Here is a 72089-nt window from a genome sequence, read left to right as displayed (position 1 = left end):
TCAAATTCTACTGAAAAGCAGGTCCTTCTCCATGTTCTTCTTTGTAGCGCAGTCATTTGGGAAGACTGTGTTTTCAAATTACCCTCTTTGTGGGCTAATTTAATTGCACAGTCTTGTGGCTATCTCAAAATATCGTCCTACAACTTCCCATTTTCAGCTTGTGGAGTTTTTCTGTTTGCTTGTCCTCATATTCTTCTCTAGGATGCAATCCTATCTCCTTTGTTGTGTTTTCACAAGCCACTTCCTCATCTTAAGAAGGTCACTGAAATTTTCAAGTGTATTCTCCAAGGACAGTTACCCCTCCCAACCTGATGTTATCCATGAACTTAAGGAGTAAGAGCTCTACTTAATCATCCCAGTCATTGATAAAGATATAGTAATGGACCTAGGACAGATTCTGAAGCATCACTCAATAGCCACCCCCATCCCCAAGGGCAGTGTGGACCAATTAATAACTCCTCTTTGAGTGTGACCTTCCAAGCAGTGGCACAGCCATGCTTTAATAGCAGGATCTCCACTCTGCTTTGCTGTCCTCTAATTAATGTCATATGAGACTGAATTAAAAGCCTGACTGAAATAAAGATCTTATATCTATTGCTTTCCTCTTAACCACAGGATCTGTCACTCTGTCACAGAGGGAATTAGATTAGTCTGATCCGATTTGTTCTTTATAAAGACACATTTTTTTAAAATCCCCTCTGAGAGCTTCTGTATGTTTGCAAATTGAGAATTGGTCAATAGGAAGCACATAGCAGACTTTGTGCTTCAAAAATTTACACTCTGGATACAGAGGTCCCTTAGCAACTAGAAGAATTAAAGGCATTGTGACTTTCATTTGTAAGTACTAAGATCAATGTACAGCCATACATTTGCTCATCATTTTCCGTGACTTTCCACACAAAAGATATGAATAAGCTTCAGTGTTCATTTATTTACTATTTTACTCTCCCCACACAACTTACACATATCTGTGTAGAGGCTTAAAATCCATCCTTAGATCTGAAAACTGGTCAAAATCTCTGACACAGGCTTAAGAGAAGATCAAGGATATGATTTAAAAATAACTCAAAGGAATAAAAGTGCCACATGTATGACAAGTTCATGGGGGTAACTCTTCCTGATTAGACTTGAAAAAATGCTTCTCTGTATTTTATATTAATTTTAAGAAAATCCTGTCAAAAATGTAAAGCACTCCAAAGTGCACTGACTGCTAGAATCTCTACCACAAAGACTCTAGAAGACAAATACATTTTGTAGAGTTCTTAATCGTTTGGTATGTACAAACTTACATGTACATATACATAAGTTACACCAAATTATCAAAATAATATGTTTTCTTTTCCACATGTTCAAGTAAATAAAAAAAATTAATTGTGATATGTGATCAAGAAAAATAATCAACTAAGCAGTAAATACCAAGTTATTTATAAGAAACTAGATTAAGACAGTTATTTTCCCCATTCTTTCAGTAAATGTCTGTTGAGCATTTACTATGTGCCAAGGACTGATCCAGGCCCCAATGCAGGACTCGGACATACAGGGGGAAATGCATCAGACAAAATTTCCCAATTCCCTGAAGTCTACATTTTAAGGGAAAAGACAGACAACAAGCACATAAATAAGAAAATTAATATAGCATGTAGATTTCAGTAACTGATGTGGAGAAAAATGAACCAGAGAAGGGTTCAGGAGTGGAAGATGGTAATTAAAATAGGGACAATAGGAAATGCATCCCTGAGCAAAGACTAACGGAGGTGAGGGTGCAAACCATTTGGTTATCTGGGGAAGAATATTTTCAGGCAGAGGAATAATAGCAAGGACTAAATGAAGATTTTTTTTCCCTTAAAGTTAATTAAAGTGACTTGGCCACTGTGGCCTCAGATGTTGAGCTGATGAGGAGGAAAAGATAAAGCTGCTGTTCGTATACAGATACCAGTTAATTTAGAATGTAATATTGCTTTTGATTACTGAGCATAGATCACAAGAATTCACAGTAAAACTTGCCCTGTAATAAATTTATGTTAATAAAGATAATACTTTACAGGTGAAAACTGTTTTATTCAAGAAATAAACCTATTTTTCAAAGGTTTTTAATGGAATTTATATACTAGAAAACAATTCTTTGAACAGTATTTTTCTAATTTTAGTATTATATTTTGAGAGGTTATGAGCAGGAAAGATTTTCTCTGTAGTAGGCATGCATACACATGGATACCTTCATTCAACACACACACAAACATACTCCTGTACTGTAAAAGTGATGGAATATTAAAGTTAACAATTGAAATTGAAAAATATTAACTTGTTCACCTTTCATAATCTTAAAATATGTACGAAATAGCCAAGTAAGTAATTTGAAATAATTATGCTTTATATATTAGAAGAAAGGGAGCACATTTGTCTTATTTAGAACAGCTTAAATTCTGAGGCTTAATGAACTGAAAAATCACTCAACGCGATTGCCAAATATATGCTATCCTTTTTCACCTACTCTACTTTTTCCCTCAGAATTAAGCACACAAAGTTACCATTGGCACCTGTACAAAAGAAAATCTATAATGCAGGGCACTTTTCAAGGTGTGTCAATTTTAAAGGCTTAAAAACAGTGCAATTTTATGGAAAATGAATGGTCTTATCCTTTTTACAATTTCAACGTATGATTGAATCAACTCAAGCATTCCATCAATTGTATTACAGGTAAGGCCAGCTACAACATGACTAAATTGTCAGGTTAACCTTCTGTGGATATAATTGGCATAATGTATTGTCCAGATTGTATAAAAGGACATTGACATAAAGTATATAGTTTGGAATGCAGAAAAAGATGGCTAAGATGATGTCCTACTAGGTCATAGGGAGAATGGGATCAGAATATTGTACGATAAGTCAGTAATTGATAAAGGAGATAGAAATGTGACCTACAGTTAACATGAAAGACCAGGGCAAAGGAAACAATAATGTGTAGGGGCCATGCTGGCTGTGTTAGCCACAAAACGGCTTGTTCTCACTATAAATTACAAACGCGAGGGAAAGTGCTTAATACTAATGGAGTTCTGCTTGATTACTCAAGTGAGAGGAAAAGAAAATGTCACCACTCAGTTAACATCATTCTTTTTCCTGAGTAAGAAAAAAATACACAGATTGTAAGTTTACAGAACTTTAAGCACACTTGCAAAGGGAGAACTGTTAGAAAGGAAAGTTGTTTTATGGAAAACTTCAGACTTTTTGGGATTGACATATTCTGAGACAGCACTTTTTCCCCCAACAACTTATTCAGATGGACCTATTTACAGATAATTATCAATGTCATAGTTAGAAGTAATGTACATGTGAAGAAATTAATGACAAAAAATTAAAGGACTAAATTTTTAAGTTTCATAAGACTTAATTGTAAGACAAAACTACAATTAGCCAAATTAGTCAATATTTGTCATATTTTTCATGCCATACTTTATTATTTTTATACTAGGTCATTAAATATGAAATGTCCAACTTCGAATCAAAAGTGTGGTTTATTATATCTCAAACAAGAAGCAGTAAAATTAATCAAAGTTTATGCCTAAACTATTGACACAGTTTTGCCACCTTAACGGTAGCTTGTTTATGCCAGCAGTGAAGAAGCCTGGAGAGTGAGTGGAGATGAAATTGTGAAGGTGTTTTCCACAGCTTGTTGAGAATCGAATATTTTGCTTGCAAGGAGTGGTCGTCCAAAGGCTGGATGACGTAGTAGTCAGTTGGTGCAAGGCTTGGTGAGTACAGTGGGTGACAGTTTCCAAGTCCAGCTTCTGTAGTTTAAGCAGTGTTGTTTGAGCAACCTGTGATTGAGAGTTGTCTTGCAAGAGGATTGGCCTGTCTCTATTGACCAATCTCGGCTGCTTAATTGCAAGGATCCTCATCATTTCATCAAATTGGTTGTAGTAGACATCTATAATTGACGGGGTTTCAAGAAGCTATGGTGCAGCAGTCCCCAACCTTTTTGGCACCAGGGGCCAGTTTCATGGAAGACAATTTTTCCATGGATGGGGGGGTGGGATGGGGGATGGTTTCAGGCTGATTCAAGTACATCACATTTATTGTGAAGTCAGACCTCTCTGCTAATGATAATCTGTATTTGCAGTCACTCCCCAGCACTAGCATCACTACCTCAGCCCCACTTCCGATCATCAGGCATTAGATTCTCATAAGGAGTATGCAACCTAGACCCTTGCATGCAGTTTACAGTAGGGTTTGTGCTCCTGTGAGAATCTAATGCCACTACTGATCTGACAGGAGGTGGAATTTATATGGTAATGCAAGTGATGGGGAGTGGCTGTAAACACAGATGTGGCTTCACTCACTTGCCCATCTCTCACCTCCTGCTGTGTTGCTTGGTTCCTAACAGGCCACGAACAGGTAGCAGTCTGTGCCCCGGGGACTGGGGAACACAGCTGTAGTGGATAATATCAGCACAGGACCACAGACACCATTAGTTTTTTTTGATGAATATTTGGATTTGGACTGTGTTTTAGCACTTCATCTTTATCCAGCCATTGTGCCGAATGCTTGTGACTGTCAAAAAGAATCCATTTTTCATCACACGTAACAATACAGTGCAGAAACGGTTTGCCTTTATGTCATGACAGTAAAGAAAGGCAAGTTTCAAGACAATTTCTCTTATGACACTCATTTAATTCATGCGGTACCCATCTATCCAGCTTCTTTGCCTTGCCAATTTGTTTCAAATGGTCCAATATTGTTGGAATAGTAATGTCAAACCTTGCTACTAATTCATGTGTAGGTTGAGATGGATTCGCTTCTACTGCAGCTTTCAGCTCATCATTATTCACCTTGGTTTCAGGTCACCCACGTGGCTCATTTTCAAGATTAAAATTACCAGAATGGAACTTCTCAAACCATTGATATACGGTGTGTTGATTAGCCACATCCTTCCCAAACACGTCGTTGATATTTAGAGCTGTGTGTGCTGCATTGGTTACATGACAGAAATCATATTCCCAAATAACCCAAATTTTTGACCTATCCATGGTTTCACAAAAATTGCTCTAAAAAAGTTTTTGAAAGATAATCAGAAGCCAAAACATGCGTTTGAATGACTGAGGATGTACCTTCAGAATGAAAACAAAACAAGAAGTGTCAAAGTGAAATGTCAGAGATATCAGCTATCAAACTTAGTACTTAAGGAAATCGGACATTTCATCATTAATAACCTAATAATTATGATATCTAGTCCCCCAATTTTGAATTTTTAGACACAGAACAAATTTCAGCTGAGTCCACTTGTCAGTGACTGAATAGGCTGATGATAATTGCCTATAAAATTTTATTTCTGTAAGAGTTATCAGTGATTAGTGTCCATCTGACAGAAAAATTATGTGAATGACAACATGTCTCTTCCTATTCCAAAATCAAGCCACAGTAGCAGAAATATAAATGATGTTCCTGAGAAATGGAAACATTCTGCACTATCATATTAACCAGTTAGTACTGATAGGTTGGTCCTGCTTTCAAATAATGGACATATGATATGCTGAAGGCAGACAAAAAATACCTACTATGGACAGGTTTGGAGCCTTTCTACTTTACTGTTAGATCTATAGTATTTTTAGAGATCAAGGCGATGTTAAAATATTCTTTTTAGGATAATTAATCTAGGAGACATAAGATGCCGTATCTTTTTTATGGTTTATCACTTCTATTTTCTGAACATAAAATTTTTGTTAGTGTGAAACACATCATATTATCATCTACCTTCATTGCTCTAGACATTACATATGTTTCAGTTAAAATTAGTTTTCCTTTTGGGAGGTAGGTTATAAGGGGGGAGGGAAAGAAGGAGGCAAGTTGCATCATTACTCTTCATATATCAAGCTCTAAGGAATATCCACATTTTTATGCAATCAGCTTAAATAAATGTGAAAGCACATATAAAGTACAAAGCACTGTAATATTGAGTGTATTGTTTAAGACTCTGCTTGAAAATGTATAAAAATAGAGAAAAAGAACCGATTTGATTTCGTCAAATACTTTGCAATTCACAAGTACTGGTTGCCTAATCTGTATATTAATATTTGGTAATGCTAATATTTAACTTGAATATATCATGAATTTAGTTCACATGAAGTGATAATACATAAGATTTTTATGAAAATACCATAGCTACCTTCTCACACACTGATAATAATCCTGTTCAGCACAGAGATAATGGAAATTGATAAAAGAAATCAGTTATTTATTTTTCCCTCATTGTGAAAAATCTGTAATAGTGAATCTTGGTGATAACATCAAAAAAGTAATATCCTGGAGAGAAAGACTTCAAATGAAAAGTAAAAATATATAGCTATTTATATTGATAGAGTAATTCCATGCAATGGTATAACATTCCCAACCCTACAATTCATCTAATAGGCGATGAATAAGTGGGATACTAATGCCCTTCCCATGGGGGTTTCACCAGTTCACTCAGTTCTCCTTGATTTCTGCGAATGTCTGATGAAAAAAGTGTGGTCTGGAATGGACTTAATCTGGGTTGAGATTCTTAACTGCCTCTACCATATCTGTAAATGTAAAATTATTTACTTTTCAAACAACTTAAAATAATAGTCCAGGTTGCCTGGAACCACAGCACCATACTGGGGTATAGCAGATCTGACATACTTACTTTTTTGGAGATTTACAATTTTTCTTTTTCATAGAGTATTGCTTAAAATTGTCTCATGCAATTTTGCCCAAATCTTCAAATTTAGAAGAAAAATTAATATTTTTGGTGCTAAGTTTATTTTATTATCTGTGGAGAAACATGGTCAAACTAAAATTTCAAAGTTTTCATGAAATGAATGCAAATTGTACTTTATTCAAAACCTCAGGTATAAAATTTTGGCCTATGTCAACAAGTGATTGACTAGATTTTTCTCACCATCCGTCTGACCCAAGATTTCTTTCTTAAAACAAGTATTTTGCTACACCCTTTTTACTAGGCAGAAATTAAATTCCTGGATGGTATCATATGCCTAGCCTTGTAATTTTTAAAAATCAATATGATTCACTTATAATTTATTATAAAAACAAAAAGGACAATAATTTAGAATACAATAATATATATCTCAATATGTAAATCTTTAGGTGCATTTGTATAGGACTAGAAGTAGTTCTGTGATGGCCTAGCTACATAAAATTATTATGAATGCAACTAATGTGATCACGAGCTGATACGAGTGTGCTGTACTGGCCTCTCATACGATATAAACAACACCGCCATAAATAGCCAAGTTTTCTAAAATGATGATAAGCATTTCAACAACTTCTGAACAAAACAAGGTAGAATCTTCCCCTCTATTTGCATGGTAGTTTTATTAATATTTCTAAAAAAATTCAGTATATCTCAGTACTGTGGAAAAAATATACTCAGTGTCTGTGTATAAAATGGAGTTACGTTTTAGAGTGAAAGATTAGAAACAAATTTTTTACCCACTTGAGCTTCCAACTCCATAATGAAGAACTGTGTAAAACACCGATGGGTTTTCATAATGAGAAACCGTCTTCCACATGACAGATCTTAGAGCATCGCATGTCCCTTCTGACTGTTCTGACTGTTCCCTAATCATTGTATCAACAAAAAATTTCCTCTCAAATTTCTGAAATGCTTTCAAGATGAAAGTAATAAGCTGCCCCAAGCAATGGACTAGGTCCAGACCTCAGGTAAATACTTGAAGCGGGCTCTCCAGAATATATCTGTGCTATGAGACCACGGGTCATAATTCTCACAAACCACAAACTATATCATTTCCTCTTTAAAAAATATATAAATCCTCCATGTTGCAACTCAGCAAGTTGTTTCAGAAGTAATGTGTCCCAGGTGTTCGAAGGAGAAAGAAGAATTTCAGGCCTCTGGTTATCTTCTTTAATTACCTGAGTCTGTCTTTCCCTCAATTATTGCAAATCCTAACAACAAGAACTGGTTTGATCAGACTATGAGTTCTAGGCTAAGTAAGGGAGAAGGAATCGTTAACTTGAAATTGGTCTAGACAATCCGGACTGACCTGGAATGAACTGAAGAACAGTGTCATTAGACAGAGGTGTAGGCTAGGAGTCTAGGCACTTCAGTGTTGGTTCAGGTGTTGCAACTAACCCACCCTTGGAGTTGTTCAAGGTCACTGAGCCTTTAAACACCTCAGTTTTCTTATCTGTAATGAGGGGGGAGTGGTTGATGATCTTTAATGCCCTTTCTAGCTCCAAAATTATAGACTTTCAGGAATCTGTCAAGAGACTACCCTTGTATTATCACTTCAAAACTAGCAGGAATGCCAGAGACCAGCAGGGGCTGTCAGCAGTCAGAGGAAACAGTAAATGGTTAGTCATTTCCTCTGTTTATGATGCTGAGTCTACTTAGCCCAGTTCAATGGAAAACACCAGCTGCACCTAGGGTCTGAGGGTATGTAGGGGGTCAAAAGGGGAATTTTAGGCAACCACTCCACACTCCAGACCTGCAAGTGAGACATCCCAAGAGAGGGGGTGGAAAGATACATGGCTCCTCTACCCCTAAAATAAAATCAGGTTGATAATGCTTGAGGTCTCTGGATTTGTTCTTATGTTAAATATCTCTTCTATGTGTTTTAATAAAACATAATCTCCCTATATTGGCATTAATTAAGCCAGATTATAATTGCCTTTTTCCTCCAATAAGACTGTGAGCTATGCAGGATATGGTTTTGTTTTGCTCTATTCCAATACCTAGCACAATGCTTGATTTATAACAGAAATTATATATATCCTAATGTATGCATTCATATGTACATTGATATTATATATTTCCAACATTAACATAAACATTATATATCCTAAATTAATGTATGTTAATAATATATATTTCCTAAATCAGGGTTTTTGAATTTTCAGTCAACACATTGTAATTGTACATATTTGCAGGGTATAATTTAATTTTGATACATGTATATGTTGCATAATAATCAAATCAGGGTGTGTAGCAGGTTCATCTCCCCATGCATTTATCATTTCTTTGTGATAAGCACCACATGTACTCACCAGCAAATTGATTTCCCTGATCATCACCTAAGTGCACATTTGGGAATAACACCAACTGGGTCTCGGACAGAGGTGGGGGGTGGGGGGAGGGGATGGGTATATACCTACATGATGAGTGCGATGTGCACTGTCTGGGGAATGGACACGCTTGAAGCTCAGACTCCGGGGATGGGGTGGGGGGGCATGGGCAAAATATATAACCTGAACTTTTGTACCCCCATAATAAGCTGAAATGAAAAAAAAAATTGTAAAAAAAAAAAAGAAAGTAGATAGATCCCAAGCAGAGCAATTTTTCCTGAAAATAGAAGATTCTAGCCTACCTGAGTCAGCATAATAAGGAAGTCCCTCTGCTTTACCCCTTACAAAAAGTAACCTGAAATACCTTGATACTAGCCAATCTGCTTTTTTCCCATTGTCCTGTTTCTATCACCCCACCTTACAAACCACTGTTCTGCTATTACCCAGTGGGGGCTCTCATTCTATTTTCTAGAATGGAGGCTGTCCCAATTCATGAATTTCAAATAAAAGCCAATTAGATCTATAACTAAATTGGTTGTAATTTTGTCTTTTGACATGGGGTTAGCACACAGAATTAATTATAATTCCAAATTAAAACAAATAGAATTACTATTTTGGTAAATGTGTGCATCCTCATTTTTATACATACGTGGTTCCATTAGACTAATAGTCCTTAAATTATGTTGTGTATGAGTATCACCCATGGAGTTTAATAAAAATGCAAATTTCTAGTACCTGCTAACATTCTGACTTAGTAAGACTGGCATATGGCCAAAAATGCTGAATTTTTAACAAATCTTAGGTTATCAATCTATTAACCACTGCTTAGGAAATACTACACTACACTTTTATAATATGTTGAAGTAGTTCATGGACTCCAAGTGCTACTTGCATAGGTCCCAAGTACCCACGTTGGGAGCCAGTACCCTAGCCCAACCCACAAGTAGGGTGGACTGGATGCAGTGGCTCATGTCTGTAATCCTAGCACTCGGGGATGCCCAGGCAGGAGGATTGCTTGAGCTTAGGAGTTTAAGACCAGCTTTAGCAAGAGTGAGACCACAGTCTCTACAAAATACAGAAAAATTAGGCAGATGTGGTGGTGCACACCTGTGGCTTCAGCTACTCAGGAGGCTGAGGCAGAAGGATCCCTCAATTCCAGGAGTTTGAGGTTGCAGCGAGCTATGATGACACCACTGCACTCTATGTACTCTAGCTGAGGTGACAGAGCAAGACTCTGTCTCAAAAAAAAAAAAAAAAGAAAGAAAGAAAGAAAGAAAAGAAAAAAAGAAACGATGACAACAATGAGAGTATACAGAGTTTCTAATAAGTAAAAGGCAGAGCCCAAGTCTAAAATCTGGTGGGAACAATTGATTTCCTAGAAAATAGAAGCAGAGGTGCATACAATGAGTAATACAACTTTAAGCCTCCTCTTTGGAGATTACGAGCAGATCTTTGTTGATACAAAGGACAGTTGTCTTAGGTTAGATGGAAGAAAGCTGTTCCTATTTAGATGATGAAATGTGCGTAGAAGAAAGCATATGGTCATTGAAAAGTAAAGCAATGTACCATGGTAGAGGTAGGTCTAAAATTGCTTAACCTATACCCTTGGGGCCTGATTTCTTTCAAAATTCAGAATATTTCAGATTTTAAAAAGGTGCTATGATGCATATATCCTGGGAAGAAAATGAATATGCAACTGGTCTACAGTCTTTCTATTCATTAGGTGGTAGGGGTTTGGGAAAATCACTAGAACAGAAAATTGTCACATCTTCTTGTAAACATACTAATTATCAACCTCTCTGATAACAAACTAATGGCATTTGTTAATGTCAGAATCCTTATCTATGCTTTTAGCACAATGGACCTGGTTGCCTAGGATTGATTATGGTACATACAGCTGGCATATATGGATTTGTCAGGTGAGGCTTTCTAGAAAATACACATAAGTAATTTAACTTATTTTAAATTAGAGATGTTTTATAATTTAAATGTGTGACCATGCATGTGTTTATAGGATATGATAATCTATGGATAGGATTATAGGATAAGACAATTATAGGAGATGACAAAATATCCTAATGTGGCAAGAAAAGAAGTATATACCTGGGTTGTTGGTCCTGCGCCACGCTCTGATGCTCTCTTGCCTTGCATTATGTACATTCTTGAAGTTATTAGGATGTCAAGATTAATATCAGGTAAGATGATATTGGGTAAGATGTCTAGTTCATGTGAGTCTGACTTGACAATTTGATATTTGACATTCTGATACTTGGTGTAACTTCTACTGTACAGTTAATAACACTCTCAGAGAGTCAAGTCACCTTGTATTGAAATAAAATGATATTTATTCAGAGAATTATATAAATAGTCAAATTTAGTAGGATAAACAAAGATAAAAATATAGCCTTACGATCAGTTCAGGCCAGGTTTTGATGCCAAATTTGTTCATATCATGTCAGATTTACAAAGTGAGATACATATTTTTTTATCATTTATGTTCAGAATTTTTTGAATTTTGGAATAGTGGGTAAGAGTTTGAGGACCAGTACTTGGTCTACCTTTCTCAATCTCTATTCTACTGTGCTTTTACCTTGCTCGTATTCCCTTCTAGCTAGCAGCTCTGTGCAAGCTTTTGAGTCAGAAGCAAGGCAGTGGCCATCGTCCTGTTGGTGACTGCAGCTAAGCAATGTAGGCAGAAGAGAGAGTTGGCACGCCTGCACAGTGCATGCCAGTGCAAGACACCAGCCATGGGGGTGCCAGGGCCTGTGGCAGCAACAGAAAAGCCAGCAGCATTAGTAGCTTCCTGACCTATGCGTCACAGCTATCACAGTATGATCCTGATATTAGTAGTCCAGAAATAACTGCCGTCATTCCAACTGCTCTCCCACCCTTCTGATTTTGGAAGCCCTTAATCAGTAAGTCTCCTCTGCTTGAACTCCAATAGTGGTTTCTGTTTCCTAGTCTAAACCCTGACTCAGACAGAAATATGGAGCAATAATTTGAGAAATTTAGCTTTTCAAAACATTATTTCCTGAGCATATGTATGTTATGACAATTTATGTTGGAATTTGTTTGAATCTTAAGCATAAATACAAGTACCACTCTCCACTCCAAGGAAGGCTATCAGCAGCATAAATAGATACAAATTTCTTATTTTTTCTTACAATCCATTATCTTTTAAGTTACTTTTATATGTGGATCATGCTGTGGGAAACAAATATGATCATTATCAGTAACACATAAAACCTTCTTAATGAAAAGGATTTTTTTTGCTTATGCCTAGCAATTTTCTTTCCTGTTATTTGCCCTCCTGCTTATACACTTGTATTTCAATAGATAGCTTTAGGGTTACTGTAAACAGATATCTCACTGATAATGAAAATGGCAAGCTTGAAATTGGGGCATTTCTAGTAGTTCATCTTGAAGCAGCATCTTATTCCTCTCTTTTTTTTTTTTTGAATACCTTCATGTTATACTAATAGGTCCAGGGGCTTAGTCATTTTTTTATTGTTTTGATACTTAGATATTTGGAAAATGTCCTACATTGTTGAATCATGGTAAGTACACTATTCACCCAAGCAGTGCCAATTATACCAACCACAGGGATTGATTCTCATTTTTGCAACTTTATAGATCTGACTTTTTTTCACTTACTAATGAATGGTACCCTGAAGGGTCTGGAAACAGTTAACATCTTTTAAAAAGTTTTTAAATATACAACTCAGGAAATAATAAGCAAATGGTTGAGAGTTACATTCGTTAGTGTTGGAGAAAGTGTATACCCTAATACAGTGGCTGTTTTTAAACACCTCACCACCACCACCGCCCACCTCCAATAGAACCCTTCTTCTGACCACACCTTTGGAGAAAAAGACGTAGTTAAGAATATGAGAAACTTACAGTTATATTTTTAAAACTGAAATAACACCAAATATATTCATTTGTATTTTAATTAAAGTTTCATTTTCATTTTGGAACTCTTTTAGGTCAGGTCTTATTTATTGGTTGGGAGAACACGAGTTCAGAAAATGTTAGTGTTGTAAGGAATTTTAACAGTTGCCATTTAATTAATATCTTATAGGAGAGTAATTACTTTTCCTCCTTTGAAAGATTAATGCAAAAATGAAAAGGAAAAATATACATCTCAGAGAAATTAAAAACATAGGTTTTAAAAATATTTTTTCTTTGCATCCTAATATTTAACTCTAAAGCTGTCTTGAACATTTCAATAATAATTTCCTCTTAAAATAGAAGCATCAAGAAACTAATATCTATTTGAAGTAACACAACGGTTAATCAAAACCTGTAACAGGGTTGCTGTACTGACAAGCTACAGAGAGCTTGGAAAACTCAAGGTGTCCCCATAAAAACCACTATTCCCATTTGATTTTTATATTATTGATTTGGCACACATAAAGGGAGATTAAGTCAGTTGTACATGATCTATGTAGTTCATTCAAAAAAGTTGTAGCAAAAAATATAAATTACTATTTGCTTTATCAATGTAATAAAAATAAAATAAAATTGTTATTGGATTACACTTATTTATAGCTGGCTTTTCATATTGTTTATATTTCATGGGCTAACAATGATTAAGTTAAGACTACATTCCATATATTTTGGGGAAAAGATTTGCACTATTAGAGTTTTTTTTTCCCCCTTACCTTCTAAATGTGTTGAAATACTATTGAGCTATTATTATTCGCTATACTGGCATAGACACTTTTATACTAACTTTACCTAACTGTACAGAATTATAGGGACCAACTTAATGTAATGGACTTTCTTGTGGGGACTGACCTTGCATGATATGGTTCTTTTTTGGTTTTGCTCCATTTAGTGAATTGTGGGCTTAGAAACATTTACAATTGAAAGTGAAGACTAGTGGGGTATTTTAATGAGTGTCTGGACTGAATGCCACAAATTTTGTATACAAGCATTTGAGTTAGGGAATGGTTCTTGTTTTACTGGATCTCCTGGCTGAAAATGTCATTTCATTAAAGGGCAAGCTTAGGACTCATAAATGATATATTATAAATGTATGCTTCTTAATCCCTCCAATTCTTGATACTTCTTATTCCCTTTCCCTCTTTGTTTTATCCATAGTACATCTGATCATCTGGCACATGATTTTTTTTTATGTGTTTTCTCATTTATTTTGTTGATTTGTTGATTGTTGACTCTGTAGTTGGTTACAATTAGAATGAAAGCACATATTTTAAATCTATTTTAGAGATTAGGACCAATTTTTACTATAGATATATAAAGCTGTAATTCAGGGGTTGGCAAAGTTTTTCTACCAAGGGTAATAAATGTTGTAGGTTTTGTGAGCTACCTGATCTCTGTCACAATTATTCAATGGTTCAGTTGTGTGTATGTGAAAGTTTCTGTAGATGATAATATAAATGAATTGGTATGGCTGTGTCCTAATAAAACTTTATTTACAAAAAGAGGTGGCAGACCCAATTGGCCTACATGTCACAGTTTGTTGGCCCCTGCTATAATCAATCAAGTGAAAAGCCAGTCAACAATTTATTTCTCTTTTGGACACAAAAAAGGGAAATTTGTGTGATATTATTACAATTTTCTGTTGATAGTTTTGAGCATGTGTTTGAAACTTTTGATTTCTTTCCAGTGACATTAAAGCAACATATTAATATATACAAGAGACAAAATCAGTATAACACAATCAAGGTATTGCCATAATATGACAAAACTTTTCCTAAACAAAGTTCGAAGTCACCAAAAAATTGCAGGTATTGATAAACAAGTTGTAAAATCTTAAAAAACAAAAATGACAGTGTAAACTCCCTTTATTCCTTGGGTATGGCATGAACAAAAAATTGCACATGATAAGCATTACATAGCAAAATCATACCTGTGCTGTTTTAAAATATAGGACAAACAAAATAAAGGATGACAGTATGGCTCTTCAAAATATTTCAGTTCTTTGCAAGATTATATTATCTGCCCCAGAAACAAAACAAAACAAAAACTGAAAAACAATAAAACAAAGTAAAAAATTTTTACATGCCTTCAGACCTTCACTTTGAGGCTAAGTATCCTTTTCTGTCTTCATAGCACAAGTATGCCTTCAGATAAGATTTTACGCAGGACAGTAGCTTTTCAATGATAGTTCTGAGGCTCACATCTAAAGCTTCTAACTCTTGACTTCAGCCTTCCATTATGTAAAGCTTCCTCTACACAGACACATTTATCCCTCCCCCACTCAACTGCTTACTGATCCAGCAAGCATTTTGAATATTTCATATGTATTCTATACTAATGAATAACAAACCCAATGCAACATTTTCCTTCTTTGTGGTAATTTCTTATAAAGAGGAAAGTGATCGTAAACAGGTCACAGCAATGTAATATGAAATCTACACCTAAATATTGAGGGAATATTGATGGAAGAAGAATATACATATAGCGCACATAATTAGGGAAGAGTTCTTGGAGATGATAAATTGAAAGCGAATCTTCAAGGAAATAACGAAAAAGATAGAAGGAGAAGAAAAAAATGCTTCATAAGTTGGGAAAGAGTATACTGGATGGTTGGAGTGCATAAGGCACCCAAAGAGGAGATGGATCTAGTTTGATAATAATGACAAATATGTTTGAAAGTATTGTGATATTAGGGTAGGGGAGGGGTAGTAGCAGTGGAAATTCTAAAATTCTTTTTGCATGGTTATTTGCATCTCTTGTCTTCCCTGCTAGAATGAATCATTGAGGCAATAATCCTCATTCCTTTTATTTCCCTTAGAGAAATATATAGCACAGTCTCTCAGGGGCTCTACAAATGTTTCCTGAATGAAGAAATCTCCCATTCAACTCCACCAATAAAAACACCTTCACCTCTTGCCCCCAACTTATGTATAATTCACTAATGACTAACAAATTCATTTTACTTCTATCTTTTTGAACGTTCCCAATCTTGAAGTAGATGCAATGGAAAATCTGTCATTTACTATTAAGAATTTCAGGAGCTGCATCCTTTCTGTACAAAGCACCACCAATGAGTGTGCTCCGTGAGGATGTACGACTACATCACACAGTACACATAAAGACTTTGTTTTCTGGCTTTAAAAGGTCTGGAAAATATGACAAGCTACACTAGAATGAAGTGAACGGCTTTGTTATTTTGCACCACTCATAGAAAGCCATTATTCATCCATTTTGTTCAATCTGCCAAAGTTCTGTGAAGCCCTAAAACAGAAGCATCACTGTTATGTGAGAAGAAGAGTACAGCTATTATTTTAAGAAAGCTTTTGTAGTTGCCATCAATGTATAAACCTTGAATTTTTATCTTCGTTAACTTAGTGACATGAAATGTAGGCTTTCTTTGCCTTCAAAGACTCTGACTTTATTTGAGATTTAGTATACACCCTATAATAATTAGAGCTTGATCATGACTCTTGAGTAATGCTTTTGAAGGGTTGCCATTAAAGGAGTCTTTATTTCTGGTCCACACAGCACAACACAAAATGAGCTGATGCTAGTGGTAATTATCTAGTGAACTTAGTCATTGTAGAAAGCCAGACTGGAAAATTTACATTGAAATAACCTCTCTTATCTTTGCGACTGGTTATCTAAGACTAAAAATACTTGTTTTTTTTTAAGTTAATTATAAAGAAACTGTTTTCTATCAAAGTGAAGTTTAAAGGCATTATGATCAAGATCAAAATAGTGCTTACTCCTAGGAGAAACACTGAGAAAGTGAATGAGGGAACCTCCTGGAGTATGATTCAATATTCAGATTTGGGTTGTGGTTATACAACTCATGAAGCATCCAGTTGGGCACTTAAAATTAGAGCTCTTTGTAGATGCGTATGTATTTTCTACTAAAATTTTTAAAAACTAAACATCAGAATAGAAAAAAAATCAAGAAATCAACTATCATTTTTGAAATTCTGTTATGTAAGGTAATACATGGAATTATAAATATGTAAAAGATAGAGTCATTGTTATCCAAGAGGGTACAATCTTGAACATAAACATTAAAATATTCGAGGAAGGGTGCAGTGGCTCATGCTTGCAACTCCAGCAATTTGGGAGGCCAAGGTGGGAATATCACTTGAGGCCAGGAGTTTGAGACTGGTCTGGGCAACATAGAAAGACCCCAGCTGTACAAAAAATAAAATAAAAAAATTAGCTGGGTGTCATGGCATACACCTGTAGTCCTAGGTACTGAGGAGGCTGAGGCAGGAGAATCACTTGAGCTCAGGAGTTCAAAGTTACAGTGAGCTATAATCACTGCACTCCAGCCTAGTTGACAGAGTCTCTGTCTAAATATAAATAAATAAATAAAAATAAAATAAAAATATTTGAATGTCAACTAAGATTTTAAGTATATCAGAAATATATGGAGACAGACTTATATCGAATTGTCAGAGACAATATTTGGAAGGTTAAAATTTTATGCAAAAGTTTCATGAGATTAGATATGAACTTTCAGTTTATCATCAAATCCTTGATTAAATTCATGTTTGAGATAGTAACTTCTTGTACATATGGAAAACAGGGTCATCTGTGAAGTATAGGTAAATGTTTTTACCCATATACTTTTTATGTTTTTAGTCATATTCCTGTTAGAATCATTGCCAAAAAGTTTTTATTTAGACGTATATAAGGAATGATAATTAAACATGGTTCCTATTTTCCCGTCTTTAATTATAACAGAATCATATATCTTCCACCCCTGATTGTTTTCCTTTGGGTGCAACATGTTTAATAAAAACAAATAATCATTTATCTAAAAATCATAGCATAGTTACTTCACATTATTCAGGTACTAATATTTCTTTTTCCTTGATTGGCACTTACCTCCACCTCTGTGAGGAATTATGCATTTCTTCTGTTTTTTCTTTAAAATGTTGCTTACCCTTGATGGCATGACAGTTCTCAGGCCCTTCTGCTCTTTCTTAATCATATATATATTTCTCTCACCTACTAATTGTGACCGTAGTGAAAGCCACAACCACATCTTTATAAACTCAAACGAAGGTAGTATAATACAATACCCCAAATTCAAAAACCCTTGAAATCTACTTCTATCAAAGTCAGTGTCTTGGAATTAATACTCATTTTAGCACTTTTAAAAGGGGATTTTCTCACAATTATACCCCTAGGTATGTGGAAAGAGAAGTAACTGCTGCCATAGAAATGAGCTGGTAAGTGCTACTACTAACTTGTGATTTCTATGCTCTTCTGGCCCCAGGGACAGTCGAGGAATTACGCTGGGATACTTCCTGGCCCTTCCCTTCCTGCTAGTCCCTCAAAATGGCTTTTTTTAAGACCTCAACTTTCTCTGCAAGCTCCTTCTTAGCACTCTTTCTCTCAGCAAATGACTTTGCTTCCTACTTCAGAGAATAAAAAGAAGTCACTAAGCATGAGTTGTTTGAACTTCCCTCTTCTCCTATGACGAGCGTATTTCCATCCAAATCCAACCTTAATATTTCTCACCCCTATGTGTGGGAAAAAGTCCCTTCTTCTACCAGAGTTAATCCTTCCACATTCTGTTTTCTGTGAGACTTTCCTCCCATAGTTTTCCATCTTTCCAGTATCTTCAATGTCACCTCTTTGATTTGTAAACAAAGTCATTTTCCATCTGAAACATAAAATTGCGCTTAGGTTCTGCTCCTCTCTATAACTACCTGCTTCTAAAAAAAGTAGTCTAAACCAGGGCCCAACGATCTCCTAAAGTGCAGATAGTAAATATTTTCCCCTTTGCAGACCATAAAGTTGCACCTATTCAACTCAGCAGTTGCAGCATGATTGTTTTTGGACGTCTCCTCTTGTTCCCCACGGCTACCCAAGCCCAGCTATTTATTTTCTCTTTCTGATGATTACAATAGTCTCCCTAACTCTCATCTCTCTGTGGAAGTTTCCCAGTGTCCAACATCTCCCTCTTCAGTTTTTACGTTTTAACATTGCCAGTGGTATGTTCATAAATTGTAAACATTATATATATCCATGCTTAGGATTAGTTAAAGGATTATTCTTGGGAATAAATATTAACCCAACTCTGGGAGAGAACAAATGATACTTCCGAATCTCACCCATGCTTGTTTGTTCTTCCTCCTCTGCAGACATCCTGGACTTCCCACTTTCAAAAAAGTCTTACTAAATTACATTTGTATGCTGTCTTATATGTCTTTAACCATGCTGCTTTTTTTTTCTACAATACCCTTTTCTACCTGTCTGTTTATCTTTTAATTCTATTCAGAGATGTGAAAACACTTAGTTCTTTGTAAGCTTTCTATGTTAGGATGCTCCCTTAGGGTCTGGGCATCACCTATCATCTTATACTATATCCAAATATGGTTCCAGTACAGTGTGTTGCATATATGAACTTATACATATAGCAACACTGATGTAAATGATGCCTTGTTGGATCATGGGTAACAACCCATGGACCCAATCCTCTTGCAATGTTGTGTCACTTTGATTTGTGAGCAGCTATCTACATAGTTCCACAGCTTCTGCCACTAGATCCATCCAGTTTCTCAGGTCATAAATCTAAGGATCAACTTCAAGTTCTATCTCTTTTCATCCATCACTGTTTTTCTCCCCAATCAATCACTAAGTCCTGTTATCCAGCACTTAAACATCTCTCCACTCCAACCACTTCAGTTCATTCGAGTTGCCAAACCCCTAATTCAGACAACAATGATTTCTGACCTGGATTATTGTAATTGCCCACTAATTGGTCTCTCTGATGACAATTTTGTACCTCTTTAATCTACTCTCTGAAATACAGACAGAATAATCTTTCTGAAATGCACATGGGTCTCTGTCATCCTCCTCCAACATCTCCATGTGTCTTTGTTTGTTTCTTTGTTTCTTTGTTTTTCAAGACAGGGTCTCACTCTGTCACCCAGGCAAGAGTGCAGTGGTGTCATCATTCCTCACAGCAACCTCAAACTCCCAGGCTCAGGTGATCCTCCTGCCTCAGCCTCCCTAGTAGCTGAGACTACAGATGTCACCACACCCAGCTAATTTTTTTAATTTTGTAGAGATGGGGGTCACACTTTTGCTCAGGCTGGTCTCCAACTCCTGACCTCAAGCAATCCTCACACCTCAGCCACCCAGAATGCTAGGATTACAGGCATGAACCACTGCACCTCTGTGTATCTTACTGGGACCATCCTTATTTGCCCCTGCTTTATCTCTCAACCTCACTTTTTATCTTGATTTCACTTTCTGCCCCTCTACTACCTGAGAATCAAGGTTTTACCACCAGCCTCAGACTTCTGGGTCCTACTTCCCTGGCTTCCTCATGTCAGGATTTTGTAGAAACCATATATTCTGTTGGAAATATTCCTTCTTCCTTTTCTCTAATCACCCCTCCCAAATGACCAGATTTACTCTTTCTTTTAGCCTAAATTATACAAACATATACTTTACTGAGCTGCACAGATAATGTGTTGTTTTTTTGTTTTTGTTTTTGTTTTTTAGAATTGGAGGTTTCTAGCAACCCTGCATCAAGCAAGTCTTTTGGTGCCATTTTTCCAACAGCATGTGCTGACTTCATGTCTCTGTGCCACATGCTGGTAATTCTCATAATATGCCAAACTTTCCCAGTATTATTATGTCTATTATGATTATCTTTGAAGTTACCCATATAATTGTTTTGGGGCACCATGAACGGTGCCCATGTAAGATGCCAAACTTAATTTGTAAATGTGTATGCTCTGACTGCTCCACAGAGCAGCCAGTCCCCACCTCTCTCCCTCTCTTTGGGCCTCCCTATTCCCTGAGACACAAAAATTGAAATTGGGCCAATTAGTGACTCTACAATGGCTTTTAAGAGTTCAAATAAAAGGAAGAGTCACATGTCTCTCACTTAAATCAAAAGCTAGAAACTTAGTGAAGAAAGCATGTTGAAAGTCAAGATGGGGCAAAAGTTGGGTCTCCTGCATGTTAGCCAAGTTGTGAATGGAAAAAAAATAAAAAGTTCTTGAAGAAAATTAAAGGTGCTACTGCAGTGAATACATGAATAATTAAAAAGCAAAACAGCTGGGCGCGGTGGCTCACGCCTGTAATCCTAGCACTCTGGGAGGCTGAGGCAGGAGGATCACTCGAGGTCAGGAGTTCGAAACCAGCGTGAGCAAGAGCGAGACCCCGTCTCTACTAAAAATAGAGAGAAATGATTTGGACAGCTAAAAGTATACATATATATAGAAAAAATTAGCCGGGCATGGTGGCACATACCTGTAGTCCCAGCTACTTGGGAGGCTGAGGCAGTAGGATCGCTTGAGCTCAGGACTTTGAGGTTGCTGTGAGCTAGGCTGATGCCACGGCACTCCCTCTAGCCCGGGCAACAGAGCAAGACTCTGTCTCAAAAAAAAAAAAAAAAGAAAAAAAAGAAAAACAGCAGTATTGCTAATATGGAGAAAGTTTTAGTGGTCTGAAGGGAAGATCAAAATAGCCACAACACACCCTTAAGCCAAAGGTAGTCCAGAACAAGGCCGTAACACTCTTCAATTATATGAAAGTTGAGAGAGGTGAGGAAGATGCAGAAGAAAAGTTTGAAGCTAGATTGGTTCATGAGGTTTTAGGAAGGAAGTTGTTGTCATAACATAAAAGTGCAAGGTGAAGCAGCAAGGGCTGATGTTGAAGCTGCATCAATTTATCCAAAGGATCTAGCTAAGGTTATAGAAGGTGTTACTCTAAACAACAGATTTTCAACATAGACAAAACAGCCTTCTATTGAAAGAAGATGTGGTCTAGCACTTTCATAGCTAGAAAGAAGTAGTCAGTACCTGGCTTCAAAGCTTGAAAGGACAAGCTGACTCTCTTGTTAGGGACTAATGCAGCTGGTGGTGACTTCAGATTGAAGCCAATGTTCACTTACCATTCCAAAAACCTTAGGACTCTTAAGAATTCTGATATATCTAATCTGCCTGTACTCTATAAATGGAGAAACAATGCCTCAATGAAAGCATATCTATTTACAATATGGCTTGCTGAATATTTTAAATCCACTGTTAAAACCTAATCCTCAGTAAACAAGATTCCTTTCAAAATATTACTGCTTATTGATAATACACCTACTCACCGAAGAGCTCTGACAGAAACATACAAGGAGACGAATGCTATTTTTACACCTGCTAACACAACATCCCTTCTGCATCCCATGAATTATGGAATAATTTTGAGTTTCATGTCTTATTATTAAAGAAACACATTTCCTAAAGCTATAGCTGCCTGAGGTAGTGAGTTCTCTGTTGTATCTGAGCAAAGTAAATTGAAAACCATCTGGAAAGGATTCGTCATTCTAGATACCATTAAGAACATTGGTGAATCATGGGAGTAGGTCAAAATATCAATGTGAGCAGGAGTTTGGAAGAAGTTGATTCTAACCCTCATGAATGACTTTGAGGAATTAAAGACTTCAGTGGAGGAAGTAACTGCAGATGTGGTGAAAATAGCAATAGAACTAGAATTAGAAGTGGAGCCTGAAGGTAGGACTGAATTGCTGCCATCTCATGGTAAAATTAGAATGGATGAGGAGTTGCTCCTTATGGGTGAACAAAGAAGGTATATTCTTGAGATGGAATCTACTCCTGATGAAGATGTTGTGACCATAGTTGAAATGACAGGAAAGAATTTAGAATATCCCATAAACTTAGCTAGTAAAGAAGTACAGGGTTTGAGAGGATTGACTCTAATTTTGAAAGAAGTCATACTGTGGGCAAAATGCTACCAAACAGCATTGCATGCTACAGAGAAATGTTTCATGAAAGAGTCAATTGAAGTGACAAACTTCATTGCTGTCTTCTTTTAAGAAATTGCCACAACCTTCAGCAACCACCACCCTGACCAGCAGCAGCCATCAACATCAAAGTAAGACCCTTCACCAGCAAAAAGATTACCACTCTCTAAAAGCTCAGAGGATCATTAGCATTTTTAGCAATAAAGTGTCTTTAATTAAGATGTAATTATGTACATTTTTAAAGGTAATATTATTGCATAATTAATATTCTACAGTATAGTATAAATATAATTTTTATGAAATGGGAAACCAAAAAATTCCTATGACTCATTTTATTGTGATATTCACTTTATTGTGGTGGTCTAGAACCAAATCCCTAATATCTCCAAAGTATGTTTGTATATGTTTCTTCTCATAAGCTTTCTGACCTGCCAAGACATAGGTATACCTCTTACATATTCTTATATCACCCTTATTTCCTGTTCTCACTTATATTGTAAACATGTGCTTATTTGTCTACATACCTCTCTGGACAATAAGTTTCATGAGGACAAGAGCTACATCTTGTTCTTAATTATATCCAAGGTTTAATACATAGTAACTGATTAATATCTGTATAAGATAAATGAATGCATAAATGAATAATCCAGAGTTGATGCTGAGACATGAAAAAGGGGTAGGAGCGACAATAGAACATCATAAATATTTTGGGAAGAAGCTATCTCAAATTGTTTCTTCTTCAATATGGCATAATAAAAGATCATATAGGTTGAGTTAGAAAAAATATCAATTATTTATTAACTATTGAACTCTCTATAGAATTAATATTTTTCATGCCTTTTATATATCAAAATATATTGTTTAACAATATAGCTCTTTTTAGTAAAAATAAGTACATTGTTTTGAGAATAATCTTCATTATCTTTTTAATTGTTCTTATTGATTTCTTAAAATAGTTGTTTGAATTTTTCTATGAACAATTAAATGGAGGTATATGGACAGTTTAAAATACAGAAGAATTTCTTAGAATGGAAAGATATGAAAAGGAAATGGAAAAGATTTACAAAGACGTGAAGAATTCAGAATCTGTGTTGTGCTAAGACTTAGTTGAAAGGTTCAATGTCAAAACCAAAAAACTGGGGTTGATATAGTTTTCTATTTTTCAGTACTATTATCTGAATGAGCATAATCAGACTACATAAATCTAGAAAATACAGCAATGATTATTCTTCATATGTTGAGGAATTTTACGATGAAATCAACAAAGTAGACATGTTTATTGATATAAATTTATTGCTTGAACACCAGGGAAGTCAATCAAGTGCTGTTAATAAAGTTAGTTAATCCTGGAAACCACCACATTGATGTCTCTAAAATTTCTTTCTCCCAACAAACTTACAAAGATGAAAAGAAATGTATAGATTCCCTTTGTTTCCTACACATGGATATATATACACACACATATATACATATATATGTATATATAGATACACACACACATAAAAAGCTTTTACTGTTTGGTTTCAAGGTATCTGCTGTCCACTTTTCTCCTACTTGGAAAATATTTACAATAAATTTTCCTTGAAATATTTGAAGACAAGAATTCTACATTGCTTTTTGCTACCCAGGTCTTCCTGTGTGTTTTCAACTCATTTTCTCCTCCTTTCTGAGAGCAACAGAGCTAAAAGAGAGTGGATTATAAGTAAATCAATAAAACACACATACACAGAATAGAAAAGTGCTGGCTGCCCTCTCTATGCATGTTATTAGCTGGCTAGAAATGTTAATGGTCACTGGTTAAGACTAAAGTAGAAGAAAAAAATCATAGATATAGAAAGACATTCAGAAGATCTATATTTTTTCACCATCTCATTTAACGTTTTAGCATGAAATGGCAATGAGAATAGTAGAAGGAAAAAATGTAGTCTGGGGTGACAGGATAATCAGTATGCAGTATATCAGGAAGTCTGCCTCAGAGACTGGCTTTCATAATATTGAGGAAGGAGTATATAATTATAGTTACCTGCGCATCCAAAAATACCAAACCTACAACAAACGGCACTTATTACATCTAACCAGGTACCCAAGTTAGTAGAAATGAGAAAATAGTACTGATTTACCAAGTTTAATACTTTACTGACTTTCTGCTATAGAATATTTCATGTATTAGAATGGATTCATGCAGATTTAGAGAATTCCTTTCTAGAGTCATAAATTCTCATGTTTCACATACCTATAATATAGGAATGTACTATACCATGACAAACTGGGAGGAATGACTGCTTAGGGAGTCTTCAGAGAAGCCAAAAATGGCACTCTGGACAGCAAAGAAAGATATGAAATAGACAGTGAAGATAAAAATAGGAAAATACACAAACAAACATGAACGAACATCACCGAAGATGTCATATGAATGTTCTATGCACATACCTGGAAAGGTAAACCAGATGGCTAAATCCTTCATCACTGTCCCCCCCCATTAGGATAGTAGAACACTATGTATGTGGATGCAAGTGTCAATTTAAGCACAAACTTCTTGTCAATTACATTTATATTCAAACATTGTTTTGGTCAAAAGGGGCTTTGTCCCATATTTTAGAAATTATCAAGTGTACTGGAAGAACATGACAGAAAACTTCTTACCTGGAGAATATCTATAGGATAAACACCTATAACACTGCCATTAATAAGATTTTTTCATTTCTCCAGATATAATAAAATGGTCTGTAAAAAAAACTTGTCAGAAGATTCCAAGAATTTCTAGTTTTCTGTAGAAAATCTGTCATGCTTTGGCTGAACCTTCAGATAAATTCTCTGCCTATATTCTACCTTCTAGGTGGGAGACAGATTCCATGCTACTATGCCCTCCTACTACACAGGGCATATATTTATCTCTGCAATGGTTAAGCTGAATCCTTCAGTTGCTAGTGTTGAGTTAGAGAAGGTATCTCTTTCCCTGGACAGAAGAGTTATGAGAATAACAATAGAGCTTTCTCCAAAGATAACCTCCTGACAGCATTTCTTCTTTCACTTTATACTTGAAGTGACTGAGCATTATTACAATTCCCGTTTCCTTGGTAAATTCTGCAGTTTGGTCTAACATCACACTTTGATAAGCATCATCTTTTTCATGTTGGATGACATCCCAATAATGAGTCATTATAACACACTTTAGCTGGGTATAGCATTACTAGATTTAAAATAATAATCCTTGAGGATTATTAATATGCTTGAATATATACCTGAGAATTAAATCCTTGAGAAATTAAAGGAATTGTTTCCTTTCCTTCCAATCTTGCCACTAGGCCTTTGCCATACTCCACGATCAGGTGTGATTGCTATGTTTTATTTATTTTTCCTTATATTTGTCACTCTGAAAGTTTGTAAACTCATATCTTGTGTAGTGATTAAAGCTGAATATTATATTCCTTGGTATGGATTATGCTTTCATCTATTCCTTTAGATTCTGAAAAATTTTAAATATGAAATTTTATTTATCATTTTCTTCCTTACATTTGTTTCACTTTGTGGAAAATATGAAATGTTAAGACTTAAATATCTGTGTTATAATTTTATTTTCTTTTTTTTTCTATCTTCCATCTCTTTGATTTTTTGTTCCAATTTCTAAAATATATTTTTTTCAAATTTATCTTCTCATATCTAAGCTTTACAATCCTGCTCTTATTTTTTATTTTCTTTTTTGTTTTTTTTCTTTTTTAATAAAGAGTTTATAGCAAATTATGCTGAAATAATACAAGCATATAAACCTACAAAAATTAGAGAGATGAGAAACCATAAACGCTGATCGAGTATGCCAATCCAAATCCACAGTTATGTCATCCTTTTCCCCCCAAGGAAGTAAGATATACAGTTAGGTGTGGGGGTTTTGCTGTTGTTCCTGTTGCTGTTTTCTTTTTTCTTTTTTTAAAAGAAGCACTAAGAACAAAGCTGCAGCTGGTATTCCAAGTATTCTAAAAGTTTAACCCCCGTTTTTGTTTTTTCTTTATTTATTTCAATAGATTTAGGGGACATAAATTTTTTTGTTACATGGAAGGATTGTATAGTGGAGAAGTCAGGACTTTTAGTGTACCGATCATCCCAAATAGTGTACATTGTACCCAATAGGTAATTTTTCATCACAAAACCCCTCTCATCCTCCCCCTTCTGAGTTTCCAATATACGTTACACAAATCTGTATGACCAAGCATAGCCACTGCTTAGCTCCCACTTATAAGTGAGAATATGCAATATTTGTTTATCCATTCCTGAGATACTTAAGATAATGGCCTCTGGTTTCATCCAAGTTGCTGCAAAATTCATTATTTCATTCTTTTTTATGACTGAATAGTACTCTATGATATATATACATCACATTTTTTTTTATCCAGTCATCAGTTGATGGGCACTTAAGTTGATTCCATATCTTTGTAATTGTGCTGCAATAAACATTTGAGTGATTTTTTTTTTGATAAAAATGATCCAAAAACTGAAGCCAAGCTGAATCTTACCAGGATATGTAAGACTTTTGTCAGCAGCTACCAATAGCACTAAAAGGGAATAGGAAAGTCTAGACAGCCAGGAAGGGCAGAGCCCCAAAAGAGTGTGGCCCATGGGGACAGACTGCACATGATTAATTTCACGTGTATATAAAGCACAGCACTCCAAATCCTCAAAAACCAAAAGTTGGAGCAAGAGAAATGAGTACAAATAGCCATGGATCAATTTCATAAAAAAAAATTACAGCAGTAATACAGATGAACATGAAATACCCAAAAGAGTCATTTACCAGTTCATAAAGGAAGGATCACTAATAGAACTGAAGAGTGAGGTTACAGCAGGGGAAGACTGACTTGATTTTGTCACAGATGATTCGCTGTATAGCTGCCTACATTTCCAGCAATTGGTAATACTGAGTCTATAAGAAGGATTTTTGGTGACCACAGAGTTTAGAAGGGCATAAAGGAATGTTATGTCAGTTATCTTAAGTAGCTAAGGTTATAAAACACTCTATAATTATATTAAGCTTGCAATAGTGACTCTCAAAATAGATGTAGGTTAAGGGGTAACATATTGAATCTTCTTAAGTATGCCATGCCGCCATTATCTAACTTTTGTTAGAATATTTTTTCTCTCTTGTCTTGTCTCTAACTGATGAATCATCATTGTTTATCTCAGGAAAATAAATGTTCCATATCTATGGCAAGTTATAATCTATTTCTATAGCAATATCAACTGCATATGCCTTCAAGTCATTAAAATAATGCTTAGCCAATGCAATCTAAACTGTAATTCTGTTATTCTATTTTTCTAAAATGAGGAATAACAACCCAGAATACATAGCTTTCTCTTGCTGCCATTGACAATATTTTACCTCATGTTAGAAAAAAAAATAAGAAAGGATCATTAAAATGGATTAAAGTTCCTAATGGCAGTGAGGCACTTTTGTGAGTATCAGAGTTGACAAGTAAATGTAGTGAAAGCTGCCAAAATCAGAGTTACAATTGCTTATGAAGATTTCAAATGTCTGGCTGTGAATAAACCTGTGAAATTGCACAAGGTGCCTTAGGAGACCATGTCCTGGCCCTTCCATTAATCAGAAGAATGCCCAAGTCTAAATATTAACCCGTGATTTGCTTTCCTCTCTTAGAGGATCTCAGGAGACTGCCACTATAAAAAAGAAAGCCAAATACACAAAATCTGTGGCTTGGAGTAAACATGAAATGAGAATGAAATCCTTTCTGAGCATTAAAAATCAATCCTTGGGCCGGGCGCGGTGGCTCACGCCTGTAATCCTAGCACTCTGGGAGGCCGAGGTGGGTGGATCATTTGAGCTCAGGAGTTTGAGACCAGCCTGAGCAAGAGCAAGACCCTGTCTCTACCAAAAAAAAAAAAAAAAAAAAAAAAACAGAAAGAAAGAAATTATCTGGACAACTAAAAATATCTAGAAAAAATTAGCCGGGCATGGTGGCACATGCCTGTAGTCCCAGCTACTCAGGAGGCTGAGGCAGTAGAATTGCTTAAGCCCAGGAGTTTGAGGTTGCTGTGAGCTACGCTGATGCCACGGCACTCTAGCCCAGGCAACAGAATGAGACTCTGTCTCAAAAAAAAAAAAAAAAAAAAAAAAATCAATCCTTGTGCTAAAAACGAAATATCTGTCTCCTATGTAAGTAAAATGTCAAGACATATGTTTAACTTTTTCACATATTTGCCATTAATTACACTTTTATGTGATATATGTATACTCTGAATTCCTAGTCAAAAATTCTAATCTAGAAATTAATATTTATAAAGATAAATTCAATTCTGCTTATATATTTTTATGCATCTATGATACATGTTGCATAACTTAAAGTATGCAAATATTTCTATTATGCATCTGCTCTTCAAATAACATTCCACAGGAATATATATTTCAAGTGTTTAAGCTCTTTGCCTACACGAAAATATATGTAAAATTTCTATAAATTGAAATTTATATTGATTAGAAAGTCGTGATGAATTAAACAGCACATTTCAGTAGTTGACTATACCTTTCATTCAAAACTTAAAGTGATATTGAGAGATTTTTTTCTTACTTTTTTATATATGTTTTTCCTCAAGAAAATTTTTTTTTCCCTTGCTTATTGAATATTTATTGACATTTGTGGAACAGAAAATGTAATTTGCCATGCACTGTCAATCAAAATCTGTTAATTATACATCATTGCTTTAAAGCTCCTATTGATATTGAACAAATTACTATATGTAGATAAATACTCTTTTATCAAAAAGTGAATGAATGCAAGACATTTAAAATGAACCTGTGATTCAAAATTCCTTCAGGCTACTAGAACAGCCTGAGAAAATCCACCTGGATAGGACTCTTAAACTAAAAGCAAAGATTCCATAGCTCAAAGAATATTGAGGAACATCTCATCCATTCTCAAACACAAAATAAAACTGTAAAATCTGTCTTCTGTGGTCTTTATAGTATGACTCTTCTTTCATGACAATATTTTGACAGTCACAACATAATGATTCTAGAGAACAGTTAGTAATTAAAAATCTTGAAGTCTGGGCTCTATCCCAAACATATAGAAGCTGACATGGGCAGTGTGTTGGGAAGGAAGAGAGGGAGGGACAGCAAGTTCAATGTACTTATCTAGGTACCTGTGACATATGCCAAGACTTGAGAACCATTGTGTGAGACATCCTGGTCTTTTCTCTCCTTTTCTGTGCCTTAAATCTAGAAATTACTCTAAGATCTAGGTATGCATTGCCTAATGAAAATCCCCGATGCTAATTTGAATTATTTTGCTCTGATCCACATTTAGCAGTAATCTGATGGCTGCCCATTGACTATATCTGGGATGCTATATGCTATATGGTACATATTGGTTCAGTTTATCAAATTTCTGATCCTTTTTTCCAGGCCACTGCGTAGCATACATTTTCCAGTCTTCTTGAAGTTAGGCATGGTCATGTGACTTGTCTTGGCAAATGATACGTGAACAGATGGTGTGTGTCACTTCTGGACAGGGATTTCAACAATGATGCGTAGGTTGCTGTGTCTCCTTCTTCTTGCCATAGAGTAGTAACTTTCCAGGTAGTGTAGGCTCTGCATGTCTGTTTTCCTGTACAAGGAGATTTTCAACTAGGTTTTTTCTAAAGGTTTTATAATTTTATGTTTCACATTTAAATCCATAATCCATTTGAGTTATGTTTGGTATAGAGGTAAGATTTATTTTGATGTTAACATTCTTAATCTATGTATTTCTAATTGTTCCAGTACCATTTGTTGGAATGGCTATCTTCCTCCATTGAATTGCTTGTGCAACTTTGTCAAAAATCAGTTGGACTTTTGTATGGGTCCCTCTCTGTGCCCCATTCTTTTCCATTAATTTTTGTCTACCCCTCCACCAATACTACACAGTCTTATCTCCTTCACCAATATCTTTCATTTATTATTTTTCATATTTGTTTTAGCCATTCTAGTTCCTATTAATTTCCATATATATTTTCACATAATCTTATCTATACATATAAAAAATATACTGGTATTTTGATAAAAATTGTGTTAAACCCATATGCCATTTTTGGTAGAATAAACATATTGACTATATCAAGTCTTCAAGTCCATGAACATATATTAAATATTTAAATGTTCTCTCTCCACTTATTTAAATCTTCCATGATTTCTATCCTCAGTATTTTACAGTTCTCAGCAAACAAGTCCTATACCTGTTTTGTCAGACTTATACCTAAGTATTTCTGTTTCCTGAGTAATTGCAATTGATCTTATACCTTTAAAATATTTTGGTATTCATGTGTTTGTCATTAAAATATAGAAATACAACTGATTTTTGTATATTTACCTTATATTCTATGATCTTGCTGAACTGATTAATTCTTAGAGGTTTTTTTGTAGATTCCTTGGGATTTTCTATACCAATAAATATGTCATATGGATAATTTTATTTCTTCTTTTTTGACCTATATACATTTTAGTTTCCTTTCTTGCCTTATTGCACTAGCTCAAACTTCTAACACTATGTTGAATAAAAGTGGTGACAGTACACATTCCTGCCTTGCTCCTGATTATAGGATGAAAATATCCAGTTTTCCACCATTAAATATAATGCCAGCTATAGATTTTATTTATTCATTTGGAAATGCTCTTTTTCATTCATCATGCTCTATTCCTAGGTTTCTAAGAGTTTTTATTATGAATAGCTGATGAATTTTATCAAATGAGTTTTCTGTATCAATTGATATAACATGATATTGATGTGATCTTTTTTCTTTATGGTACAAATCAATATTGTGAATCATATTGATTGATTTTCTAACAATGAATAATCATTGTATTCTTGGAATAAACTCCTCTTGGTAATGGTGTATAATTTCACATATTGCTGAATTATATTTGCTGATATTTTGTTAAGGGTTTTTGTGACTATATCCATAAGTGATACTGGTCAATAGTTTTCTTCTTCTTTTTTTGGTACTATATTTGTCTGGTTTGGTATTAGAATAATAGTAATTTTATAAAATAAATTTGGAAGTGTTCCCTTCTCTTCTATTTTCAAAAAGAGATTGTGTAGAAAAAAATGTTAATTCTTTAAACGTTTTATAGAATTCTCCAGACAAACATCTGAGCCTGGAAATTTCTGTTTGGAGAGTTTTAATTGTTAATTCAGTTTCCCTAATCATTAAAGGATAATTAAAATTATTTTATATTATGTAAGTTATAGTATTTTGTGTTTTGTCAGGAATTGGTCACTTTCATCTAATGTGTCAAATTTATGTGTGGAAAGCTGTTTGTAGTATTCTCTTACTGTCCTTATGATAGCTGCAGGATTACTAGTGAAATCTTTTATTTTATTCCTGATGCTGGTAATTTATGTCTTCTGTATTTTTCCTTATCAGTCTTGCTAGAGGTTTGCTGATTTTACTGAACTTTTTGAAGAACCAGCTATTTTTTTTATTGATTATTCTATAGTTTCTTTATTTTAGATTTCATTATTTTCTGTTTATATTATTCACTCTACTAGTTTTGGGCTTATATTTGTCTTCTTTGTCTAGGATCTTGAGTTAGGATATTAGATTATTAATTTGAGAATTTCCATCTTTTATAATTTATATTAGTGTTTTGCATTTCTCAGCACTGCTTAACAGTATATCAACATTTTGATATGCTGTATTTTAATTTTTATTCTGTGCGATGTATTTTTTAAATTTCTCTTGAGACTTACTCTCTGGCTCATGAATTATTTAAAAAAAATGTTGCTTAGTTTCCAACTGTTGAGAGATAATCTTGTTGTCATTCTGTATTGATTTTTAATTTGATTTCATTGTGATAAGAGAATACAACTCTGTGTAATTTGAATTCTTAAATTTCTTAATGTTTATTTTATGGTCCAGAATATAGTCTGTCTAAGTATATGTTCTGTGGGTGCATTAAAAGAATATATATTCTGCTGTTGTTGGGTGGAGTGTTCTATAAATTTCTGTTAGATCCTGTTGGTTGATGAAGTAGTTGAGCTCTTCTATATTCCTCCAGATTTTATTTCTCGCTGTTCCATTAGTTATTGAGAGAGCAGTATTTAAATCACGAGCTATAATTATCTGGCAGCTCTGTTATTTGGTACATACACATTTAGAATTGCTATGTATTCTTAGTGGATTGACCCTGTTATCTTTGTGTAATTCTCTATCTTTGATGATAATTTTCTTTGTTCTGAAGTCTACTAGCGCATAGTTTTTGATTCATACTTATACAATACACTTTTTAAAACATTCTTTAACATTCAACTTGCCTATATAATTACACTGAAGTGCTCACAGAAGTAGTTGACTTAGGTTTTTTGATACATTTGACTAAATTCTTTTAATTGATTGTTTAGACTATTTACATTTAATGTAATTATGTGTATGCTAGTTTTGTCTGACATTTTTGTTTGTATTCTGAGGGTTTTTTTCCTCTCTTTTTCTCATCTCTCTATTTTCTTTTTTCTGCCTACCTGTGGATTATTTTCCATTTTATTTTCTCTACAGTGTTTTTGAGTACATTTCTTTGTATAGATTTTTTAGTTATTATTCTATGTATTATACATACATGACTTATCAAGGTCTTCTGGTTTCATCATTTTACCAATCTGAACGAAGTGTAAAATTTTTACTTTCTTTTATATCCTTTTGCCTCCCTGTTTATAATACAATTATCTTACATAATTCTTACATACATTTCAAACCATAGCCCGTGTTGCAATTTTTGCTTCTACTATCAAATATAATTTAGGTAACTCAAGAGGAGAATAAAAGTCTACTTATTTAACCTTATTTTTTTCTTACCATGCACTTTCTTTTTTTCCAAATGTTCTAATGTTCCTTCTTTTATCATTTATTTTCAGTTTAGAGAATTCATTAGGTATTCTTTTAGAATAGCCCTGCTGGTGACAAAGTCTTTTAGTTTTATTTTATCTGAGAATGTCTTGATTTCCCTTTGATTCCTGAGGAATATTTTTACTAAATGTAGGCTTAAAAATTCTTTTCTTTCAGCACTTGAAAAGTGCTAGGCCAGGAGTGGTGGCTCATGCCTATAATCCTAGCATTTTGGGAGGCTGAGGCAGGAGGATCACCTGAGGCCAGGAGTTTGAGAGCAGCCTGAGCAATATAGCAAGACCCTATCTCATATAAAAAATAAAAATAAATAAATAAATAAAAATGGTATACCACATTCTTCTGGATTCTGATAAGAAACCACTGTCATTGAAATTATTTTTCTCTTATAGGTAAGGGATTATTTCTTTTCTTGCTACTCTCAAGATTTTTTTTCTTTGTCTTTAATTTTCATATATTTGACCACAGTGCATTTTGGTGTGGATATATTTAAATTTATCTTGTTTAAAGATTGCTCATTTCCTTAAATCTATATGTTTACATGTTTTTGCAAATTTGGAAAGTGTTCAGCCATTATTTCTTTGAGTGCTTTTTCAGTCTCACTCTCTTTCTCTTCTCCTTCTAATGAGACTCCAACAACTCAAAGTTTCATTTTTTGTTACAGTCTCACAGTTTAGTTTTTGTTTTAGTTTTTCTGATGTTCAGATTGAGTAATTTTTATTTCTCTGCCTTCAAGTTCACTGATTCTTTCCTCTGCTCTCTCCATTTTTCTGTTGAGCTAATCCATTTAGTTTTTGTTTTAATTTTTGTATTTTTCAGGGCTTGGAATTTCAGCAACCCACTGGGCCTCCACTAACGCCTCCCTGGCTGGGAGGAGTAGGAGTGCCTCATTACTACTCTCATATGACCTCAACTTAAAATACAGGGTAGCCTTATTATTGCTGGGGAGTGATGAATGTTCTGACTCAACTTGGCATCCTCTAAGCCCAGCCCAGCTTAGAGAGGGGGAGGGCATCTCATTATTATCAGGTAAGGATGAAGCCAGGTTGTCTCTAAGAACACCACAGTAACAAGGATCCATTACCATTCAGTGTGGATGAAAATTTCATCTTCCTATCAGCGATTTCAGACAGCAGCCCAGTGTGGGAATTGGCATGGGTCAGGGTGGGCCACAGCTTTTTTCTCTGTTCATATTTAGCTGGTTACTTATTGTCTAGACCTGGCTGCTCCTGTTTTTCCTTGCCCCTTACCTAGAGAGAACAAATTTTAGTTACTGCCTTTTTTCCATCTTTTTTTAAAATAATTCTTGCATTATTATAATTTTTTGAGTCATTGCACTTTTTATTTTTGGAGTCCTAGTGGGCTTTTGTTGAGATAAATTAACAAAAATCAAGATTTTACCAGCCATCTTTTCTGAACCTTATAAACTCAGCAGAGACTCTGGTCTGTATATGTGCACATACAAACATGACACATCCCACCAAAAACAGAGCACTACTGGAACATTTGACAATTAACAGAAAGCCAATCTTCCTTTGCCCCAAATGTTTTCAAAATTTTGAGTTCCCACTTTTCACTTCTCAGTGGAACTGGTCACTTGTGGCTAGGGACCTTGAGATTTTCTCCCATTTTTACTGAACAAAAAATAAATTTTTTCCTTTGTTTTGTTTCAAAAAAGGGAACAGTGACTTTGTTTTCTCCAGGCACCCCTCCCCCCAAACTGATGGTTAAAATAAGTAGCCTGTGTCTTAATAACCCAGCCTACCCTCTCCCTTTCTCTGCCCACCATTGTCTACTGGAGAACTTAAGTACACTTCTGCTGGAAGCTGTCAGCTGTGAAGGGGCAGAATCCACATGCCAAGCTAGCTCCCTCTGACGTCCTAAACTATGACAACTTCTGGACACATAGCTCTTCACCCCAAAGATGAGTTTTTGGTCAGAAAAGAGAGTAGATATTCTTTGGGAGTTTTTAAAAATCTATCTTTAAGGATATAGAGTAGAACTACAAGCTTACCAAAGTCCACTAAAGTTCACCAAAAATCTGACTTATTTTAGCTCCCATGAGGCCAATAATTGTGCCTGGCAAAGGTATTTGGCAAGAAAATGATTCCACAACAACAAATTTAAAGATACATAGAATGTTGAAAAAAAGTAGCAAATTCAAATAACATGGGTTAAATCCCAAGAACTTATTTCATCTTTTTATTATTCATCTAGAAGATCAGGAGTGTGGCTAAAGGCAGTTTCTGAAGAGGTTATGAGCTTCCAAAGTGTTTCTAAATCCTTCGGTAGACACCCTTACCTTTAGGGGACAGTACCCTCCCTGCCACCCCAATTCAAAAAAAGGAAAAGAAAAAAATTCAAACAAATGATCAGAATAAGATGCTTTGATTCCAACAATTTACACTTAAGCTTTGTGCTAAGTTGTCCCGTTCTAACCAAACATGATGGTATCAAACACAAAGCACATGACATAGGAAAGATGTTCTCATCTCATTCTGAAAACAAATACTGACAACCACCACCACCACCCCTGCCACTTTGGGCCAACCCATGTTATGAGGCTGGGACCAACTTGAAAATAATTTAGAGGTATATTCAGGTTTCCCTCTCCCTTACTTCTGTCCATGAAAGGTCATTTTAGAATAAATTTATTCCACTCCTAAGGGAAAGGCAAGAAAATTTCTATCCCCATCAGAACATATGGGGAGAGAAAAATATAGGTGTAGAAGTGGCAAGGTATGTAACAGCCCAAAACTCCTTGCACAACTAGACAACCACAGGCTAAACCCTGAGTTAGATGTAGTTATAAAAGGACTAGTTCTTATCCAAATGAACCACTGGAAAAATATTACCATTACTAAAAAAATAAAACAAACAAACAAACATAAAACACCAAGCGATACTGGAAAGAATCTGGAAACAATTTCCAATAGTAACAATAGTAACAATGCTCCTTATAATGGTATTATGAGGGATCCAAGGTTTGACCTAGTCCTTAGAGCATCTTTCCATTGGAACAATTCCGATCCAAGAGTCCAGCACCAAAACTGAACAGCTGCCCAGCTGCCCAGGATTGTGTCCAACAGTGGTGTCCCAGATAGCTTAAGTGCCACTCCTCATTAGAGGCTGTACTTCAATAATACTTTCAATTTTAAGTCTGTGCTTTAAGAGAGACCCACAGGCATGTGGCACCAGGCAGAGCAGTGTAAGGTTGGCAAAGAAGATGGCACTTCTTTAGTCACCCACATGCTCTCTAGCGAGATACAAAATTGCATTTATGCTCCTTTTCTGCTATTGGAATGATCCCTCTTATTTCACGGAAGATGGGGGAGAAGGAGAGCTGCATCAGTACAAGGGCAAGATGTTTTTTGGTCAAAAGTTGATGACTTTTAAATTCCCTCCCACTCTCCCAGGAGAAAAAGTTACTTCCTTCATTAGGATTTGTATTTAGTAACCAATATGGACTGGTCAGAACATATGGGACTGGAATTCCAAAAAAATGAGCTTGCTCTTTTTCAGATTTGTACTGTGCAGCCCTTGCTATGGTTGTTAAAGGAGTTAGGGCTACGTCTAATCAGGAAACATCTGCGGGATTTTGATCCCCACGGAATTATGCGTGAGTCACCAAGAGTTTTGCTTAGAACTAGGCAGAGTCAAAAAAGCAACTTCAAGTAATTGATTTCTTTGTCAAGATGAGTTAAAGCAGGAAAGCATATGCAGTACCTATTTTGTAGTATCTTAGGGTTTTGAAAAACAATGAAATATGGAAATCAATATTTTAAAAATTTGGTTTTTGCTCCCCCACCTGCCTCCTGATAGACCTAGTACACTGGGTTAAAAGGGAATTAAAAACATTAAAAAAAAAAGTTCACTGGTTTGGATTCATCTCACTCCTTTTGCCTAGAGATCAGGCATGTTGGGAGGAGCACAATTTAAAGCAAAATTATCAACTGTAAAGCATTTGCCAGCAATTTACAGTGCAAAATTCATTGTCATTCTTTAAAGGTTCTTTAAACATGGTTATCTTCAGTTCTTTGACTATATTTGTAATAGCAGCTTTGTCATCTTTGTTGTCTCTGGGTCCCCTAAGAGACAATTGATGGATTTTTTTCTTTTCTGTCTTTGGGCCATACTTTCCATTTTTCTTGCTCATCTGATAAATTTTGTTGAAACAGGACATTGTAAATACTATATTGTAGCAACACTGGATTCTGACATTTCTCCTCTGAGAGGTTTTTGTTTTTATTGTTTGCTTATTTTACTTTCTTATTTCCTTTATTTTTTTTCTCTCTTCTTGTTTTCTTCTTTTTTCTCTTTCCTCCCTCCCTCCCTTTCCTTCCCTCCCTCCCTTTCTCTCTTCCTTCCTTCCTTTCCATTATATTAATAACTTTCCTGTCTAGACTAAAGCTGAGGCATCTGCAGTCCCTGTGGTCCCTGTGGTGTATGACTGCTTATATCTCTTCTTAGTTGTGTTTTTAAAAAATTCTTTACAAAATTTCCGAGCCTATCTTCCTAGAGACTGCCTCTGTGCTGTATAGCTAGTGAACTGCTAATAAGAGCAGGCATGCCTCGATTGCTTGGACACTTTTTGTACTCCTCATTGCACATGCATAGGAGATAGCCAGGGATATGCAGTTTTCATATCAATTTTCTGTACTTCTGTTTTAGTCCCATTATCTCCTTGTTGTATTTCTAGTCTACTGATGGCTCCAACAGCCACTAGACTTCCCCATTTATTTACCACCAAGATTACTACTGTGACTGACAAAGCTGCTGAGCATTTTTTTTCTTGCCTTTTACTGTAAAGCAAATGAGTCTCTATAGTGGCAAAACCAGTGGTCTTCAGGGCCTGCCTCATAACTGAGCTGGAGGAATGAGATCAGCCGTGTGCAAGAATCCTACAGATTCTCAAAGTGTTTACCCAAAGTTCAGCAATTTTTCTAGACTAAACACATCTCAATTAGTTCTTTGCCTTTAGTGGATTTCCTGAACTCTGAACTGTTTGTTTTTAAAAATGTATTCCAGTTTTATAGATTTTTTTTTTTTTTTTTTTTTTACTTCCTCACACTGCCATTACTGGAAGATCTTTCCTGTTGTACTTATTTTTAAACTCATTTCTACTTTGGTTGGATCCAGCACTGTCCTAGCAGTGGTAAATAGCCTATTTTATAACATGTCCCATAAAGAATTGGTTATAATTTATATATTAATATTTACATATTGTCAGCCAGCAAAACTTTGACCTTTTTCATAGACATGAGGTCAGCTAATTTATCTTCAGATCAGCAGCATCTGTGATGAGACAGGTGCCAGACAAAGGCTCTTGACCTAAATCTAATGGAAATGGAAAAAGAATGTTTATAATTTACTGCATGACAAAATCCTCACATTCTAAAATCAGGTCTAAAAAATAAACAAACAGCAAAACCACCTCTAAAATAGTGAGAAAATAAATACTATCTAGGAAAAGAATATATTGTTTAGAAAAATTAATTCAGCCAGTCTAATTGATCTGCTTTATCTGAATAGCTTATACATTTTTTTAATTTCCTGCATGTTTCTTTTAGCTCAATTCGAAAGACCTATCCTTTAAATTATCTTTTCAGTGCACATAAACAGATTAGTAAGTAAATTCCCTGTGGGAAAAGTGGAAGATGAAGGTAAATTATACAGAAAGAAAAAAAAAAAAACAGCTGCACAGAGAAGGTTTCAAAAACTTGAAGGCAAAGGTTGATAATTGTGCTAAAATTTCTTTGTTTTTTCAGTAGAGTAGACTGAAGAAACAGATGTCACCATTGCTAGAGAGAAGGAGAATCTGTGCCTGCACCCAAACCTGGAATTTGCCCCATCTGAGGCCTTTGTGGCAGGGCATCCACTCAAGATGTGAGCACACACAGTTCTGTACTCCAGCGTTGCTGCCATCTAACCTGAAGTGAAGCTCGGGCTGTACTGTAGTTGACCTCAATACTGGCGATCCTCCAGGCCTGGATTTGGAAGCAAAACCCAGATGAGTCTCTGGCATAGTATGTGAAAAATGGACTAAGAAATCTCCTAACTTGAATTTGATTTACCCTAACTTGAAAAATAAGTGAAATATAAGTTTACATGTGAAATAGAATGATTAATATATGGCAAAAATCTGTCTAGAGGTGACATTATCATAAGGGGCTTGTATTTGTTGAAATTAAATTACCAAATAAGTATTAGGCTTTTTTAAGATGTTGCCTAACCTTGTTTGGGCTCGGAGGATGCCACCTCTTTGGAGTTATTCCTCAAACTGAAGAATTCATGCTTGAGGTGAGATACTTATTCATTAGCTGCTCCTTCATTTGCTTTTCTCTTAATTGAGCCCAGTGTGAGGTAAGACTTTACAAGCAGTGTACATACTGCCCTTTTTAAACCATGACTTTTACATTGCCTATTCGTCTGGAATCATTTTTCCTGACCTTATTGGCTGAGCAGGTTAAGGTATAGAGTAGCAGCAGGAATAAAGAATAAAATAAGCCGGTGCTCTAGGAGAAATGAACCAGACAGAACTTAAGTGAGCCTCTTTCCCTTCTTCGCTTGACGAGTTGCAATATACTCAAAAGGTGGCAAGCCTTGGTGGATAGTGCTTACAGTCCTGTTAAAAGAGGAGCAAAGCCTTCTGCTTCTGTTGGGAAGCCGATACCCTTTGCAATTTTTTAAAAAATGCCTGGCATTCATAGTTGCACAGCACATAACCATCTTAGTAGTAGCACACCTGTGAGTTTGATTATCCTGTAGGCTAAAGCCTAAAAGACAATGCCTGAACAGAATTTGAACTGACTTATGCTTATTGTCTTACTGTTATAATTCTAAGTGGCTTCCTATTGAGATGTAACTCTGAGTTGGAATGTTTTTTTTCTCTTATAGTCCATAAATATTATAAATAAAAGTTTATAATATTGTTTTCTGTAATCTGAGTCCCTCTCTCCTTTAATTGCTGTTTGTTTCCTACATTTAGAAAGTTTAATGTCAAAATTGCAGCTAATAACCTCTCAATTTCTGAAAATCATTCCAAGCCTATGGTTTAAAGACAATTACCACTTTTAGTATGAGGCAGTTGTTGGAAATTTTTTCTTTTTATTACAGAATTTTATGGAGGTACAAATATTTTGGTTACATGTAATGCCTTTGCCTCACCCACACCAGGGCTACAAGCGTGTCCTTCCCCCATACAGTGCGCTCCGCCTCCATTAGCTGTGAGTTTACTTCCCTCCCCAACCCACCCCCACTGGCACCCATTGAAATAATAGGATTTTAATCATTAATTCTAATGTGTGACTTTTTATCAGTGTTTATAAAAAATGCAGATTATACTTATTTCAGAGAATTAGAAAGAAGTGGAAATGAATGCAATGATAAGTTTTGTGTTCTGGGCTATTTACTTTGGAAATACATCCATAAATGCTAAGGTTGATTCTGAGAAAGAATGGGATTTTAAGGCAAATATCGTTGAAACTGAAAATGTGAGAACCACCCCACTCTGGATTTATGATAGTTTTTGTCTCACAGATAATTAAAAGTTATATGTACAACTCATTATTACTATTAATAACGTTTTTTTAAAAAAGTACTTAAATCAACTTTGCATTTGTGAAATAAATATAGATGAGGCGTAACACTTAGCCTGTCTCTTCACTAGACAGATTCACATATTCATGAAGGGTGACCTTTTTTAACACAAAATTACAAGACTAATACTTTCTCACTACTTCATTATTTAGTGATGCCAGTCCTAGCTTTAGAAATAAAATCAACCAATTTAATGAAATGCTTACTTAAACACCAATGCCATTATTACATATGTAACAGTTTGGAAATACTGCATTACACTTGGAAAATACCCAGTGCCAGTGAATCAGTTTTTTATCTGCTTTGTAAAAACAACTTCTGCTTTATTGCTTTTTGGAAATAGAATTGAAGCAATACTTCACAAAAGCCATTAAACAGAACTTGTGACAAAATGTAAGACTTCTGATTGAACTACATTATTTCTTGATTTCTTTTAAACACCTAATGGCATAATGAAAGCTGATTAGATTATTGATACGTTCATATTCTATTCTGATACCTGATAGCCTCAAATTAAAAAGTTGAATTGTAAAATGAGATGACAGTGCAATTAAACCATCAACCTCATAAACAATTTAACTGCTGGGTAATCCAAATTTTTAATTGGCCAAAGTAACATGTAGTGTTGGAAAATATGGAAGATAGTCTATAATTAGAGCAATTAACACAATGATGATTCTCATATAGCAGCAACACATTAAATATTTAACCATGAAGGGCAGAAAACAATTTCAAGTTGGTGAATGAAGGGACAATCCTTTAGGGTATTCCTTAAGATTTTTTTTTTTTTTTAGGTAGTTCCTTTGGGATATAGTCTGTAAATATCATATTGTTAATATTGTAGGAGTTATAGCAGGGAAGAAAAAAAGCAGTGTCCTTTGATTTTATACCATTTTCTAAGAGAGTAAAATAAATAATGGGAAAGCATAAGGTTGTTAAAAATATATGTCTTTTTTTTTTAATATTCACTGTGGATGAAAGAAATCTGATTTAACTAAAAAGAGATGCATTATGTTTAAATTCCACATTATCATGTATTTTGGTTTCTTAAAACCTTGCAAAAATCATGAAGGTTGTGATGAGTTCTTTCATTGCCACTGGAGCAGGGGCAGAGGGACTGCTAATAAATCAGCTGTGTGAGTCTGTGGAGCATAGTAAGCACAGGCATGCTGCAAGAATTAGAATTAGTGTCAGTCTTATTTAAAAGCTTCCTTGTTCATCTTTGCAACTCTAGATTGTTGGCCAAGATTAAATCATGAATCTCCTCAACACTCCTGTAAAATAGTTAAGCAAGTAGCAGAGAAAGAATGACAAAAGGGTAACTTTATTTGCACTGTTGTATTAATATAAATTTAAACCAAATGAAGATAAAACAAATATTATACAAATAAAATTCAGGTTTTTTTCCCTGTGATTATTAATAACAACATAAAGGCTAATTCCAGATCAAAAGATTTAATCCAATGTAAACATAAATTTAAAGAAATGTCCATCACCACTTGGATCAAGACGAGGATTTGTTTTTTTTCTGAATTTAAAAAATGGAGGTCCACAATTAAACAACAGGTAGGATATAAAATAATAATTTTTTAAAAACCTCTATATCAGTTGGGGTGTAACCAGAAAAACAGCTCTAAGAATTTGAAACAAATAAATGTAATGCAGAGGTTATACTGAACACCAGACAGAAGACAGTGAGGTAACTCCTTGGTCAACAAAGGTACAAAGACATGACCACTACAAGACTGGAGGGAAAACAGGATGAGACAATATTATTGGTGCTTAGAAGAGTCACCCAACAAAAGTTGAGACCCAGGCCAGCCTGTCTGGTGAGAACAGAAGCCATGGAGTAGTTAACACCCTTGTCCCCCAGTGCAGAGGAAGAGGGTTGGGGGAATCTTGCCTTCTCCCTTCTTTCCCCCTTCTAAGCTTCTGCCTATTCCTCCCATAGACATAATCAGCCAGAAACCAGCTGTAATAGGAACCTGAAAATGTAGTATTTAGGATTTAGTCATTTTTAATACAGAACAACAGTGGAAAATTATAGGAAAGAATCTGAGGGGATATTTAGAACCTGAGTATCTTCCCATGATTCACTATCCAGGTTCACTACTTCAGTGATGTTGAATATCTCAAAACAATCTTACTACAGGGAACAAAATGGCATAAGCCCCCTATCTTCTTTACCATTTTATTATTGAATGAAAGAATAGATGTTTAGCTAGCTGAGTATGCATGAGATTTGCTTAAAGTTTCTATTATCTGGCTAATATATTGGTTTTCCTTATTTATAAGATATGAGGTGCCCAATGGTATTTTATGTGTGTATGTATATGTGTGCATTTTTAAATTAAAGAAAAATAACTTTTATACTCACAGATGTGATTATATCTCCTATTCACTATGATTCTAAAGAAAAAGACAAGAGACCCTCCTTCAGGTTGCTATGAATGTACTGGAAGATTAAATCTTCAAAACCTGTTCTGATTCAAATAATCTAAGCCATTAAACCACACTATTAAAACAGAGCTAATATCATATAAAATATTTTAATTAGAATTTTCTGGGCAAAAATAGTTAATTTATACCCTATTGACTTTCTCTCAAACATTATTTTAGGATAAAATAAGGAATATTTTAGGAGAATATACACAGAAGCTGGACTATTTATTTTCTATTGGACCCCATATGCAAAGCAGACAGATTTTGCAGATTTAGTCCAGGCAAGTTACCAAACAAATGAAGAAAAACAGTAAATACAATATCTGGGGAAAATACATAATCCCAAGTTACTATAATATATCATCTGAAATGCAGAGTTTTCACCAAAAGAAATATTAAAATGCAGAGAAACATGCAAGTGCAACCTATCCTGTGAGTATCCTCAGATTTTAGATTTGTTAGATAAGAACAGCAAAGCAGATAACATAAACATGTTCAAACAACTAAAAAGAAATTATATTTAAAAAACTAAACAAAACTCTTAGAATGATGAATGACAATCAAGATACTCAATTAGGATATATAATTTTTAAAAAAATTGAAAATTCAAGTTAAAATGAAAAAATACTATAGATTCCCAATCGCTGATTCAAGAGGGCAGAATAATCAATTAACTTGAAGAGTACTCAATATAAATTATCTACGTAAAGAACAGAGAAGTAAAAAACTTGAAGAAAAATGAATAGAGCCTCAAAGACCTGTGAAACAGCTTTAAATGTGCAAACAAATGTGTGATGGGGGCCTTAGAAAAAGAAATGAGAGAATGGAGCAAAAAAATGATGAAATATTTAACACCTTCCTGAATTTGATGAAAACATTAATGTAAATCCAAGAAGCTTAACTTATCGTAAGTAGGATACTTATAAATAGATTCACACCTACACATATATCAAACTGTTGAACACCAAAAAAAAAAAAAAAAAAACCCAAACAAAACAAAACAAAAAAATAAACCTTGAACAAAGGAGAAAAAAAATTCATAATGGTACAGTAAAGCATCTAAATGATTAGCAGATGACTTTTTATGAAAAACAATAGCTACTAGAAGATAATAGGATAACACATTTATAGGGCAGAAAGAAAAATATGCTGTCACCCAAAAAATCTTATATACAGAGTAACCAGCCTTAAAAAATGAAGGTGAAATAAAGATATTCTCAGAGAAGCAAAATGAATTTTTTGCTAACAGATTTACCTTACAGAAAATATTAAGAGATGTCTTCTAGGCTTAAAAGAAATGAAATCAGACACTAATTCAAATCCATAGGAAAAAATGAATAACATTGGAAATTTTCATATGTAAATTAATATTAACAACTGTATGAATATATTTTTTCATTTCTTCTCATAACTTAATAAAGAAATAGGATTATATAAAGCAATAATTAAGGACTTTAGAACATTTATTAATAAATGGCAATAATAGCACAAAGGAGGAGAGAATGGAGTTATATTGGAAGAAAGTTTCTATCTATATTACAAGAATTAAGTTAGTATGAACCTGATGTATATTGTGATAACTGAAAACGTTTATTATAATCTCTAGAGCAGCTACAAAAATATAAAAAAATATAGTAAAAACATCCAGCTGAGGAATTAAAATTATACACCAAAAATATTTATCTAACACAAAAAAGACAGTCATAAACAGGGAAGTAAAAACATGAGAATAAACATCAAAGCAAATAGGAGAATGGCAGATGTAAATCCAGCAATGTTAATAATTGCATTATGTGAATGTAGCAGCCAATCAAAAGGCATAGATTATCAGACTTAATATAAAATACAACTATATTCTCTAAATGCTATTTATAGGAGTTACTTTTTATATTCAAAGACACAAATATATCCAAGATAAAAGAATGGGAAAAAATATATCATGAGAACAACGATCATAGAAGAGCTGAAGTAATTATGCTAATATCAGAACAAACAGACTTTAAGACAAGAAATATTAATGATAAAGAGAGGCATTTTATAATGATAAAAAGAGTGAATACATCAGGAAAATATCATAATTATAAAGGTCTATGTACCTAAAAACAGAGCCTCTAAAATATGTGGACAAAAAGCTGACCGAATTGAAAAAACAAATAGACAACAATAGTTGGAGAGTTCAACACCCACTCTCAATTATTGATAAAGTAACTAGAGAGAAAGTCAGCAAAAATTTATAAGATTTTAAGCAACATTTTCAAAAAACTTGAGCTAAAAATATTACAAAGGAGAAAATCTTCTTGACCTTGCTTTGGAAAAAAGAGGTATAGCACCAAAAACATGATATAGTAAAGAAAAAAAAAACCTTCCTAAGTTGGAATTTATTAAAATTTAATTTGGTTATTGAGGGTAGTCTCTTAAAAAGTTAAGTGTAGAGTTACCTCATGACCCATAATTCACTTCTTAGTATCAAAACAAGAGAAACTGAAACATAATGTCCACAAATGTACATAGCATTAGAAGATATGTACAGAAGTGTTTCTAAAAGCATTATTAACAATAGCCTGAAACTTGTAACAATCCAAATATCCATTAACTGGTAAATGTAACAAAATATTGTCTATGGTAGAGTATTGTAATAGGAGACTATGGCAATTAAAAAGCAACAAAAAACTGATACACCTTCATACTACTTTTCTGTTAATGGTGCAACATACAACTAAAGACTTAATGGCTTAAAATAATGTAAATTTACTACCTTAGCTTATGGGGATCAGAAATCTGAGATGATCTCACTGGGCTTAGATTGGCAGGGCTAATGAAATCCCTTCCTGGAGGTTCTAGAGGGGAATTTGTTTTTGTGCATTTTCTGACTTCTAGAGATTGCCCACTTTCCTTGCCTCATGATCCCCTTTTATCCTCAGCAACAATGGCCAGTGCAATCATTTTCATGTCTCATCACCTAACTCTTTTGCCTCCTTCTTCCACATTTAAGGACACTTATGGTTTCACTGGGCCCATTGGATAATCCAGGATAATCTCCCTATTTTAAGGACAGTTCATAAGTAAACTTAATTTTATCTGCTACTTAATTCTCCTTTTTCATGTAACATAAAATATTCAAAAGTTCTGGGGATTAGGATGTGAATATTTTGGGGAAACAATTATTTTGCATATCACAATGCTATGACATGGATGAACCTCTAAAGTATCATGGTAAGAGAAAGAAATCATACACAAGAGACTATTTATTGTACAATTTCATTTATGCTGATGGTTGTATAATCTATTAATTTACTAAAATAATTTAATTGTATACGTGCAATTGGTATACTTTATGATTAATAAGCTATAACTCAATAGAGCTATTAAAATTTAGTGAAATACACTCCCTTTGTGTCAAAGTTAAGGCAGCGCCCTGTCCCCCTACCCCCGGGAACCTCACGGCTCCTGCACACTAGAGCAGCCTCCTGCACCACAGGTGAGTCAGTACTTGCTTCCTGGGGGCTCCAAACCTCCAAACATTGGAGTATTTGCCCCTCCAAGCACTACAGTCTGAGCTACTGAGGCACCTCAGCTTTCAGGGGAGTGGAGGCATCACTGTGTTGCTCTCTGCCTTCTGAGGTCCAAACCATAGTGGTATCTTGCCATTCTTGGGTCCTTGCTTCTATTATATCTGGCCTCACAGAGCCTGAACTATTGCCATGTCCCATTATCCCAGGATTCAGAGTCTTACCTCATTCTCCAAGAGCCTGAGATGCCACTGTGACCTAGTGGTTCCTGGTCCCAAACTGCAGCTGTGCCCTGCCTCTGAGGCCCAAGCTTCTGGAGCATCCATTCTTTCCTGGAACTAAGCCAGCGCTGTACCCTGGCCACCAGGATCAGAACCACAGCTATATCCCAGCCTCCGAGAACTGAGCTGCTGAAGTGTGCCTAGAGCTACAGACCCCATCTTAGTAGGAGAACTGTATTCATTGATGCCTTGGAAAGTGAACCTGAGCCTCAAGTCCAATGTGCCACAGTAGTTTTGCCAGACCCTGAGCCTAGCAACCTGGCTCCATAGCCCTTCTGAGTGTATGTACCCTGAATCCCAAAGAGGCTGTGGCTTCTTGTGAGCCATATCAGACCCAACACCAAGAGATATCCCCCCAGATAAGACTCTCCACTGTGAGGAAGTAAAAACAGGAGGATATCTAAAGCCTTTGTCCTAATAACTTATGCAGGCAACATCATTGTCACAAACTCCTAAGCATAGATTACTGAGGCACCTGCAGTCATTACTAACATTGATCACAACTGTAAAAACTACACAGAGTCTACACTACTGCACCAACGTGGAACCAGAGCCGCTGCACCCTGCCCAACCAGCAACCTCAGGTCTATGCGCTGGTGAGAGTCTCCCTCTGAAAAAGCCATTTTGTAAAGTTTGGAAAAGATGACTGTATCACCAAATGCACAAATATCAATACAGGGACACAAAGTATGTGAGAAACAAGAAAACATATTTTCTTACTCCACCAAAGGAACACAAAAATTCTTCAGTAACTGTCCCCAAAGAAATAGAAATTTACAAATTGTCTAAAAAGGAACTAAAAGTAATGCTCTTAAGGAAACTCAGTGAGGTACAAGAGAATACAAATAAACATTTCAGTGAAATCAGAAAAGTAATTTATGATGTGAATAAGAAATTCAGCAAAGAGATAGATATCATAAAAAAGAACCAAATAGAAATTCTGTAGCTGAAGAATTCAATCAATAAAATAAAAATTACAACAGAAATCTTCAACATCAGTCTAAATCAAGCAGGAGAAGGAACCTGTGAATGTGAAGATGTCTTTTGAATGACTCAATCAAAAGAAAAAAGAATGAAAAAGAGTAAAGACAGCCTATAGGATTTATGAGATACCACTAAAGTGAACAAATTTTTGCACTATGGGAGGTTTATAAGGAGAAGAGATAAAGAAAGGAACAGAAAGCTTATGTATTGAGATAATTAATGAAAACTTCCAATTCTTGGAAGAAATATGGATATCCAGATCTATGAAGTTCGAAAGTTCCCAAATAGATTCAACCCAAAGAGGGGCTCTCCAAGGCATGTTATAAACAGCCTGCCAAAATTCAAAGACAAAAGAGAGTTTTAAAAGCAGAAGGAGAAAAGCAATAAATCACATATTAAGGACTCTCCACTAGGCTATTATCAGGTTTCCCAGCAGAAACCTTACAGATCAGGGGGGAATGGGATGATATATTCAAAGTGCTGGGGGAAAAAAACTGCCAGAAAAAGAATACCGTACCCAGCAAATCTGTTCTTTAGAAATGAAGGAAATATATAGTCTTGCACAGAGAAGCAAAAGTAAGGGAATTTATTACCACTAAATCTGCCTTACAAGAAACGCTTAAGGGAGTTCTTCAAGAGGAAACAAAAGGATGATAATTACTATCATAAATACATATGAAAGTACAAAACTCACTGGTATAGGTAAATATATAGCCAAATCCAAAATAATCCAATAATGTAATGATGGTATATAAACCAAACATATCTGTAATGTACAGGTTAAAAGTCAAAATGATAAATGATCTAAGATAACTAAAACTACAATAAGTTGTCAAAGGATACACAATATTAAAAGATGTCAATTTTAATACCAAAAAAAATTATTGGGGGAGGGTAAGTAATCTAGAGCTTTTGTATATGACAGAAGTTGTTATCAGTTTAAAATAGTAGACTATAACTAAGATGTTTTATGTAAGTCTCATAGTAACCACAAACCAAAAAATTATAGCAGATATATAAACAATAAAGAGAAAGGAATCAAAGCTTAGGAATAAAGAAAATTATCAAATCACAAAGTAGAAAACATGACAGGAAATAAGGAACAAAAGACTTACAAAGGAACCAGAAAACAGATAAGAAGATGAGAGCAGTGAGTTCTTACCTATCAATATAATAACTTTAAATTTACATAGATTAAATTCTTAAATCACAAAAACTAGAGTAGCTGAATAGATTATTTTTTAAAAAGTCCAACTATATGCTGCCCATAAGAGACCCACTTAAGCTTTAAGGATACAATAAGCTGAAAGTGAAAGGATTAAAGAAGATATTCCATGCAAATGGTAACCATAAGAGAGCAGAGGTGTCTATACCCATATCTGATAAAGTAGTCTTCAAGATAAAAACTGTCACAAGAGACAAAGAAGATAATTATTTAATACTAAAGTGGTCAATTTATCAGGAGGATATGATCATTGTAAATATATATGCTTCTAACATAGGAGCACCTAAATACATAAAGCAAATACTAATGGACATAAAGAAAAATTGTACAGTACAATAGTATTTAACAGTAGCATACTTCAGTACTCCACTTTCAACAATGGATAGATCAACAAGACAGAAAATTGATAAGGAAATAATGAACTTGAATGGCACTTTTTATCAAATTGATTTAACAGACATATGCAGAACTTTCCATCTGACAGCAGCAGAATGCACATTTTTCTCCAGCACCTATGAAACATTCTCCAGGATAGGCCATATGTTAGGTCACAACACAAGGTTTAACATATTTAGGAAGATTGAAATCAAATCTAGTATTGTTTGGACTCAGTGGTATGAAATTAGAATCAATAACAGGAGGAATCTTGAAAAATTCACAAATATGTGGAAATTAAACAACAGGCTCTTGAACAACCAATGGGGCCAAAGAAGAAATCAAAAGGAAATTCAAAAAATAAACAAAGAAAAAAACCTTGAGACAAATAAAAATGGAAACATAACATACCAAAACCTATTTGATGCAGCAAAAGCTGTTCTAAGTGGAAATTTTATAGCAATAAATGCCTACATTTAAAAAGAAAAAAGATTCTGAATAAATAGTATAGCATAGCACTTCAAAGAACCAGAAAAAAAGAAAACTAAACCCAAAATTATCAAAAGGAGGGAAATATTAATAATAAAAATCAAAACAAAAATACTACAAAGAAAGAACAGAAAAACCATAGAAAGAATAAAAACAAGTTATGATTTTTGAAAAAATAAACAAAATTGACAAACTCTTAACTATACTATGAATAAAAAAGAAGAGCCAAGTCAATCAAAAATTAAAGTGAATAAATTTCAACAGATGCCTCAGAAATAAAAAGGATCATAAGAGACTATTATGAACAATTACATGTCAACAAATTGGATAACTTAGAGGAATTTATTGGATGAATTCCTAGAAAAATACAACCTACCAAGATTGAGCCAGGAAGAAACAGAAAGCCTGGGAAGACCCTATAAGAAATAAAATATTTAAAAAGTCATCAAAAAACCTCCCAAGAAATAAAAGCCCAGAACCAGATGGCTTCACAGCTGAATTCTAACAAGGATTCAAAGAAGAATTAATAGCAATACTTCCTAAACTCTTCCAAAAAAACTTAGCCTCATTTTATGAGGCCAGCATCACCTTGATGCCAAAGCCAGACAAAGACATCATCATAAGAAAAGAAAACTATAAGCTAATTTCTCTGAGGAGTATTGATGCCAAAAACCTCAATAAAATAATAGTAAACCAAATCCAACAACACATCAAAAAGATTTTACATCATGACCAAGTGAGATTTCTTCCTAGCATGCAAGGCTGGTTTAACATATCCAAATCCATCAACCTGTTACATCACATTAACAGAATGAAAGATAAAACCACATGATCCTTTTAATTGATGCAGAAAAAGCATTTGGCAAAGTCCAACGTCTTTCTTGATCAAAACCCTGAACAGTTTAGGTATAGAAATGTTCCTCAACATAATGAAGGCTATTTATTTAAAATCTACTGCTAACATAATCAATGGTGAAAAAATTGAAATCTTTTCCACTAAGATTTGGTACAAGGGAGGTTGCCCACTCTTGACACTTCTATTCAACATAAGACTGGAAGTTCTAGCAAAAGCATTTAGAAAAGAAAAAGAAATAAAAGGCATCCAAATTGGAAAGAAAAAGTAAAATTATCTCTATTCGCAGATGACATGATGCTATAGGTAAAATATCCCAAAGATTCCACAAAAAAACCTGTTAAAACTATTAAATGAATTCAGTAAAGTTACAAGATACAAAACCAACATACAAAAATCAGTAGCATCTTTATACATGAATAATGACTTAATTGAAAAAGAAATCAAGAAAACAGTATCATTTACAAGAACTACAAAAACCTAGGAATAAATCTAATCAAGGAGGTAAAAGATCTATACACTGAAAACTATAAAACATCTATCAAAGAAATTGAAGAAGACACAAATAAATGGAAAGATATCTCATGTTTATGGATTGGAAGAATTAATATTGTTAAATTGTCCATACTACCCAAAGCAATGCACAGATTTGACATGATTCCTATGAAAATCCCATTGTCATTCTTCACAGAAATAGAAAAAAAAAAAAACCTAAAATGAGTACAGAATGATAAAAGACCCCAAATAGCTAAAACTATTCTGAAAAAGGAAAACAAAGTTGGAGGCATCATACTTGCTGATTTAAAATTATATTACAAAGCCATAGTAATCAAAACAGTGTGGGACTGCCATAAAAACAGGCACACAGACCAATGGAAGAGAATAGAAGGCCCAGAAATAAATCCAAATATATATGGTCAACTAATTTTTCAAAAGGGCACCAAGAAGACACAATGGGGGAAGGATAGTCTTTTCAATAAATAGTGCTGGGAAAAGTGGATTTCTACATGCAAAAGAATGAAATTGGACCCTTATCTTACCATAGCACTTTATCATACTCAAGAATGAACTCAAAATGGATAAAAAAAACCTAAATATAAAATCAGAAACTATAAAACTCTTAGAATAGAACATAGGAAAAGAGCTTCTGAACATTGGCTTTGGCAATGATTTTGGGGATATCACATCATAAGCTCAGGCCACAAAAGCAAACATTAAATAAATGGAACTACATCAAACTGAAAACCTTCTTCACAGCAAAGGAAACAATCAAAGAAATGAAATGGCACTATATAGATTGGGAAAAAAATATTGGTGAACCATATATCTGATAAAGGGTTAATATCCAAAATTAATGAAGAACACATAAAACTCAATGGTGGTAAAACAAAAAACTTGATTAAAAATGGGCAAAAGACCTCAGTAGAAATTTCTTCAAAGAAAACAAAAATGGCCAACGTGTGTATGACAAGGTGTTCAATGTCAGTAATCATCAGGGAAATGCAAATCAAAACCACTATGAGATACCACCTCATTACCGTTAGAATAGCTATTATCAAAAAGTCAAAAGTAAGTGCTGGCAATGGTGTGGAGAAAAGGAAACTCTTGTATACCCTTGGGAATGTAGATTGGTATAGCCATTATGGAAAATAATATGGAGGTTTCTAAAGAAATTAAAAATAGAGCTACCATCTGGATCGTTGGATCCCTCTTCTGTGCATTTACTCAGAGGAAATGAAATCACCACCTCATAAAGATATTTGCACTTCCATGTTCATTACAGCCTTATTTACATTAGCCAAGATATAGAAACAACCTAAGTATCTGTCAATGGACTAATGGATTAAAAAAAAAAAAAAACAACAACAACCCTGTGGTACATATATATTATACAATGCAATATTATTCAGCCTTATAAAAAGAATGAAATCTTGCCATTTGCTACACATGGATTAGGGTGGAGGACACTATGCTAAGTGAAATAAGTCAGATACAGAAAGAAAAATATTGCATCATCTCTCACTTTTATATAGAATCTAAAAAAAAATATTCAAATAAACAAGGATAGAGAATGAAATAGTAATTACCAGGGATGAGGGTAGGAGGAAATGGAGAGATATAAGGTCAGAGGGTTCAAAGTAGCAGATATGTAAAATGAACAAGTCTAGGCATTTAAAACAACATGGGGACCATAGGTAATACAATTGTACTATGTATGGGATTAATGCTCAATTGTCAGATTTTTAGATGTTTTTGATATGAAAACAAAAAAATGGGTAACTGTAAAATGGTGGATATGTTAATTGCTTCTATAGTAACATTTTTACTACCTATATGCATCCTATAATATCATGTTGTATACCTTAAATATAAACAAAAAAATTTTTTAAAAAACCTTGCAGCTCATATTGAAGAGGGCAGCAGTTTGTTTTAAAGAATTATAGACCTTCCCTATAAAAAAGTTAATTGTAAGAAATCTGAAAGTAGATTAGAAGTCAAATGTATCTTAAGGTATAGTTCTCAATTTTTATATCAAATAAAAAATAAGGCCAATTATTATTCATAAACCTATACATTTTGTTATTTATAAATGCTGAGATAAAGATTTTTGTATTGAACCATAATGAAGGAATAATATCTTTCCTTAGCTATGAAAAATAAATCATTTAACAAAGCGAGAAAGGTTGCTTGAGAATACATTACGCCAAAGATTTCCACTTCCAGAAAATAACAATGATGACATTTAATCTTTGAATATTTATGTTGCAAATTCTTCCAAGTATTTTAAGGAATCTGCTTCTGAAATTCTTCAATATAGAATAATGATGAGTAGGCAAATGGGAAATTACAGACCTGGTGCTAGGACTAAACAAATGAATGTAAAGTATGGAAATGTTTTATTCACATGTAGTTTACTGTATTTATCACCATGTACCACAAATTTCAATTGGATTTTCTGTAACTTAAATTAATTTTTAAAAATCAACTTCTATGCTACATTTCTCTTGTCCTCAGAGGGAAAACAGTTGTTACCATCTTTTCAATGAAACACAGATCCCTGGAGAATGGCTTGGCCCTGTAATTTACAACCGTTCCAAAGAACTCCAAAGCTGCAATCCACTTTGCTAAGGGGTTACTGCAGTCACAGCTACTGGCAGTTCTCCAAGCCATATAGGCAAGCACAGAGCAGAAGGCTAGATCCCAAAGGACCTGAAAATTCTCCTTAAGACTTGAGTATGTTGACTGCACAATCATTATCTGGAAAGTTCAGACAGTGCCCATGAAATCCCTTGGGATTTCACTTCCCATCCTCACTTGCAGGACTCAAATACATCCCCACAGACAAAGTAGTCAGTGCTCTAGTATTCCAGCAACAAGCAAACAGAATCTGGCCTTGAGTTATGGATAGTCACTATTTTAAGTCTTCCTTCATCTATTCCATAGTGTTTGAGAATTTCTGTGACAAAATGAACATTTTTACTACATGTGCAAAATAAAATATGTATGTATAATGTCTCCATATTTCAAAGGAGGTACTATTTGGAATTTTCAACCATATCCTCAATGTATGTTTACCAAGTCATGACTTTATTCTCTTACCAGAGAACATTTACCTTTGAAAGTGACCTGTGAGAGTGAAAATTAATCATTTGGGGACAATGTAAAGTGCAATAATGAATATAATGGTAGCTGTTTCAAGTTGGCTCAGTTTCAGTTTCAAGAAATCAGAAAGATTTTTTTTGGTTTCTTGCTCTGTTTTTTTTTTATTTTAGAAAACTAGTTAGGGAAATGGGGTTCTATATTTTAATAAACACAGCATTTTCTACTTTTTTATAGAAACACATAAGGTTAAGGTACTCATTTGTTCTTACACTATTGAAATGCAAAAACAAACAAATAAAATTATTCAAACTCATAGCTAATTTCAAAATGATTGCAAAGAGAATGCCAAAATAAGTAGGTAACTCTTCACATAAAAAGGCTAATCATGGTTAATTGTTTTCCTATTTGTTCTGATGATAATAGCCATTATAAACGCATTTGAAGTATGTAGATGTAATATGCAATTACTGTAAGACTCAGCTTTCTAAAACTCAAACAGAAGATGAAGACAGCATTGAGCACTGTTTATTGGTAAGGCTGCCAACCTCTTTCATTTTCAAAGGGAAAATAAGTTTGTAGCTGTAGTCCAACCTTGTTTACATGCACATATTTTCTCTTTATGTGTGCTAATAAAATGACTATAATCTAAATCAACCTGTGTACCATTGTACAAAGCAGTGGATGGCTGTCACTATTGTCTGGAAATTTCTACAGAAATGGAGCTCAAATCACAAAGTATTTCATTCCAGATCATTTTTTTCTTGCAGGTGAAAAATATGATCTATTAGACATTGTGAAATGTACATAGATTTCTCAAGAACAGGCTTGGGGGATTTGGTGCACATTTAACTTCTTCTAATGGGAATATGTGCTCAGATCTTTATACAAAAAGTTGTGAATCCCTTTGGATAAGATATAAAATGAAATTATGGAGTTGACTTTTGCCCTTTATGTAGCTTGGTACCAAAAACAGAGCAAGGTTTAATACATTCAATCTATAGATTCTGTAGCCCTTAAAATAATAGTGAGAGGATGAGTGGTTGTAGAATTCCATGAAAAGAAACGCCAACTCCTCAGGGGAGTAGCCATTCTTTCATTAAGGCTTGTCTCAGAAATAACAAGATAGGTCCGTGCTACTGTTTCTTTATGTTTGAAGAACATGCTTTTCAGACCTTTTCTCTGTTGCCTTTGCCACTCTGCGATCACTGTATCTTCCTAGGTGGACTTAACTCCTTGCTGGTGGTTTCAGTGATCCCCTGCTTGGCACACAAAACTTTCTCTACATGAAAATGTGCTGCAGCCAAGGACATGATCAATAGAGCAAACAGACAACCTACAGAATGGGAGAAAATATTTGCATGCTAATCTACAAAGAACTCAAGCAAATCAGCAAGAAAAAATCAAACAACCCCATTAAAAAGTGGGTAAAAGACATGAACAGAAACTTTTCAAAAAAAGGTAGACTAATGGCCTACACACATATGAAAAAATGCTCAACATCTGTAATCATCAAGGAAATGAAAATCAAAACCACAATGAGATATCACCTAACTCCAGTGAGAATGGCATTTATGAAAAAGTCCCAAAATAACAGATGCTGATCAGGATGCGGAGAGAAAGGTACATTTATACACTGCTGGTGCGACTGCAAACTAATACAACCTCTATGGAAAGTGGTATGGAAACACCTCAAATAAATAAAGTATACCTACCATTTGATCCAGCAATCTTACTACTAGGTATTTACCCAAAGGAAAAAAAAGACATTTTATAAAAAAAGACACTTGCACATGAATGTTTATGGCAGCACAATTCACAATTTCAAAGTTGTGGAAAAAATCCAAGTCCCCATGACATGAGTAGATTAATAAATGTGGCATATTTATACCATGAAGTACTACTTAGCCATAAAAAAACTGGTGATACAGTATCTTTTGTAACAACTTGGATGAACCTGGAGAACATTCTTCTTAGTAAGTATCACAAGAATGGAAAAACAAACACCACATGTACTCAATACTAAATTGGAACTAATTGATCAACACTTATGTGCACATATAGTAGTAAAACTCAAGGGAAATCAAGTAGGTAGGAGGAGGGGATGGGTAAATTCATACCTAACAGGTACAATGCACACTAACTGGGTGAAAGGTACACTTACCATTTTGACTCATACAGTACAAAAGCAAAATATGTAACCAAACCATATGTACCCATGTCATATTCTGAAATTAAAGGAAAAGAAAAGAAAAGAAAAAGAGTTTATACTGGCCAGATTCCCGCTCAAATTTCGGTCTTTTCTTTCATTAACCACCAATGTTCTTAAAATGGTTATCTGTTAGCTTCCAATATTGCTGCAATGAAAATTAATCCTGATCTCTTCTGATTTTAACATATATGTCCAATTGCCTTCCAGAAAACACTACCTTTGTTCTGTTTGGGAGTTTAGACTAAGTAAGACAAAAATTCAGCTCATCTTTATCCTCATATTCCATCACCTAAGTAGTTCAGCAAATGCTCTGTGTGATGGAGCCTCAGAGGGAAATGCCAAGAGAATTGCAAAAGCCTTTTTCCTAACATTCTTGAGTTGTAGAACCATCCTCAGGAACCCACTGCACTAGAACCCCTTTGTGTATTTAAACTACTGTAGCTAAATGCCAATTTCAAGTAGCTGAACAAAATCTCTACTATGCTACTGATCTCCAAGTTAAAACTTATTCAAGAAATACAATTAGTTAACACAAGGTAGATATTAATTAGTAAAGTAAAAGTATATCCTGCTTCACAAAATGCAGACAGTTCCTGACTGATGATGATTTAACATGATTTTTCAACTTTACGATGGCACAAAAGTGATACAATATCAGTAGAAACCGTTCTCCAAGTACCCATGCAACAATTCTGTTTCACTTCAGTACAGTATTCAATAAATCTCATGAGATATTCCATACTTTCTTATAAAATAGGGTTTGTGTTAGATGAGTTTTCCCAGTTGTGGCTAATGTAAGTGTTCTGAGCACGTTCAACATAGGCTAAGCTATGATGTTCTATAGGTTAGGTGTATTAAATTCATTTTCAACCTGCAATATTTTCACTTTATGATGGTTTTATCAGGACATAATTCCATCATGAGGTGAGGATCATCTGGTCAGTTGGCATATGTTGAATTTTGTAATAACAAATTGGAAATACAAATGGAAAATACTTCCTCTCTAACAGCATCTATGACACTTTTCATACCATCTAAAAAGCCAGATAGTTTATGTGCATAATTAGAATTATTCAAGTATTTCCTCTTCATTAGAAAAAAAATGTTTTTGCTTAATGTAATAATTTGCATTAAAAATTACTAAATGTTTTAAATCCATTAAATTTAACCTTAATGGAAACCTAAATATGAAATGAATATAATGCATATATTCAGCTGCAGTAGTTTTCCTTAGCTTTTGTTCTTTGGTACAACTGTCCCCTCAGATGTGCCCTACCACTATTGCCCTTGTACTTTTACCTTTGGGTACAGTTTCACGGAAATTGTGTCTCTCATCTCAAGTTATAGAAACCCAGGTTTGTATGACATGCACTCCCATCTGCTAGTTTTCTGATACTGTTTTCTTTCTTTTTTTTTTTTTTTTACTTTGGCAATACTGACTATAGTCATTGCTACAACAAACATGATCTTGCAAGAATGTCGTTGCTGCAACCTTAACTTCAGATAGTTATGGCTTTGTGGCATTTTCAATAAATGAATTAACAGAGAGAGATGTTTACCAGGTCAGCCTATATATTTCTTGCCCTAGTATGAGCAAAGAAATAAGTCCTATGGAGGACTATATACCTCATTTAATTTTTCTGTGGCCAAATAGGACATGATATAGTCTACAGCCTCCCCTTCGTAACTAACCAAGCTGTTTCTATTTCTTAACTTTTAATATATATCCCAATCAATGTATAAGATATGCTCATTCAGATTATGCTTTCATACAAACTCAATGGTTCCACAATATTCTGGGTCTGGCAGGGATTTACCTAGGACAGGAGTCATTAAGCATTTACTGTAAAATGTCAGATAGTAACTATTTTAGATTTTGTAGACCATATGGTCTCGGTGGCAACTATTTAACCCTGTCATTGTAGTGAGAGAGAGCCCTAGACAATAAGTGAATGGATGTGGCTGTATTTCAATAAGGCTTTATTTGCAAAATAAAATGGGTCAAATCTGACAAGCGGGCTACAGTTTTCAGATTTCTGGCCTTGGAGAAGCTATTGAAATGACATGTCTTTAATACACAAATTTTCTCTTTTAATCAGCATTGCAGTTAATAAAAACTCCTGCTATGATCATTAGTTTATTTCTTTGACTTTTTTCCTAATAAGATGACTCGCTGATTTGTATATTTACTAGAAATAAGTATCATTCATTCATCAACCAAGCCCTATTTTAATTCTTACGTTTATATAACAAATTTTAACATCATTAATCAATCATCAAGAACTCCTCTGATCCAAAATCCTTATACCATCAAATATCATTAGCTTACCCTCTAACTCTTCTATGATTTAAATCTGAATGCACTTAAATAGAAGTCCCTAATTAAAAAGTTCTAAAACTAAGCGTTTTGTCTTAGACAGTTTGCAATGTGTGTTTTGGTAGGTTTCAGTATAAAAGTGTCTAGCAGCCCTGATGGAAGGTGGGACAGAAGGTCAACAGAACAGTGTGGCTGGAGAAACAGGATACATTTTTTATTAACGGATATTAAAGGGTGGGAAGGAAAAGAACAGTGTGTGTCCCAGGCATTGGAAATATGTTTTGTCTTTGCCATTATTTTCTTGAATTATAATCAACAGTGTAGGGTGAATTCATAAATCAAATCAATTAATCAATTAAATGAAAGCCATAGGACAGAGAAGGGTCAAAACTATTCATCCGAGAAGTTTCCCTGCCTTATACAACATGACTCTGAGTTGACTTACTGAAGAAAATAGGGAAACTTTCATGCTTAGAAGCATAAATTGCAAAATCTGTCTCATCTAAACCCCAAGGAAATCACTGAATATTCACAGTAAGGAACAAAACCCATGGGAGAGCATTAATAGCTTAACACTTACAGTTTACGTGTTTGAATTCATTCTACTTTAGGAAGAATAGAGTAAAAATGCTATTACTTTGATAAAAAATCATAATATTAAAAATGTACAAGTGTGAATTATAAAATACAAGTTAGGAATGAAATGCAAATGTTAAGTAGAGGGTGTGGTTATTCAGGTCAAGCTCTCCTTTGAATCAAAGATGACAATTTTCACATGACATATAGCTTTCATAACCTTACAAATAATTCAATAAAAATATAATTGACACAATATCACATTTATAAATGATAATAAATTCACATGTTCGTTTGGGAGTAGAAATAGAAAAATGTCCTGAAATAGTCTGATGAAATGGTCAGCAAATTTAAACCTATTTCTGGACTTCTTTGGGTAGAATTAAATTGGTAGAAGGCAGGAAGCTATACATTCTATTAAAGATGGGAAAAAATTTCCAGTCATGAAAAAATGACAAATATGAATATCACTTCAATAAAGTCACAATATGGTGAGATATATTAGTTGTGTTACAAGTGACAGAAACTCTATTCTAACTAGAATAGAAAAAAAATTATAAGCTAATAACATCCAATAAACTATAAATAACAACATCATCAAAAATATTAAAATGCAACTGGACTTCTGGATCAGATATCACATGTTGGGTAGGATGTGGAGAAAAGCAAACTCTTGTGTACTGTTGGTGGAAATTTAGATTGGTACAGCCATTATGGAAAACAGTATAGAGTTTCCCAAAGAAATTAAAAATAGAACTACCATATGACCCTTCTGGGTATAAACTCAAAGGAAATGAAATCACCACCTTTTAAAGATAGCTACACTTTGGTGTTTATTGCATTATTATTCACAATAGCCAATATATGGAAATAACCCAAGTGTCTGTCAACAGATAAACGAATGAAGAAACTGTGGTACATACACATTATACAATGAAATATTTTTCAGCTTTAAAAAACAACAAAATTTTATCATTTGTCACAATATGGATGAATCTAGAGGACATTATGTTAAGTGAAATAAGCCAGGTGGAGATAGAAAAATACAGTTGTCCCTTGTTACATGCAGGGGATTGGTTCCAGCACACCCTACAGGTAATAAAATCTATGGATGCTGAAGTCTCTTATATAAAATGGCATAATATTTGCAGATAACCTATGCAAATCCTCTCGTATACTTTAAACCATCTCTAGATTACTTATATCTAATAAAATATAAATGCTTATAAATAGTTATACAGTATTATTTTACTTGTATTATTTTTAGTATTGCATTGTCATTTATTTCTATGTCTTCCAAATATTTTTGATCCATGGTTGGTTGAATCCATGGATGCAGAACCTGTAGAGGGAGGGCTAACTGTAATGGATGGTCTCACTTGTATGTAGAATTTTAATATGCAGAGATAGAGAACAAAATGGTGGTTATTAGGGGCAGTTAGGAGGGAGGAAAGGGGGAGACGTAGGTCAGGGGATACAAAGCAGCAGATATATAGGATGAACAATTGTAGAGATCTAACGGACAAAATGAGGACTATAGGCAATGAAATTGTACTGTGTATTTAGATTCATGCTAAATGAGATTTTAGCTGCTCTTGCCACAAAAACAGAAAAAAGGTTAATTATGTGAGATGATGGATATGTTAATTTACTTCACTATAGTAAGCTTTTTACTATCTAAATGTATTCTATAACATCATGTTGTATGCACTAAATATGCACCATAAAAATTATAACAAAAGAATCAGATAATCCAGATAATAATAATATAGACAGGCACTGCCCAAAGACTTTTTGGTCACTGACAGACTGCATATACAGTGGTGATCCAGTAAGATTACAATACTGTATTTTTGGTGTACCTCATGTATGTCCACATAATGTTTAGATATGCAAACACTTACTATCATGTTACAGTTACCTACGGTATTCAGTACAGTAACATGCTGTACAGGTTTGTTGCCTAGCAGCAATAGGCTATATCATATAACCTAGGTGTGTAGTAGACTATACTGTCTAGATTTATGTAAGTGCATTCTATGATTTTGTGATGTTTGCACAATGACAAAGTCATCCAATGATGCTTTTCTCAGAATGTATCTCCATTGTTAAGAGATGCATGACTGTAACGATAAAAAAGAATAATTAGAGGAGAGGCTACAGGATTCTAAAGTTTCTGTTTTGGGAAAGAACTAGAGTGAAGTTTGGAAGGATTGTGTGCCTCAGAGACAAGATGGTGTCACGAAACTAAAGAATTTGAACTTTCTGTAATGGATGAAGCTATATTTAGGAGAGAGTTTCTGGATCTGCTAAGCTGCTGCTTCTCCCACAGACTATGTGTAGACAATTGTTATGGATTGAATTGTGCGCCCCCCAAATATGTTAAAGCTCTATCCCCTAGTATCTCAGAATATGATCTCTGGAAAAATGATCTTTAACCATACAAAATGAGATCATAAGGTTGGCCCCAATTTGATATGACTAGTGCTGTTATAAACAGAGAAAATTTGGACACAGAGAAAATTTGGGCACAGAGGTAGACAAGCATGCAGGGAGAATGCCATGTGAACATGAAGGCAGAAATCACCTACAAACCAAAGAGCACCAAAGATTGCCAGTAAACCATCATAAACTACAAGAGAGGCATGGAAGAGATTCTCACAGTCACCAGAAGGAAACAACACTGCTGATCTTGGATTTCCAGAACAGAGAGTCAATAAATTTCGTTAAGTCACCAGTAGGTAGTACTTTGTAATGGTAGCCATAGCAAAGTGATAGAATAATAAATTATGTAATTACATATCAATGTTATCTTGACTGTTTTATCCATTAACATTACTGGCTGGAAGTATCCATGTATTGGAAAAAGTTGGTGCTCACTCTCCTGATACCCTGTTAACACGGCCTTGATTGGAGATTGCTCTACCTACCCTTTACCTTGTGGGTAAATAGGGACTGAAATAATTTTGATTTTAGTTCTACCTCTCACTAGCTCTTTAACATTGGGTAAATCTTTTAAAATTTGGGTATCAGTACTTGTATTTATAAATTATAAATTAGAAGTATAAAAATGTTCTTAATGTAGGAGGCATATCAAGATTATTTGGATCACATTTAAAAAATATACATGACTGGGCTTAAGCTCTCAAAAATATAAATCAATAGTTGAAAGTCATACATCTGTATTTTTCAGAAGCACCTACAGTTAAATATAATTCCAACCCTTCAATGAAGACCACGAGATTCAGTATCAAAAATCTCTCTCAGTTCTGATTTCATTCATTAGATGATTATGCTATTAGTGTCATGAGTGATAAAGACAGTGGTAAGAGCAAGAGAAGCTCGGAAAAAAAATATTCACTGCACTTATCTGCAATAAATATTTAATGTAAACAGGAATTATATGCAGCCCTATGCAGATGAGCATAGATCTGGTACAATGACCTAGAAAACTGTATTTTCAGTTTGTAGCAATAGCTAAAATTCCTAATTCTTATATTTCATAACATTTTTCTTTCATACAGATGCTTGCTGTTCTGTGACTGTGGTCATTTTAATATGGCATTGACATTATCTTCTAATTACTCTAATTTCTTTTATACAATCATATATTAAAAGCAACAAGTTTATAAAAATCTTAGCTTGACAAATATCTTATGAGTTCTTTCCTTAAATGCTGAGGGCTGCAAAATGAAATTTAGTACATATGAGCTCCTAGAAGCTATTTACCACTTTAACATTTAACAAGCCATACATTAACATTTAAAAAGTCGTAAAAAATTTACATCTATAAGCGATTTTACTTAATAGGTTAGCTATATGCATTTCTATGCAATAGAAGCAGTACAGCACTAATAAAATGTATACTGAACTCAGTAAAAGTAATTTATACAACTAGAGCTCAGTTGACGATTAGAGGGCAAGTTATAGGTTATATGTGATGGTTTTATCTGTCCCTAAAAATTATTCTTGCCCCATTGCCCCCAATAATTAGGAATGACACTCTAACTAGAGGCAGAGACATGGGCATGATGACATTTCAGAGACCCTTTGAAATGACCATGATCAATTTCAAAGCAACATTTAGTAAATGGTAGAGTAAGCCACAGATCTGATAGTAGAAACCATCTCAACTGTTGAAATAACTGGGACACAGTTCTCTTTTTGTCTTTTTTCTTTTTCTTTTACTGTGTGTATCTTTTTCTTACTCTGCATATCTTTTCATGAAATATAAGATAAACAAATCAACAATTAATTCAGTGACAACAGTATAGAAAGGAAAGCAAAATCCTTGTATGAATAAGGTGATGAGAATAAAACAAATCAGTCTTGCACAATTTATCTCCATCTTCCCCTTTTGAAATTGAAATGCACCCTGGCAAGTCATGAGAAAATATAATAATATTTAACTGCAAATTTCATCCATATACAGCATCCTAGTATACAAATTCCATTTTCAGTCTACAGGAATTTTGAGTCATTTCTGTGAGGACTGATTAACAAAAGGAAAAAGAATTTGAAATGGAAAATGGAGGCAAAGCAGATGGCAATAAAACAGTGAAGGTTTTTATAATAAAAGCTGAGTAAGAAGAAAGAAATTAGTAAAGAGGAAAGTTTTCTTGAGCTTTAGCTGTGCTATCTGGTGCTGAAAGAAATAGAACTAGGGAAACAGAAATAAACAACTTAGGAATCCTACAATCAGAAAGGCATTAAGTTCTGTGTGGAGAAACAGACAAGGGGAAAAATTTTTGTAACATTTATAACCTACAACAAGGTACATTTCTAAGTGTCTTCTTGATATGGTAGCGGATTGAGTATCAGACATAGCTAATAAGGATTGGTGAATAGAAATCACTAGTACAATAATTATTATTAATTTAAGATAAAAAATGCCTGATATTGTCTTAATTTACAACACTATTTCTTAGTTTATTTGAACATAGCAAGACTATACATAATCAATGGTTTTTATTATGTGTTTACTCTCAAACTGAGTTTTCCAAGCTTTTTTTTTAATAAAAAATATTTCATTGCCTCACAGAAATAAACTGTAACTCTCACATATTACTGATGGGAATGCAAAATGCTACAGTTATTTTAAAAAGAATTCAACAGTTTTTTTTTTAATTAAATGTGTACTTATAATATGATCCATACCTTCTACCGTAGGTATTGGCCCAAGAGAAATGAAACCATTTGCCTACACAAAAACCTGTACATGACTGTTTATAGCAGCTTTACTCCTATTAGCCCCATGCTGGGAACAACCTAAGTGCCCACCTACTAGTGAATGGATAAACAAATGGTGACACAGCCATACAATGGAATACTACACAGCAATTAAAAAAGAACAAACTACATATATATGCAAACACAAATGAATTTCAAAAGCATTATTCAGGCCAGGTGCACTGGCTCATGCTTATAATCCCAGCACTGTTTAAGTCTGAGGGGGGACGATCACTTGAGCCCGGGAGTTCGAGACCAGCTTGAGGAACAGAACAAGAGCCCAGATCATGTCTACAAAAAAATTTTAAAAATTAGAGAGGCGTGGTGGTGCCCACCTGTAGTCACAGCTACTTGGGAAGCTGAGGCAGGAGGATCGCTTGAGCCCATTAATTTGAGACTGTAGTGAGCTATGATGATGCCACTGCACGCCAGAGCCTGGGCAACAGTGGGAACCTGTTTCAAAAAAAAAAAAAAAGGCAAAGAAAAAAAGAAAGAGAGAAAGAAACAAAAGCATTATGCAAAATAAAAGAAACTAAATACGAAAGCCTATGTACTCTGTGATTCCATTTTTGTGCCATTAAGGAAAAAGCAAACTATAGGAACAGAAATCTGATCAGTAGTTTCCAGGGGTTTAGGGTAGAGAGAGGGGACTAGTTATCAAAGGCACATGAGAACTTTATCAGGATGATGGAAATGTTCTATATCTCAACTGTTGTGGTGAATACACAGTACACATTTGTCAGAGCCCATTCAAGTGTACATCTAAAATAGGTTGAATAGCACAATAAACCTGAATTTTTAAAAAAGCATTGTATAAAAAAGAAAGTAAAAATCACCCATTATCTCATCACTCAGAGTCATCTGCTTTCAAAAGTTTCTTTCTAATCATTTTTCTAGGCTTATGTACACACAGGAATTTTTTTTCCTAACAGAAGTGGGGTTACACTCTATATTCTATAGTACTTTATAATGTTTTTCAATTAAAATATATAATGCACATTCATGATTTTTCTTTAAAGGACACTTGACAGCATAGTATTTAATAGATGTACTATAATTTAGTTATTTAAATAACCTATTATCATATTTAAGTTGCTTCCAAGTTTTACAGCCATGAATGAAGATTCTCATAGAAGCATCTTTATGTCTATGTGAACCAGATGCACTTGTCTCGTAATTTTCTTAGAATAAATTCCTACACATTGACTTCCAGAATATAGATAGGTCTAGACACATTTAAATTTTTGATACAGAGTAGCAAATTATTTTTCACAATGGTTGTATAAAAGTACACTTCCATCAACATCAGAAGCTGTTTATTCTATATCTCCCTCACAGAATATTATCATTTAAAATATACTTACAAAGACGGTAAGTTCCTCAACCAGTAAGTCTACAATCACAAACAAAAATCTACTCATGGAGAAGGTCTAAATACCTAAACAGTTCACTCACTATTTAATGAAAAATACATTACACATTTCACATCTGGAATTAGATGTTTATTGTTTAAAAAAAATTTTTTCTATGACTTTTTATGGATAGATTTAAGTATTTAAATATTTTTCCTCTTTTTTTGATTCCTTGAGCTGATTTTTATTCAGATTCATTGTCCACCCTCTCCGTGGGGACCACCATAATCTCTGTCACCGTGGACCCCGTGTTCTGGCTTCCAGATGGGATTGGACGGGGGAGATGATATTGTCCTGAAAGCAGGAGAAGATCAGGATAATTGTTCTCCCTTCAGCCCACAGTTGAAGCAAAAGATACTTTTTCAACCATCAGCACTGTTCCTTTTTTATTTCAGCATATTATGGGGGTACAAATGTTTAGATTGTCTATATTGCCCTTGCTCCCTGGTCTCCCTGCCCGTAGTCAGAGCTTCAAGCATGTCCATCCCCCAGACGATGTTCATCGCACTCATTATGTACATATATAACCATCCCTTCTTCCCCGCTCCCATCTGCCCGACACCCAATGAATGTTACTCCTGTATATGCACTGAGGTGTTGCTCAGTGAAACCAATTTGCTGGTGCGTACATGCGGTGCTTAGTTTTCCATTCTTGGGATACTTCACTTAGTAGAATGGGCTCCAGCTCTATCCAGGATAATACAAGAGGTGCTATACTGTTCCTTTATGAGTGGCTTCTCTTCCCAAGCTACAACTCTCACTGGATTCCAGCCACACCATCCCCTTCAGGCATAGGAATGTTAACAGCTGTTGGTTGTTGCCTCTCCCTGGGTCTCTTAACCCTGCCCACACTTCTGTAAAAAGTGTTTTTATTAAAATTCTCTGCATTTAATGACTTTATTTGTCTTTTTTCTGCTGGAACCATAAGCAATCCGGGGATGAAACATAGCACTAACGAGCTCAAATAGTAAATTCTGTACGAGGCCAAAAACAAATAGAAGAGGGTTTAGTCAAGGAAATTATGTCAGATCAATAGTCAGGTTATATTTTCTAGAGCCATGGTCCTTGGAGGTATTTATGCAATAGTAAACCCATGTGAGGAAAACTTATAGGAAGTAAATCTAATAGAGCTACACAGAATTGGATACAATAGAGTTTAGAGAAAAACAAAAGAAAATTATATAATGTGATTGTATTGAGGTAAAAACTTCTTAATAAATTGTGCTCTCTCTGTAGGGTTGCCAGACTTAGCAAACAAAAATATAGGATGCCCAGTCAAATTTGAATTTCAGATAAACAATGAATAATTTTTCAGTATAAGTATTTTTATCTGAAATGCAAATATAACTTGGCATTCTATATTTTATCTGGCAACGCTGTCCTTGTGCATAATTTATTAACATAGTCTATCACTTTCCAAAATCTCTTGTGATTTGCCTACTTACTGACAATCAAGAAGCCTGTGACCCGTTGACAAATCAAGAACTAGTGTCTAGGAGACCAGTGTCTAGAAGGAGCTGTAAAAAGGGGCAAGTAGCCCAAACAAAATGTTACAACTGGAGCAATCTGTTCGTTGATGGAGAGAGACAGAGAGAGAGAGAGAGAGCATATAGGGTCATTAATATGAATTCTGGAGATAAGTGCAGTCAATGGGGTTGCAGAACACATTTTAATGAACAGGAAAATGTATGAAGGTTAAATGCATGAATGGCCTGGGATCTATATCAGGAAAACCAAAAAATGAAAATTGTGGTCTGAGAACATAGATAAGTTTGAAATTAAAAAGTTATATTAGTCAAGAGGGTGGGTACAAACAAAAGTAGTTATAAACATATAGAAAGTGGTCAAAAAGATGATATTAAAGTAATACTTGCCTGCCAGTAGGGATAACTGACGTGTACTTCTATTCTGACTGCCTCAATCTCTACAGACTCCATTATTTGAACTACAAAAATGAATATTTAGTTAGGTAGATTTTTGTTTGTTTGTTTTTATTGTTAAATTGAAACCTTAAAAAACTGTGCTCTGTAATCCAGGATTCCAAATAGAATTGAGCCCAAGAGAACAACAGGAGAAGATTTTTAGGTGATAAAACCAGACCATTGTATCAGAACCAAATATAACAGGGCAGGCTTAAACAATAATAAATCAGAGAAAAATCAGATACTGATCCTGGGATGGGACTCTTGGCTGTCTGCTCTTTGCTTCTGTTTTAAGTGCTCTTCTCACTGTGGGCAGACTGTCAGTGAAAGATTTTGCTTCTGTCTGAGCAAGTCAGGCTTCAAACGCTGCCTAAAGCTGGTACAAGTGGCTCAGTGGCACAAGTAAGGGATAAAACAAACTAAAAAATTCAATTAATTTTAACTATGTAGAACAGAAAGACAAAACATTAACATATAACTTAGTTGTTAAAAAAGTAAGACTTTTATGATGAAAAACCTTGAAGACCAGAAGTATTGCCTGATTAGAAAGAAAAGAAAAGGAGAATATCTATGATTTCCCTCTACTCTTTTTCCTCATATGCCATTAGGCTTTGACTCATATGCCATCGTATTTCATCTTTCTTTCTCATATGCCATCATGTTTTGACTCAGACTTGAAAAGGGATGAAAAGCGGACTTGAATTATACCAAAAGCCAACTAGAAAATATGGCTTGAAGAAAACTTGAACAAATGTCCCAGTGTGTTGTGAGAAGGGTGCCAATAAGGGAAAAGTGAATTAAATCCCTAACAAAAATGCATGCCATTTTCTTTACCTAAGTAAGTAAAGGAATCACCTTATTCCATAAAAAGGGAGGGATAAGGAAAGATGCAGAATGTGGCAATGACAATAAGGAAGATGGAAATGCAACAGCATGTTCAATGGAAGTTTCTGATGAGGGACCAAGAAAAAAATAAGTACTACATTTAAAGTGACATGCCATACTGTGATGCAAAATTTTAAAGAAATTATCCCAAAACTGCTAAACTTCCCACCAACACCAATACTTCAAGAGGGTCAAGAGTCAGAGATTGAGTGGAGGGAAGGATTTTTAAAATAAATTCATTGGGAAGAGCTATTCCATGAATTTTACCTCCCTCAAGAGTAAGGAGAGGGAGATTACTGATTTTCATCATTAGCTCAGTAAGACAATTCTAAGAAAATCATCTGAGACCTTAAAACATGTAGAGACCTCTAAAACTGTAGAGTTTGGGGAAACCAGTGGTCATAAAAATCTGAAGGACAAAAGATTGGACAAAGAAATCTATGGCTGCAGAGAAGAGGACTACATTTTTGAAAGTAATAAAATTCCAAAAATAATAAGTTGAAAGGATGTGTTAAGTGATTTCCACGGACCAGAATTCAGTCACAGACCAGCAAGGTAATTTATGGGCTTATCTTTGACCCTATTAAAGGAGGACCATTTAAATCGGTTAATAGACCTCAGCAGAAAAATGCTGGAGTTATTGCTAGATGTCCAGGGATTGCAGAAAGAGATGTAAACTATAAACCACAAGAAAAAACATCACCCTCATCAAGGAAATCACAGGTAAGAGATCCCTGAAATATGGGTGGAAGTCTCAGAAGAAAAATTAACCCATAAAACACAATTCAACTTTAAATATTTGACATCTTCAGAGAAAGGATAAACTAGCTCATGACAGTATTAGGAAAGTAGAAACCTTGCTATAGCCTTTTCCTTCTTTACCACTTAGCTCTCCAAATGGGAAGGGTCAGATATTAGACACAGAAAAGTAAAGATGAGTCAACATCTATGGGGAAAGAGGGGATCAGCCTACCAAATTCCATCCCTACCTATAGACTTCCCAAGTACAGCAGGACAAAATAGAGGAAGGGACTGTGATACCTTTAATGTTAAACCGAATTTGAAGTTTTGAAGTAACAAAGACTTTCCATTTTAATTGCTGAATTGAAACCGTTTTGCAACTAAAATGGGATTTTGTTTTTAATATTAGAGTGGCCATAAAAGTCATGGAGCCCACCCAAGTTTTCATCCTGTACAACAGAAGAACTGGCTGTTCAGAGTATATTTCAAAGAACAATTGAAAACAAAAGTAGAGCTAGCTTTATGATTACATCTCAATAAGTCATCTTAATGAAAGTGCTAGTTATATTACCTCTAAGACAAAATTACTTTTGAATAAGAAATGAAATTAGTATTTTTGTATTGTGCTTGTGTCATACAGGATCTGGATATCTCTAGAGATAGTGTACTCAAAGAGTTAATCTAAAAAGATTTAATGAAGAGATTAGTTACAAAGTAGTAGTTAGGATTAAGTGAACCAAGGAGGAGTGGTGAAGCACCCCATTAGTTAGCAATAGCAGGAAGTTAAAACTAGCCCGATAGAAGGGAGGAGTTGCTGAGAAGAGTAGCTATAATTGTAACGGAGTGATATCCCAGGAGCTGGGGTCTCTACTGGAGGAATGCAGCCAATCCACTGCAAAACAGCTGATAAAACATCAAACCACTTCCCTCTAATGGTGGGAAAAGTAGATCTGCTCCCATTTCAGCTGTTTAACATTGAGTTTAAGTAAGTTTGTTTTAAGCAGTACAATTATGCAAGAAAAATTAATAAAAAGCATAAAGCTGAAAGGAAAAAAAAACTGTATTTACACATGGCACGATTTTTCTATTTGGAAAATGCTAAGGAATCTACCAATCAACTAGTCTACCTCATAAGTAAATTTAGTAAGTTTGCAGAATAAAGTCAATAGACAAAAATCAATTGAATTTTTATGTTAGCTGAAAGTAATTTGAAAATAAAAGTTAAAAATCCATTTATAGTAGCATTTAAAATCATGAACTATTTAGCAATGAAATTAACAAAAGATGTATAAGACTACTACACTGAATACCATGGAATGTTGCTGAGATTAATTGAAGACCTAAATAAATGGATAGACATACAATACTCATAAGAGTCAATTTTACTGTAATAAGATGCCAATTCTCTCCAAACTGTTCCATAACTTTAACTTAATCCTAATTACAATTCCAGTAATCTTTTTCAAACTATAATTTTATAAGATGGTTTAAAAATCTATATTAAAATGCAAAAAAATCAGACTAAGTAAAACAATCTTGAAAAAGAATAATAATATCAGGATTTATGCTAACTACATCCAAGACTTACTACAAAACTACAGTGATCAAGGGAGCATGGTGTTCATATAAAGTTAAACAAATAGTTAATAGAACAAAACAGAGTCCAGAGATATAACCACAATTATATATTAATAGTCAATGAATTAAAAAAACTTTTTAAAAAATTTCTAACAGTTTTAGATTTACAGAATTATTTTGAAGATACTACAGAGAGAGGGAG

Source organism: Lemur catta, chromosome 8 (assembly GCF_020740605.2).
Source record: "Lemur catta isolate mLemCat1 chromosome 8, mLemCat1.pri, whole genome shotgun sequence".
Lineage (NCBI taxonomy): Eukaryota > Metazoa > Chordata > Mammalia > Primates > Lemuridae > Lemur > Lemur catta.
The sequence above is the reverse complement of the archived record's forward strand: the minus strand, read 5'-3'. Positions refer to the sequence as shown.